Consider the following 72,089-nt stretch of genomic DNA (forward strand, 5'->3'; position numbering starts at 1 on the left):
GACCATGTTTGAACAGGCGGCATATGAAAGTGGCCAACCCTAAATTTGTTCAGGTATGCTGAAAACGAATATCGCAAGTAAAATTAGCACAGACAGACTACCAGTTTTGGAGCTAGTTTTAGTTAATGCGTGTATTTTGAAATGTAAATCACTGGCGACCATGTTTAAACAGGCGGCATATGGAAGGGGCCAACCCTCAGTTTGTTCAGGTATGCTGAAAACGAATATCGAAAAGAAAATTAGCACAGACATACGAATAGTTTTCGAGATAGTAATGCGTGTATTTTGAAATGTAAATCACTGGCGACCATGTTTAAACAGGCGGCATATGAAAGGGGCCAACCCTCAGTTTGTTCAGGTATGCTGAAAACGAATATCGCAAGGAAAGTTAGCACAGACAAATAGTTTTCAAGACAGTTTTATTAATGCGTGCATTTTGAAATGAAAAGGAAAACTAGCACATCAAAGTATTGAAATATTTTTTGTTTTACAAAGGAATCACTACTTATCAAGGCCCAGAGACCACTCGAGGGTTTAAAGAGTGTGCAGTAGTCAATGGGACAATATCATAGTAATCGTTAGAAGTATAAATTTTGTAAATTGGATTACTTAAGAGGAACGGCTTATCAAGAACTTGTTTACATTGGACTTGAAGAGGACGAAATAAAAATATAAAATTTAAAGAACTCGCTAAAAATATTTTAACGATGCCTTTCAACTCGTAAACTGCTTGTTTACATTTGTGTACATTTTTCGAAGATAATAAAAAGTGTAAAAAAAAGTAAACGTTTAGAATCCTAAAAAGATCTCCCGGAAGCATTTTTGCAACATAAAAAATATACAAACCAAAATAAAGAGAGGATGTAAATGTAACCTACTCAAAAATATGGTTTATTACATCGCTTAAAAAAAAGAAGAATCGGGGCCTCCAATAATACGATAATTTGGTGGGGAAGCAAATTGTGTTCTTTTTTCTAACTTGGTTTTAAAAAGTTTTTATTGCTAACATTTATTTTCATAAACTCTAACCACACCTCACAACCCTAATCCGGCCGGTCGGGAAAAAGTTTTTATTTTTTTAAAATTTTGTTGAAACCGACGAAATGAATTTTAATTTAAACTTCGTTTGACGTTGGCACGACGCACGCACACACACACACACGCACGCACGCACGCACGCACACATAAGCATTCGCTTGTCACCAAGCTAAAGAAGAGAGAAAGTGGGGGAAGGAGAGAAAGGGTCGTGTTCTCTGCACTGCACGTGCCGGGGTCAAACGTAAGTTTTAAAAAATGGCTCGACAAAGTTGTGTCTGAACTTTTTATTCTATGAAACTTAAGATTAATAAAACGAAATAATCGTGACCCGTGGAAATTCCACGGCGAATATTTCGCATTCAATAAGAACAAAACGAAAAAGTAGTGAACAAATAAATATATGAGAAAATGTTGTTTTAACTTATTTTAAAACGTTTATTTAACACAAACAAAAGTAGCGCACAGTTTTAAGTTAGAACAATAAAGAAGTGTCTGATATTTTACAGTCATCTTGTGAGACTCGACAATCGCTCCAAACTCGAAAATTAAGCAAAATACTGGTAGCAACACATCCAATAAATGTCAGCAAACGTTCGAACATGTTTTCTTTTTCACATTAGCGAAACTCTTATTAGAGCAAAAGCGAAAATGAGAAGCAAACACAAATGAAGAAGTCGGTTTTTATCGTTGAGCACGAAAACAAAAACAAAAAGAGTATCTAATCTAATAGGCCCCGTGCTATAGGCCAATCTCCAAAGTCTGTCCCATCGCCTCAGTGTTGCATCCCTGTTTACAAGTACTTTAATGAGATGTGCTCTGATGAATCCATAGCACTTATACCAGTGCCCGGAAAACTTGTTCCGGGAAAACTCGTCTCGAAGTCGAGTGTCGGCGTTCTTGTCTCGAATTAAGTTTTTTTTAACACAGTTGAGTTGGAAATGGATTTCTGCACGTGCATCATGGCTGGACGATAAGAATAACAATACAAATAACAATAATTATTATCTTCAAGTCTCTTCTTAAAGGGGCATTCGGCTACGAAGTTACAACTAGCTAATCGACACGCGACACTGTCAATGAGTTATGCGAAACAGACGGACTCTTCCGCTGTATCAAAGTTATTAAGTGTGGTTAGACTGAAACTCATTAAAGCCAGTAATCTAAGTTTCAACTAGCTAATAGACATTCGGCACTTTCAATGAGTTATGCGATCACCGCCACTTGTCCAAAAACGGACTGTTCCGCTGTATCACAGTTATTAAGGGTTGTTAGAGTGTAACTCATCAGAGCCAGTAACCTAACTTACAACTAGCTAGTCAACATTTGACACTGTCATTGAGTTATGCGATACACTGCTAATTGTCCAGAGACGGACTGTTCTACTGTATCACAGTTGTAAAGGATGGTTAGACTAAAACTCATAAGAGCCAGTAATCTAATTTACAACTACCTTATCGACAGTAGACACTTTCACTGAGTTTACGTGTGTGTGTGCGTCTTTTTGTGTGTGTGTGGTTCGTTAACATTCGGACTGTCCATTTTAAAATCGTTCGGGTATGCTGAAAACGACTATCGCAAGGCACAGACAAATAGTTTTCGATATACTAATACGTATATTTCGAGATACTAATGCGTATATTTTGAAATGTAAATCACTGGCGACCATGTTTGAACAGGCGGCATATGAAAGGGGCAAACCCTCAGTTTGTTCAGGTATGCTGAAAACGAATATCGCAAGGAAAATTAGCACACACAGACAGAGTTTATTTTGGGAGCTAGTTTTATTAATGCGTGTATTTTGAAATGCAAATCCTTGGCGACCATGTTTGAACAGGTGATATATGAACGGGGGCAACCATCAGTTTTTCAGGTATGCTGAAAACGAATATCGCAAGGAAAATTAGCACAGACAGACAGACTACTAGTTTTGGAGCTAGTTTTATTAATGCGTGTATTTTTAAATGTAAATCACTGGCGACCATGTTTAAACAGGCGGCATATGAAAGGGGCCAACCCTCAGTGTGTTCAGGTATGCTGAAAACGAATATCGCAAGGAAAATCAGCACAGACTGACTATAGATTCACCATCAAAGTAGTGAAATTTTTTTTTATATAAAGGAATCACTACTTATCAAGTCCCAGAGGCCACTCGAGGATAAGGGTTAAAGTGTGTACAGTAGTCAATGGACAATATCATAGTAATCGTTAGAAGTGTACATTTGGTAAATTGGATTATTTAAGAGGAACGGCTCATCAAGAACTTATTTACATTGGACTTGAAGACGATGAAATAAAAATATAAAGTTGAAAGAACTAGCGAAAAATATCATTTTAACGATGCCTTTCAAATCGTAAACTGCTTGTTTACATTTGTGTACATTTTTCGAAGATAATAAAAAGTGTAAAAAAAGGCAAACCTTTAGAATCCTAAAAAGATCTCCCGGAAGCATTTTTGCTACATGAAAAATATACAAACCAAAGTAAAGACAGGAGGCACCCTACTCTAAAATATGGTTTATTACATCGCCTAAAAAAAAAAAGAAGAATCTTAATTTAGACGCTCCAATAATATGATAATTTGGTGGGGGAAGCAAATTGTGTTCTTTTTTCTAACTTGGTTTTAAAAAGTTTTTATTGCTAACATTTATTTTCATGAACTCTAACCACACCTCACAACCCTAATCCGGTCGGTCGGGGAAAAAAGTTTTTATTTTTTTTAATTTTGGTGAATACGACAACACACATACGCACGCATGTACACACATACACACACACACACACACACACACACGCACGCACACATAAGCATATCGCTTGTCACCAAGCTAAAGAAGAGAGAGAGAGTGGGGGAAGGAGAGAAAGGATCGTACGTGCCGGGGTCAAACAGAAGTTAAATGAAATCGATTATAAATCGCTCGACAAAGTTGTGTCTGAACTTTTTATTCTATGAAACTTAAGATTAATAAAACGAAATAATCGTGACCCGTGGAAATTCCACGGCGAATATTTCGCATTCAAGAGAACAAAACGAAAAAGTAGTGAACAAATAATATTATAAGAAAATGAATGTTACCAAAGGCAAGATAAGTTACTCTTCTACCTACCTAGATCACATTTTTGTTGTTTTAACTTATTTTAAAACGTTTATTTAACACAAACAAAAGTAGCGCACGGTTTTAAGTTAGAACAATAAAGAAGTGTCTGACATTTTACAGACATCTTGTGAGACTCGATAATCGCTCCAAACTCGAAAATTAAGCAAAATACTGGTAGGAACACATCCAATAAATGTCAGCAAACGTTCGAACATGTTTTCTTTTTCACATTAGCGAAACACTTTTCAGAGAAAAAGCGAAAATGAGAAGCAAACACAAATGAAGAAGTCGGTTTTTATCGTCGAGCACAACAACAACAAAAAAAAGAGTATCTAATCTAATAGGCCCCGTGCGTGCTATAGGTCAATCTCCAACGTCTGTCCCATCGCCTTAGTGTTGCATCCCTGTTTACAAGTACTTTAATGGGATGTGCTCTCATGAACCCATAGCACTTATACCAGTGCCCGGAAAACTTGTCCCGGGAAAACTCGTCTCTGGAAAAATCGTACCCGGAAAACTCGAACCGTTCAGTTTGTTCAGGTATGCTGAAAACGAATATCGCAAGGAAAATTAGCACAGACAGACAAATCGTTTTCGAGATATTAATGCGTGTATTTTGAAATGTAAAGTAAAATAGATGGCCCATCAAGCCAGAAATAAATTAATGACAGTTTAAAGGCTTCAAAATCGCTTTCGAATTGACTATGACATGATCGTGATTTTCTCATAAAATTCAACATCAACTGTCGATTTATTCGTCGCATTAACTCGCATCCTAGACTTGATTTAACCCGTGAGTGTCGACTCATAAATCAATCGAAATATATATATAGAAAAAAAAAATTATTAGGATTATTTTTTATTAATAGTAAATTACTGTTTCTTAAATTTCAAATCTATATAAAAACACGAACTTAATTTCAAATCTATATAAAAACACGAACTTAATTTTCCGTTTCAGCGTATATTTTGTAAATTTAAATCCAGCCGAGAATGGTTTATGTAAGATGACTAAACCTCCCCCTCTCTCTCTCTCTCTCTCTCTCTCTCTCTCTCTCTCTCTCTCTCTCTCTCTCTCTCTTTAGCTTCTCCGTGCCCCTGCCACTAAGTATGGAGAGAGAGAGAGAGAGAGAGTGAGAGAGAGAGAGAGAGAGAGAGAGAGAATATGTACTTCCACATCAAAGAGGGGCAGGAGCATAAACAGAGACAGAAGCACACACTCTAACACACTCGCATAAAAACACACATACAGAAAACACACACATACATACGCACTTGGATAAACACACACACACACACACACTCGCATAAACACACACATACACGAACACACACGTACACACAAATACTCAAACACACCAACACCAACACAAATCAACTTTCCGTTAAAAGCTGTCATGAGGTGGCAGGGGTGGGTGTCATAAGTGTCAATCGAATTTGAAAGTTTGTTAACGAAATGGATTTATTTCAACTTCGTTTGACACGTGCCAATTCTCCTGCCCTTCACCCACCCCTCTACCTGCCTCTCTCTTTACTAAGACTTTTCGGGTTGGGGTCTGGGGTAGGTCGTAAAAATAACCGGTTTTTTTTTCGTTATTAAATTGTAATTTTTGAAGAAATCATTACCTTAAAAGTTAAGAAAGCCATTCTTAATGTAGAGAGGGGCATGTTAACTATTCTGTACTTTCAGCCAATAATTTAATAAGCAAAAGATAGGATAAAATTGAATTTAACAAATATCGAAGAAGTTTTCTTTGATATTTTTTATTTTACAAGCTGCCCCAGCGTAGTATTATCTCCAATCTCTCCATGATAAAAACGGCTTTCTGAAAAAAAAAAAAAAACACTCCCAAGAAAGCCGTTCTTAACATGGAGAGATTGGAGGGGGTATTCCGGAAGTCGTTCTTAAAATGGGGAGAGGAGGGCGTTTTGTAACTATTCCGTACTTTAACCTAACAATTTAATAAAAAAAACATCAAATGTTAAATAAAAATAAGATAAATAAAAAATAAATACCTACCTGCCTCTCTCTTTACTAAGACTTTTCGGTTGGGGTGTTTATGCTACGCTGGGGTAGGTCGTAAAAACAAACTTTTTTTTTCGTTATTAAATTGTAATTTTTTAAGAAATCATTACCTTAAAAGTTAAGAAAGCCATTCTTAATGTAGAGAGGGGCATGTTAACTATTCTGTACTTTCAGCATGTTAACTATTCTGTACTTTCAGCCAATAATTTAATAAGATAGGATAAAATTGAATTTAACTTGAATATTTTACCCAAAAATATCGAAGAAGTTTTCTTTGATATTTTTTATTTTACAAGCTGCCCCAGCGTAGTATTATCTCCAATCTCTCCATGATAAAAACGGCTTTCTGAAAAAAAAAAACACTTCCAAGAAAGCCGTTCTTAACATGGAGAGATTGGAGATAATACTACGCTGGGGCAGCTTGTAAAATAAAAAATAAATTTCTGCTTATGATATATATATATATATATATATATATATATATATATATATATATATATATATATATATATAATTATTTTTTAATTTTTTTATAACTTTTCAAAGTTTCGGCTTCTCTCTCTCTCTCTCTCTTTCTCTCTCTCTCTCTCTATATATCTCTCTCTCTCTCTCTCTCGCTCGCTCGCTCTCGCGCACGCGCGCTTCTCCGTGTCCTTTTATATAGACAGACAGAGAGGGAAAAGGGGGGAGAGACCGAAAGAGACAGAGAATGTGTCTACGCTCTCGTCCACCAACGACGCACACACCCACATACACACACACTTGCATTAACACACACATACACAGACGCACACACGTCTACATTCACTCTTCAAACTTGTGGGAACATGCCAACCGGATGCTAACGTCTCCAGCATAGAGACAAAATAAAAAAAATCTTCGTTTGCACATGGCTCCACGCATCGCTTCCGTTTGGAAAAAGAAAAATAAGAAACCATAAAAAGAATTATGAACCAATGGCAGAACTCCCCGCCGAAAATAAAGGCCTAAAATATGACAGCCGCTGGGAGCCGGTTTACGATTATAAAAGGAGGGGACCAGAAAGAAGACGAACAGAAGAAAAGAGATTCGCCCAGCTGTGTCAGTGAACGCACGGACATTCTTCCACCCGACCTACAAAAAAAAAGAAGAAGAAGAAGAAGAACACAGGAGACGAAAACGCCGCGCTGCGAGCTTGATAAATGTAGTCGTCGCTCTCCAGTTAAAAGCCTGATACATATCACCGAAGTAGCACGACTGGCCGCCACTTACCACCCCCGTCGTCTGAAAAGATAACCGCCGCCCTGCCGCTGCTTTATTTTTGCCTATTTCTCTGATGTCAAACAAATTTAAGGTATTTATATTTTCCTCATTTCAAAGTAGACAAGTAGACGACGCATTTATTTAAGGTGTGTAAACTGCACGAGTGTTCAAATGAACGTTGTTACTAAGCGCACAGTTCATAAACTAGTCGAATTTCTTTTCAAATTTCGACACTTGTGTAGTTTACACGATTTTCACGTTTAACGTCTTTTTATATTTAATTTTATATTTTATTATACAAAATACTGTTAGAAACCCAGCCAATAAATATTACCGTGACAATTGTGCAGTTTATAGACCGTGCTGTTCTTGGATAAAATATTTTTAATTTAAATCTAAATTAACGTCTTTTAATTTAATTTGTTAGATGAAAGTATATATATAATATTATTTAAGGCCGGTCGATAAACTTTAGAATTACCGTGACAATTGTGCAGTTTATAAACCGTGATGTTGTTGGATAAAATATTTTTAATATAAATCTAAATTAACGTCTTTTAATTTAATCTGTTAGATGAAAGTATATATATAATATTATTTAAGGCCGGTCGATAAACTTTAGAATTACCGTGACAATTGTGCAGTTTATAAACCGTGCTGTTGTTGGATAAAATATTTTTAATATAAATCTAAATTAACGTCTTTTAATTTAATTTGTTAGATGAAAGTATATATATAATATTATTTAAGGCCGGTCGATAAACTTTATAATTACCGTGAGAATTGTGCAGTTTATAAACCGTGCTGTTGTTGGATAAAATATTTTTAATTTAAATCTAAATTAACGTCTTTTAATTTAATCTGTTAGATGAAAGTATATATATAATATTATTTAAGGCCGGTCGATAAACTTTAGAATTACCGTGAGAATTGTGCAGTTTATAAACCGTGCTGTTGTTGGATAAAATATTTTTAATTTAAATCTAAATTAACGTCTTTTAATTTAATTTGTTAGATGAAAGTATATATATAATATTATTTAAGGCCGGTCGATAAACTTTAGAATTACCGTGACAATTGTGCAGTTTATAAACCGTGCTGTTGTTGGATAAAATATTTTTAATTTAAATCTAAATTAACGTCTTTTAATTTAATTTGTTAGATGAAGGTATATATATAATATTATTTAAGGGCGGTCGATAAACTGTAGAATTACCGTGACAATTGTGCAGTTTATAAACCGTGCTGTTGTTGGATAAAATATTTTTAATTTAAATCTAAATTAACGTCTTTTAATTTAATCTGTTAGATGAAAGTATATATATAATATTATTTAAGGGCGGTCGATAAACTGTATAATTACCGTGACAATTGTGCAGTTTATAAACCGTACTGTTGTTGGATAAAATATTTTTAATTTAAATCTAAATTAACGTCTTTTAATTTAATTTGTTAGATGAAAGTATATATATAATATTATTCAAGGGCGGTCCATAAACTGTAGAATAACCGTGACAATTGTGCAGTTTATAAACCGTTCTTTTTTTGGATAAAATACTGGATGTGTATTTTCCCCCCTAAAGTCCAACCCTATCCTCACCGTGGTAGGGGGGTGTAACGTTGTAGTTTAACAGCTACACGGCTAAATGGGCTCTGGCAAAAAAAAAAAAAATCCAGAAAATGTCGGCATTAGTTTGTTGCGTCCGTCATCTGGTCGTCTTTTTATACGCTTGCATGTGGCGAGCAAAAAGGCGTGAAGGGGGCAGGCTGAAAGGAGAACAATACCCGAAAGATGTAAACCGAACGAAAGAGAAAAATGGGCCTCCCTCCAAGGCCCTGTGTTCTCCCCAGCCTGCTCCCAGTTTCCCCGATTTTGCATGCACCTGGTTTTGAGCTTTTGGAAAGCTCTTTTCTCAGTGTCGGGGTGTTGACTCCACTTCCAAGTTAACAAATAGCTGCAAGTCTGGGTACGGTCCGATTGGTTCCGAAGCTCTTCCGCTGTGAGGTGCGCTTTCGAATCTCCCGAAGGGGGCTACCCTCTAAGCAGGCGACACGTGCTCGTGTTACTATGTAATGCATGCTTGCCTCGACTCGACTAAGGACGACTAGAGTTCGATTAGATTGTGTGCTCACAAGCCGCTTTAAGGCCGCTTTTATTATTCCTACTGTCTAGGAACTCCGAAATGGTATGGTAGTGCAATTATATATGACCGTCCTCCAATACGAAATGGTAGTGCAATTATATATGACGGTCCTCCGATATGATAGTAGGAATGCCAGTTTTGTGAGCGATCATCGCCGTCTTATGAACACAAACTAGTGGTATCTTTACGAATCCTGTTGGGTAGAGAGAACACCTCTGTTTTCTGCTCCGCCTGTTATTCTGAGTAGAAACCGCTTTTTAGGAGATGTTCGCAGCAAAGCTTGTTTTTATATAGTGCCCCTCCTTTCGGGAGTTCATCACCTCGCTGCCCAGACAAGAGCTTTCCCCAGCGGAACCTGTTTTTTTTTTTCGTTTTTTTTTTCTTTTACTTTCCAGTTTAATGGCGAACGAACAGTCACTAGCAAGTAGTCTGCTCCGACAGGAAGATGAGTATAGTATCACCCTTTCTTCTTTCTATTTCGATTTCAGTCTTTGTGATTTGAAAATTTAATTTAACTGTTTCCATTGTTCCAGCTTTCACACAGCAGTAGATTATCAACACTATAAATATCACCTCTTTTTTATAGATTGGAACAAGCAACGAAACCTAGCAGCATCACCGTTCCTGTCTGCCACATGTCTTGTGCAGTTTGAATCAAGTATTTCTTTCTTTGCGTTCAAGCACATCTGGGTACAATCAAACTGTGTATGATGTATGTCTATCTGTTTCTTCCAACATTAGCATCTCGAAGTGTTGGCAGCAATCATTGTCATAGAAGTAGAGTAAGTATTCTTTTTCTTTCCTTCTGTGTGTATATCTTTGTAATTTCAGGTACTCATCTTGATCATGATGGAATTCTACTATCAGCTATTGTGAGAATTATGTGGATTGGAAAAAACAACTGAATCCAGCAGCATCAGCTATCCTAGCTGCCACATGTTTCCTGTAGTTACAGAAGTCCTCAAGTAAGTGTTTCTTTCTTTGTGTACATGCACATCTGGGTACAATCAAATTCTAAACTATTAGCTTCATTTAAATGAATGCAGTTCTGCTTGTATTTCTTCTCATCAGCTAACTTATGCAACTACAAAAAAATAAACAAGTAGTACATGGGTGTTTGATCATAGCCAGAAAGTTAAATATATCATTTTTAAAAAAATCCATTAGTTATGTTGTCTCTCTTTATTATATAAATCAAAAAAAATTTGTTAATAATTGAAAGAAAAAAATCATCACAGTAAAAATTATATATATGTAACAAAGAACACAAACAAACATGAAATTGCCATGAGTTTCAGCAAGAAGCAGAAAAGAGAAAAAGTGGAGATAACACCTGGGAAGTAACAGGTAAGAATTGTCTTTATTTCTTATCTCAACTAGCGCATAGATTTTTTTCAAATATACATTAAAAAAATTACCCAAGTCAAACAATTGATGGAAAAACTAAGCATTAAAGTTCAATTAAGCATAAAAAAAATAAATTCTAATAATTATGTAATCTATATACAAATTGTCTCCCTTGAATATATATATATATATATATATACATATTCGAGGGAGACCATTGGTATATAGATCACATAATAATTAGAAGTTATTTTTTTAATTGAAATATATATATATATTCAAGGGAGACAATTTGTATATATATCATATAATTATTTGAAGTTATTTTTTAATTCAAATATATATATATATATATATATTTATTTATTTATTTCAATTAAAAAAATAACTTCTAATAATTGTTATCTATATTCACATAGTCTTCCTTGAATATATATATATATATATTCAAGGGAGACAATTTGTATAAAGATCACATAATTATTAGAAGTTATTTTTTTTAATTGAAATAAATAAATATATATATATATATTCAAGGGAGACAATTTGTATATAGATCAGATAATTATTAGAATTATTTTTTTAAATTGAAATAAATACATTTATATATATATATATATATATATATATATATATATATATATTATACTAGCATGGGTTACTGGCGTAGCCCCAGTGTTTAGCGGTGTATGCTGCCCCCCTCCCCAACAAAAAAGAAAGCAGAGAAACGGTTAATTTTTTAAAACTTGACCCCTATTATGAACCCTTAAAATTTATTGTTTTGGGCTCCAAATGAGATATTAAGTTAGATCCATGTCCAAGGAAACTATATGTAAAATTTCAAGTGTTTAGACCCATAATTGTCGGAGGAGATTTGTAGGGTTCTCAAAGGCCAAATCATTGAAGTTTGACCCCTCAATCGCCAAATTTCTGTCCAAGTACCAATCACATAGATTTTCCAAAATCTCAGTACCCTTTTTATCAAAATTTGGAATATGTAGACTAAAATTGACAGAAATGTACACACAGACAGACATATTCAATTCTATAGATAGATAGATAGATAAATAATGAGAGACAGAAAGATAAATATATACAATGATTAATGAATTAGTAGAGATAGTTGTTAAATTTTTGGAAATATGTATGGCAATTTGATGGTAAGACTTAGAGCTAACTGTAAATATTTAAAATATATACACAGAAATTCAAATGACAGGACTTATATGTAGAGTGCTCAATACATCAGTAGAGCAAGGTAATAAGTTAAAAAAATGTATACGTCAATTTAGATAACCACAATTTTTTTGGTATTCTTGTGTGAATATGACATAATGTAATATAAATTTTAATAATTTTAGTCTAAATGTTATGATTCTCAATGAAAAATCTAAAATGTCAATATATATATATATATATATATATATATACATATATATATATTTCAATAAAAAGAATAACTTCTAATAATTATGTCATCTATATAACAATTGTCTCCCTTGAACATATATAGATTATATATATATAAAATATATATATATATATATATATATATACATATTTATTTAAAAAAAATAACTTCTAATAATTATGTGATCTATATTAAAATTGTCTCCCTTGAATATATATATATATATATATATATATATATTTCAATAAAAAAAATAAGGTCTAATAAAAATTACAAATTGTCCCCCTGTAATATATATATATATATATATATATATATATATATATATATATATATATATATACATATATTTACTTATTTCAATAAAAAAAATAACTTCTGATAATTATATGATCTATATACAAATTGTCTCCCTTTTTTTAGCACTATTTAAAGTGTAATTATTAAATAAAAATCTAAATAAAATGTCTTTATTGCTCTATGTCTTATTGAGCACTCTTATATAACTCTGGTTAAATCTTAATGTTTACTTATCCTGTAATAAAATAAACGTTTTATAATATCAGCTCTGTCTAGTTTTGAGCACTATTTTAAAGTGTTATTATTAAGTAAAAATCTAAATAACATGACTTTATTGCTCTATGTCTCATTGATTGAATTGAAATAAATATATATATATATATATATATATATATATATATATATATATTTACTTCAATTAATAAAAATAACTTCTAATTATTATATGATCTATATCAAATTGTCTCCCTTGAATATATATATATATGTATGTATGTATATATATATATATATATATATTTATTTATTTCAATAAAAAAAACTTCTAATAATTATGTGATCTATATACAAATTGTCTCCCTTGAATGTATATATATAGATTATATATATATATATGTATTTCAATTAAAAAAATAACTTCTAATAATTATGTGATTTATATATTTACCAATGATTCTTGCATGTGCTCCATAGTTTTATATAGCTGTGTAGTAAATTTAAAAATTGCTTTGTTTAATTATACAAGACGATTTTACTTTAAGAGTGCTCAATGCATTTATAGAGCTTTGGAGTAAGAGTTGGAAACATTTTGGCAATTATTTTAGACAAATCTACTTCCAGAGTGCTCAATATATTAGTAGAGCTAAATAAAACATTTGAGAAACAGATATGGCATTTCAACTGCATAAATTTATTTTGACAGAGTTCAATACATTAGTAGAGCTAAATATAGACTTTCAAAAAACGTATGGCAATTCAGCTACACGAATATACTTAAGAGTGCTCAATACATTAGTAGACGAAAGAATAAAATTCAGAAAACATGAAGAGCTCTGCAGTATGTTTTGAAAACCTAAATGTCAATATGTAAGTATAGATATACTGTAAGTGTTTAATATATATATATACGTATATATATATATATATATATATATATATATATATATATATATATGACAAGTATTTAAAACAAGTTTCTTATTTGAGTGCCTAATATATTTGAGAGCTCTATGGTAACTTTATAAAACATATTTCAAAATTATGTTAGATAAATTGTCTTTGAGAGTGCTCATTTCTAAGTAGAGCTCTGTAGAAAATTTTTGAGACATGTTCAGCAATTTAAGTTCATATGAGTTAATAAATAGAGCTATATAGTGACTTGTGCAAACTTATATGGCACTTATCCTAGACAAGTTAACTCTTGTAGCTGTGCAATACGTAAGTAGAGTTCTGCATTAGTTTTGGGGTATGGTTCTCACTTTATTAGGGCAATAACTTGGACACATTATACTATGGACAAATCCATTGAGGACAACCAAAGGTAACCTGTTTTTTTCCACTCTGCTGAATAAGACTCATCCGTCTTGGTTCACTCTTGGGACATTAAATCACACAAGGTGAAGAATTAAAAAAAGAATGCAAAAATGTAAATGTCTTTGCAACTCATTCATTTTCACTTTCATAACACAAAAACATCTGTAAAAACTTGATAAAAGAATGCACAAACAATAAAATACAACTTTGCTGTCTTGGAATCTGAAATCAGTAGAAACTTCCCCTACTGAAATTCCTGCACACCTCAAAAAAAAAAAAAAGAAAGAAAAAAGAATCCTTCCCAATGCAATACTTTTCAAGCAATTACAGTGTCAGACTTGGTACTGCAATGACTCTGTAAACTGAAAAAAATATACATAATAAAAAATGTTAAGCAAAATTGATTCATGTTAACACCTCTCCCAACACCACAGATTAACTACAAAAATACTTGATAAAGCAAAACACAATTACAAATGTGTATGAAAAAAATAAAAATAAAAAAAATCAACCAAGCAATGGCTCATGATTTCCTGGTGTTTGATGGAATGTGAGTAGGCATACAGCCTGGATAATTTTCCAAGGTAAGTGATGATATTCATCATTATTGTCTTTTTGGATTAGTTCAGATATATATCATAACTATAATTGTTTTATGTATATATTTATATGTCTAGATGTTATGTGTGCTATTTGCATGTTCCCTATAGAAAAAAGCTACATAAAATCTACAAGTGTATTCTGATGTAAAATTAACCAGTAAAAACAATGCTTGTGTTCCTGATATACCAACTATTTCTTATTAGCATATAAGTTGAATCATGAAATGTATCTCCCTTGCCTGTCTCTCTTTATACCTCTGTATTTATCTAGATCTGTCTATATCCCTTTTCTTATTCTTTATCCCTATTCCCCGTCTTGCTATCCCAGGTAACAGTAGGCGTCGATGAGGCACATCCAGACGCCAACCTACACGGTGCAGAGAAAGGACAGAAAAAAAACTAAGTCCCGATGTGCCTAGCAGATTAGAAGGCCTTTTGCTACGCCTACATGCACCCAACATGGCAGTAGGCGTCGATCGGGCACTTCCAGACACTAACTTACACTGTTTTGAACTTAGAAATTTCAATTGAATACTCGTGGACAGGTGTTGGTCTAGTAGCTCCTCTTCTACCTATACAAACGTCCCCCCTGTCTGGACTTAGAAATTTTCAATTGAATACAGGCTGGGATGCCTTGGTTTATAGGATTCTCATCTACCTATACCTACGTCCCCTCTTGTTTGGACTTAGAAATTTTCAATTGAACACACGTTGAGATGACTTGGTCTATAGGATTCTCATCTACCTATACCAACGTCCCCTCTTGTTTGGACTTAGAAATTTTCAATTGAATACACGTTGAGATGACTTGGTCTATAGGATTCTTATCTACCTATACCAACGTCCCCTCTTGTTTGGACTTAGAAATTTTCAATTGAATACACGTTGAGATGACTTGGTCTATAGGATTCTTATCTACCTATACCTTCGTCCCCTCTTGCTTGGACTTAGAAATTTTCAATTGAATACACGTTGAGATGACTTGGTCTATAGGATTCTAATCTACCTATACCTTCGTCCCCTCTTGTTTGGACTTAGAAATTTTCAATTGAATACACGTTGAGATGACTTGCTCCATAGGGTTCTTATCTACCTATACCAACGTCCCCTCTTGTTTGGACTTAGAAATTTTCAATTGAATACACGTTGATATGACTTGGTCTATAGGATTCTTCCCTACCTATACCAACGTCCCCTCTTGTTTGGACTTAGAAATTTTCAATTGAATACACGTTGATATGACTTGGTCTATAGGATTCTTATCTACCTATACCAACGTCCCCTCTTGTTTGGACTTGGAAATTTTCAATTGAATACACGTTGATATGACTTGGTCTATAGGATTCTTATCTACCTATACCAACGTCCCCTCTTGTTTGGACTTAGAAATTTTCAATTGAATACACGTTCAGATGACTTGGTCTACAGGATTCTTATCTACCTATACCAACGTCCCCTCTTGTTTGGACTTAGAAATTTTCAATTGAATACACGTTGAGATGACTTGGTCTACAGGATTCTTATCTACCTATACCAACGTCCCCTCTTGTTTGGACTTAGAAATTTTCAATTGAATACACGTTGACTTGCCTTGGTCTATAGGATTCTCATCTACCTATATCTACATCCCCTCTTGTTTGGACTTAGAAATTTTCAATTGAATACACGTTGATATGACTTGGTCTATAGGATTCTTCCCTACCTATACCAACGTCCCCTCTTGTTTGGACTTGGAAATTTTCAATTGAATACACGTTGAGATGACTTGGTCTATAGGATTCTTATCTACCTATACCAACGTCCCCTCTTGTTTGGACTTAGAAATTTTCAATTGAATACACGTTGAGATGACTTGGTCTATAGGATTCTAATCTACCTATACCAACGTCCCCTCTTGTTTGGACTTAGAAATTTTCAATTGAATACACGTTCAGATGACTTGGTCTACAGGATTCTTATCTACCTATACCAACGTCCCCTCTTGTTTGGACTTAGAAATTTTCAATTGAATACACGTTGAGATGACTTGGTCTACAGGATTCTTATCTACCTATACCAACGTCCCCTCTTGTTTGGACTTAGAAATTTTCAATTGAATACACGTTGACTTGCCTTGGTCTATAGGATTCTCATCTACCTATATCTACATCCCCTCTTGTTTGGACTTAGAAATTTTCAATTGAATACACGTTGATATGACTTGGTCTATAGGATTCTTCCCTACCTATACCAACGTCCCCTCTTGTTTGGACTTAGAAATTTTCAATTGAATACACGTTGAGATGACTTGGTCTATAGGATTCTAAGATACCTATACCAACGTCCCCTCTTGTTTGGACTTAGAAATTTTCAATTGAATACACGTTGAGATGACTTGGTCTATAGGATTCTTCCCTACCTATACCAACGTCCCCTCTTGTTTGGACTTAAAAATTTTCAATTGAATACACGTTGAGATGACTTGGTCTATAGGATTCTTCCCTACCTATACCAACGTCCCCTCTTGTTTGGACTTAGAAATTTTCAATTGAATACACGTTGAGATGACTTGGTCTATAGGATTCTTCCCTACCTATACCAACGTCCCCTCTTGTTTGGACTTAAAAATTTTCAATTGAATACACGTTGAGATGACTTGGTCTATAGGATTCTAATCTACCTATACCAACGTCCCCTCTTGTTTGGACTTAGAAATTTTCAATTGAATACACGTTGAGATGACTTGGTATATAGGATTCTAATCTACCTATACCAACGTCCCCTCTTGTTTGGACTTAGAAATTTTCAATTGAATACACGTTCAGATGACTTGGTCTACAGGATTCTTATCTACCTATACCAACGTCCCCTCTTGTTTGGACTTAGAAATTTTCAATTGAATACACGTTGAGATGAGTTGGTCTACAGGATTCTTATCTACCTATACCAACGTCCCCTCTTGTTTGGACTTAGAAATTTTCAATTGAATACACGTTGACTTGCCTTGGTCTATAGGATTCTCATCTACCTATATCTACATCCCCTCTTGTTTGGACTTAGAAATTTTCAATTGAATACACGTTGATATGACTTGGTCTATAGGATTCTTCCCTACCTATACCAACGTCCCCTCTTGTTTGGACTTAGAAATTTTCAATTGAATACACGTTGAGATGACTTGGTCTATAGGATTCTAAGATACCTATACCAACGTCCCCTCTTGTTTGGACTTAGAAATTTTCAATTGAATACACGTTGAGATGACTTGGTCTATAGGATTCTTCCCTACCTATACCAACGTCCCCTCTTGTTTGGACTTAAAAATTTTCAATTGAATACACGTTGAGATGACTTGGTCTATAGGATTCTTCCCTACCTATACCAACGTCCCCTCTTGTTTGGACTTAGAAATTTTCAATTGAATACACGTTGAGATGACTTGGTCTATAGGATTCTTCCCTACCTATACCAACGTCCCCTCTTGTTTGGACTTAAAAATTTTCAATTGAATACACGTTGAGATGACTTGGTCTATAGGATTCTAATCTACCTATACCAACGTCCCCTCTTGTTTGGACTTAGAAATTTTCAATTGAATACACGTTGAGATGAGTTGGTCTATAGGATTCTCATTTACCTATACCAACGTCCCCTCTTGTTTGGACTTAGAAATTTTCAATTGAATACACGTTGAGATGAGTTGGTCTATAGGATTCTCATTTACCTATACCAACGTCCCCTCTTGTTTGGACTTAGAAATTTTCAATTGAATACACGTTGAGATGACTTGGTCTATAGGATTCTTATCTACCTATACCAACGTCCCCTCTTGTTTGGACTTAGAAATTTTCAATTGAATACACGTTGAGATGACTTGGTCTATAGGATTCTTATCTACCTATACCAACGTCCCCTCTTGTTTGGACTTAGAAATTTTCAATTGAATACACGTTGAGATGACTTGGTCTATAGGATTCTTATCTACCTATACCTACGTCCCCTCTTGTTTGGACTTAGAAATATTTAATTGAATACACGTTCAGATGAGTTGGTCTATAGGATTCTCATTTACCTATACCAACGTCCCCTCTTGTTTGGACTTAGAAATTTTCAATTGAATACACGTTGAGATGAGTTGGTCTATAGGATTCTCATTTACCTATACCAACGTCCCCTCTTGTTTGGACTTAGAAATTTTCAATTGAATACACGTTGAGATGACTTGGTCTACAGGATTCTTATCTACCTATACCAACGTCCCCTCTTGTTTGGACTTAGAAATTTTCAATTGAATACACGTTGAGATGACTTGGTCTATAGGATTCTCATCTACCTATACCTACGTCCCCTCTTGTTTGGACTTAGAAATTTTCAATTGAATACACGTTCAGATGACTTGGTCTATAGGATTCTTATCTACCTATACCAACGTCCCCTCTTGTTTGGACTTAGACATTTTCAATTGAATACACGTTGAGATGACTTGGTCTACAGGATTCTCATCTACCTATACCTACGTCCCCTCTTGTTTGGACTTAGAAATTTTCAATTGAATACACGTTGAGATGACTTGGTCTATAGGATTCTTATCTACCTATACCAACGTCCCCTCTTGTTTGGACTTAGAAATTTTCAATTGAATACACGTTGAGATGACTTGGTCTATAGGATTCTCATCTACCTATACCTACGTCCCCTCTTGTTTGGACTTAGAAATTTTCAATTGAATACACGTTGAGATGACTTGGTCTACAGGATTCTTATCTACCTATACCAACGTCCCCTCTTGTTTGGACTTAGAAATTTTCAATTGAATACACGTTGAGATGACTTGGTCTATAGGATTCTTATCTACGTATACCAACGTCCCCTCTTGTTTGGACTTAGAAATTTTCAATTGAATACACGTTGAGATGACTTGGTCTACAGGATTCTTATCTACCTATACCAACGTCCCCTCTTGTTTGGACTTAGAAATTTTCAATTGAATACACGTTGACATGACTTGGTCTGTAGGATACTTATCTACCTATACCAACGTCCCCTCTTGTTTGGACTTAGAAATTTTCAATTGAATACACGTTGAGATGACTTGGTCTATAGGATTCTTATCTACATATACCAACGTCCCCTCTTGTTTGGACTTAGAAATTTTCAATTGAATACACGTTGAGATGACTTGGTCTACAGGATTCTTATCTACCTATACCAACGTCCCCTCTTGTTTGGACTTAGAAATTTTCAATTGAATACACGTTGAGATGACTTGGTCTATAGGATTCTTATTTACCTATACCAACGTCCCCTCTTGTTTGGACTTAGAAAGTTTCAATTGAATACACGTTGAGATGACTTGGTCTACAGGATTCTTATCTACGTATACCAACGTCCCCTCTTGTTTGGACTTAGAAATTTTCAATTGAATACATGCTGAGGTGCCTTGGTCTATAGGATTCTCATCTACCTATATCCACATCCCCTCTTGTTTGGACTTAGAAATTTTCAATTGAATACACGCTGAGATGACTTGGTCTATAGGATTCTTATCTACGTATACCAACGTCCCCTCTTGTTTGGACTTAGAAATTTTCAATTGAATACAATCTGAGATGCCTTGGTCTATAGGATTCTCATCTACCTATATCTACGTCCCTTCTTGTTTGGGCTTAGTGTGTATGAATTTTCATCGCATCTGTCGAAAGTGTTTAGCAGACATCCAAACATACACACATTTTCATTTTTATATATATAGATTTATTTAGTTTCTTGTTAGTTATTATATATTGTTAGTATATTTGTCCCTGTGTTAAATGTGATCCAGTTAAAAGGGGCTGTAACGTTTGATAAATATGGCTTCTAGCAATTTTAGTTGTTACGTGCAATTGTTAAAGTATCGAATTTTATTTCTGTTAAGATATTTCTTGAGTTACTCTACATTACTGGGCAACACCAGGATAGGGGTCAGCTAGTTTAATAATAATCCTTTAATGTTATGACAAATTGTGCAAGGTTAGGCATAGAATTTCTTGAGTTAATCTACATTCCTTGGCAACGCCAGGATACGAGTCAGCTAGTTTAATAATAATCCTCATACGTCATGAAACCGTGTCTTTTATGCTGATGGGTGAGACCATAAGATTTGTCTCTTTGTAAGGGACCTGAAACGGATAATATCGGTTGACGATATGTCGACGTCATATAATTTGATCGAGAATAAAAACTCGGAGGTTGATCATGCACACGATAGTTCGCCCTGTGTCGCATCAGTTCTGTCATGGATTTACCAGCTGTTTGGAAGTTTTTATTCCCAGGCCAGTCCTTGCCAGCCCTTGTCCACACTGGTACAGCTGAAGTCCCGGGCTGGAACTGCCAACGGAACCAGCCGACTTGATGAGAATCAGCCGGCTTTGGGAGCTTGTCTCTTTGAGGTACGCCATGACCAACGTCGTAAAGTTTGTTAACCCAGTTCTGAAACAGAAAATGAAAATGAAGGAAGCTTTAATGAGTGACTAGCTGGCAGCCCGGCATTGCCCGGTCATGTAATATGATATTTTAATTTATGCGGATGTATTATTATAGAATTAATCATCTATTGATTATTATAGACTAGCCTAGGTGCAATAATGAATTCATGAATGCCTCAAGGAAGAGAGGATAGATGGCAGAAACACTAGAGGAAGACTTTCAATCTGTGGTGGAATCGGGACAAAAATGGATGCTCACATTCAATGCTGCCAAGACTAAACTTGTTTCCTTCAATAACTACAAGAACCCTTCTCTACCACACATAGCAATGGCCAAAGACTCTTTATCTGTAAGTACATCTTTTAAACTACAAGCCCTTGCACCTCTTTGACGTAAATACCCCTGACAAATCTGACAGCTCGCTACATAATATCCCTGCAACTTATGTCCCCAATAGTAGGACCCTACATCAAAGTGGCACTGTTCCTTGTTTGGGGTAAAATAAAAAAAATAAATAAATCACCGAATAAATGCCGTAGTATCTTGTTTCCTTCAATAATTACAAGAAACGTTTTCTACCACCAATAGCAATGGCCAATGATTCTTTATCTGAAAGTACATCTTTTAAACTCCTCGGCCTAACGTTTACAGGAAATATGAGTTGGAAAAATTACATTGAGAGCATTGGCAGGACTGCTGCGAAGAAGGTAGGTTCTCTCTACCCTGCTAGAAAGCTACCAACGCCCAAAAGTATCCTGTACGTCTATAAGGCCACCATTCGCCCATGTATGGAGTATTGTTGTCATATTTGGGCTGGTGCATCTGCTACTAGTCTCTCGCTCCTAGACAAGGTTCAAAAGAGTCGCCAATCTGATAGGTCCTGAACTGTCATCTAAGCTTCAGCCTCTGTCCCATCGACGAAATGTTGCATCCCTCTGCCTGTTCTACAAGAATTTTAATGGTGAATGCTGTGACGAACTGCAAGCACTGGTACCCCCTCTACGTAAATACCCCCGACAAACAGCTAAATCCCACCCCTTCACAGTAGAGATCCCTAGATGTAAAAGAGCCTTCTACTCCAGTAGTTTCTTCCCCAGAACCGCTAGACTTTGGAATCCCCTTCCGGGTTCCTGCTTCCCTAACTGTACTGACATGCAGAAGTTCAAGTGTAACATGTTGCTGCCCAACTCCCTACATAGTACTCCTGTAGCTTATGTCTCTGATAGTAGCCCCCTACATCAAAGTGGCAACGTGCCTTGTTTGGGGTGAAAGTGTAATAAAAAAAACAAAAAAAAACAATTATGTTTTCTTTTAAGTACGTGGAATGCAAGATGGGGAAAAAGCAAATTCACACAATTTACTTATTTCAATGCAAGGCAGGCCAAAAAGCTGCTGAAACAGCTCACAATATTAAGGAAGTGTTTGACTGAGGAACCACTATTGAACACACAGCACAATGGTGGTTTAAGAAATGTCATTACAGTGACGGGAGTCTTAAAGATGATGAGTGTAGTGGTCGGCCATCGGATGCTGACAACGATCAATTAAAAGCCTTAGTCAAAGCCAATCCACACACAACTGTTCGAGAAATTGCTTCTGAATTAGACGTAACGCATACAACGATTTCCAAGCACTTGAGACAGATTGGAAAAACACAAAAACTTGATAAATGGGTACCTCACAGCCAAAAGAGACGCAGTTAGGAAGTGTCAGCTTCTCTGCTTTTACACAACAAGAACAACTCGTTTCTCGACGGGGTTGTGACTTGTGATGAAAAGTGACTTCTTTATGACATCCGGAGCTGCTCACCTCAGTGGTTAGATGCCAATGAAGCTCCACGACACTTCTTGAAGCCAGAGTTGCACCAAAAGAAGATCTTGCTGACTGTTTGGTGGTCTGCCACGACCGGTCTCATCCATTACAGTTCTTTGAATGCAGGTGAAATCATTATGGCGGTGAAGTACTCTCAACAAATGGATGAAATGCATCAGAAACTTCAACAACAACACCCAGCATTAGTCAACTGAAAAGGCCCAATTCTCCTCCATGACAATGCCCGAGCACACGTTGCTAAACTGACCCTGCAGAAGTTTAATGAATTCAACTGCAAAACTCTACCTCATCCACCATACTCTCTAGATCTCTCCCCTACCGACTACCACTTTTTCAAGCATCTCGACAACTTTCTGCATGAGAAATGCTTCAAAAACCTAAGCGATATCAAAAACGCCTTCAGCGACTTCATCGCCACCAGAACGCAAGATTTTTACGTTACTGGCATAAATACACTTGTTTTGCGTTGGCAAAAGTCTGTTCATTCTGATCGTGCTTATTTCGATCAATAAAATTTTATATTTGAACCGATATGTTCATCTGCATTTAAAAGTTAAAAACTGCAGGAACTTTCTTGTCAACCTGATAAAACTCCAAGGATCGACCCCTGAGGCACACCCGCATTAATACCATGTTGTTTAGATGTACGGCCATCGAAGACAACTGACTTTTTTCTCTTGATCTGATTATGTCGAGTCCAGAAGCCCTATAGGATTTAATTATCATGAAAATTTTCTGCTGGCCTGTTTCCTGATTGAATAAAACATGGTGGCCTTCAAGTCCAATGTAAACAAATTCTTGTTGAGCCGTCCCCATAAATAATCAACTTCTACCCAATTTACTCCATTAACCATTACTAAACTACCACCTTACATTCATTAACTCTTATCCTCGAGTGGCCTTCGGGGCTTGATATGTGATGACTCTCAAAAAAAAAAAAAGAAAAAAAAAATACTAATAACAATATTGTCACTGGTAAAGGTAATGTCGATTACGGCTTATTTCATGCAAAACAGTAAATCATCTCACCTGATGGGAATTTTTCCTGGGCCGAACTGTAAACCTTCCGATCGGGTGGGTCCTAAAAATAAGATGCAACACGATAAAGCAGTCTATATATATATTTTATTATTTTTCAAAAAGTTGATTTCACAAGCGAGAAAACTATTTGATATTGTTGTACCGATTCTAAATACAAGGGTCATTCTTAAAGTAAAGCCTCCTATTTTTTTATTGAAGTTAAAGAACTACCAAGACGGGAGGAGTATCATCATAATAAGCAACGTTTTCGTATTATTTGGATTCATCTTATCTACTGTTCTCATCTTGAATGTGATTTTCACAACGTTTCGGTTGATGTAACCTTCGACCTTCTTAAATAAAAACACATGGGAGGCTTTACTTTTGGAATTACCCTAGTATGACAAAGCACGCTCCAGACACTCATGCACAGCCATCGTTCATGCTGACGAAAACGCATTGAGAATGGTGTTGACTATGTAGAAAAATTAATTTTGGAACCGAAAAAGTTTGCTTTGACGTTTCTGAATTTTTGAGATGAGGATTGGTTATATGTATTATTTGGATTCATCGGATCCACTGTTCTCATCTTGAGTGTGACTTTCACAACATTTCGGTCGATATAACCTTTGGCCTTCTTCAGATGTATCTTTTTGAACTCAGGAATGCTTCTGTTTCGGGAATTTGGACGGAATTTCGAGCGGAACCCTTTATTTACTTTATGCATGGACCCGTGGCATAGTGATTAGAGTACTTGGGAAAAATCAATTGTAAAAGTGACCTTCTCCGGAAGGTTGAAGGTTCAATCCTCGGTGTGGGTGACCGAAAAATACAATTGCGAATTACTTAGGACCTCTATCCAGTCATGGCTGACGGAACAAGAACACGCTACCCCCGTGAAGTAAATAAAGGGTTTTGTTTGAAATTCCGTCCAACTTTCCGAGTTTGACAGAAACATTCCCAAGTTTGACAAGATACACCTGAAGAAGGTCGAAGGTTACATCGACCGAAACGTTGTGAAAATGACACTCAAGATGAGAACAGTAGTCCGATGAATCCAAATAATATGAATAACCAATCCTCATCTAAAAAAATTCAGAAACGTCAAAGCAAACTTTTGTGTTCCGAAATTAATTTTTCTACATGATCAACACCATTCTCAATGCACTTTTGCCAGCAATGAACGATGGCTCTGCATGAGTGTCTGGAGTATGATTTGTCATATGAGGGTTATTAAAAGAGTAAAGCCTCCTATTATCTTTAACACAAAAAGTTGACACACATCCATGACAGAAGTTGCTTTCTTAGAGTCTCACACTGTCAATATCTGCAACAGAGAAGTGAAACTTTCAGGTCATAAATGCATAAGTTCAGTCATCATAACAATGCAATTTTTAAAACCGCTTCTGATCTATTAGAGTGGAATAAAAATAGGAGGCATGTTATGTGAACAAATATCTTGCCACCCAACTCCCCATTAAGGGTGCCCCTTCTACGTGACTTTGCCAGTGTAGTCAATTCTTCGTCCTTAGGATAATCTTTGTTCGTTTAATTTCTATTATTCAGCAATTTTTACTTTTCCATTAAAAAAATAATAACTGCATTATTTACCTTAGCATATCTTCCATGTTTGGATAATGAGGTACCCTGGGTGGCATATTTATCCAGTACGGGTAACGGCTCTGTGAACTCAAATGGAACAGGGTATCAGACATGTTTTCTCAAATAGAGTTGCTTTTCTGCAAATAAAAAATAAAAACACATCTGTAATATCAAATGAAAGTGCTCACACACACACACACACACACACACACACACACACACACACACACACATATATATATATATATATATATATATATATATATAAAATAAAATGACAATTAAATTACATGTAACATGTTTATTCAGCTCGAAAACCATACAGTGTTAACCGATGTATTGGAACATTCAAGATGGCGTCTGATTCTCTCTTTAACACGGTAAGTTTGGGGAAAAGTGTTATAAATAAAAAACCAGATAAAATACTGTTAAAAACTCGCTCAATATATGTTACCGTGACATAGGTTGACATATATTCGGTGGGTTTTTAATAGTATTTTGTATAGCTTTTTATTTATAACACCTTTTCCCAAACTTACGGTGTTAAAGAGGGTGTGAGACGCCATCTTGAATTTTCCAATACATCGGTAAACACTGTATGTTTTTCGAGCTGAATAAATGTTACATTGAATAAAAACACGAAAAATACATCCAGTTTTCTAGAAAAGTAACTTATCTTGCTTTTGATAACATTTATTTGTTATATATTTGTTTTTTGACAACTTTTTCGAATCTATGTGTACAGTAATACAAACCCAACAATTAATATTTATAAAGTAATCTCAACCAGATGTAAAAGCTCGATAAAACCAAATAGGAGATAGAGCTTATAAAAAGACCAAGTAATTATTAAGTTATTGATTTTGCACTACGAAACATACTGTCAAGAATTGTATAAGTCAACTGATTTAAAGGAATAAATTATAAGATGGTCAACATCATGAATTTTGGAATATAAGTTTTTGTCATTTATTCTATATATTGCTCTGTAATCACATTGAGCTTCGTATATAAGGATTGATATATAATAAGAAATATATTTCTACAGAAATATGTATAAAATCTTCGGAATGTGAGAGATTATATAATTATTTCCACAGAGAGACAATGTCGCAGCTCACAAGAACCAAGAAAGCCAACAAACCGGAAGTGCAAGACTCGTGTTTCGCCCTCATTTGGGCTAATCAGTTAGATACAGACGACCTCGGGATTTGAAACCTGTGCCTTTTGCATGCTAGGCGAATACCCTTACAATTGAGCAAACACCAAAAAAAAAAAACGGTCGTGCGCAAAAAAAACTACTTGATAAAATTAAGGGAATTTTTTTTTTACTTCGGAGATCTTCAGTCCAAAACGGATACGTACAATATAACGTTTTATTTTCGATATTTTCATTTTTTAATGTCTTGATTAAACTGTACAAGTACAATATTTTGTTTTGTTGAAAATACATCTAGCTCATTTATTTTTCGTAATTTTTCGAATTTATACTAATTTCGACTGGGCATGTAAATATGTAAGAATGGTTTCACCTGAAATGCGTTGGTTTAAAACGTCACTAATCTATATACAAGTACCGATAAAAAAAAGAGAGAAAAGGGTGTTCTTACCTACGTTTTATGAAATAAATATTTTATAACGAAAATTCTTTTTTGTTTTGTTTTTTTCTTGACACGCACAAAAAAAAAAAAATCCAGAAAAGAGAAATCGTTGAAAGAAAGCGAAAAGTCACGTGATGTTTACGCGGTTGTCAAGGTAACAGTGACGTCACAAACAAATCGTTTTTTTTTTTTTTGGTTGTTGTTTGTTTGTTTGTTTGTTTTTTATATACTTTTAAAGATTTGCTGGGTTTTTTTTTTGTAATCATTATTTATTTTAATTCCCACGCCGGTAACCTTTTCATTCACCTTGATAAAATAATTATAAATAAATAACATTAATATTAATAAGAATAAAACGTTTTTAAAAAAGACGAAACGAGGTAACACCGACAAAAACAAACTTGTTTTCTGAAAAGGTAAGTTATATATATATATATATATATATATATTAAAGTTTGTTTTTGAAATATGGTTACTTTCAATGTATACCGTTTTCGTTTAACGGGTCTAGATTGTTATTTTAAAACCAGTCCCCGTTAATTTTGAGTTAAGCTTAATGTATCTATTTAATAGGTGCAAAATTTTGGTAAAAATTCAAAGACTCACGTTTCCTTTTTTATAACCTTTGTTTATTTCAACAAAATTTTACACTAATATATATATATATTTAATTTCGATATATAATACACACTCACATAATTTCAGAATAGCACAAGATGTGTTAAAATTAAAATATTGAAAAAAGTATTTGTTTGGGTTTTTTTTCTACAAAGGCGTCACCACTTATCACGGCCTACAGGCCACTCAGGGATAAATGTTAATGGGTATACGTTAGTCAATGTGATTATAGCGTAGTAAACATAAGTAATGGAAATTTTGTAAATTGGATTACTTAGGGGGGGGCGGTTAATCAAGAACTTGTTTACATTGGACTTGACCGAAAACAATCAGATTATAATCAGCTGGAAAGAGAGTTCCACAGGCGTGCACTTCCAAGAAAGAAACTTTTTTCATAGAATCTACGTCCAGGTTTAGGCGCAGATAAATGTGGGGAATTATTGATAGTGGTTTTGGCTAGACGAGTGTTTTTCGTGAAAGTTTGAGGATGGGGGACCATAGATTGAAGCTCAGACGAGTACTTGCCATAAAAATAACGATAAAGCAGAGACAGGCTCGCAACGTCTCTTCTGTGGGAAAGAGGTTGCAAGGAAGAGAAAACAGCATGCCTCACCAAGCTACGAAGTCTATTTTGAACTCTGTCAAGGCAGGATAAGCTGCTTCTAGCAACTCCTTCCCAATTGTGGCAACGGTGCTCCATCATTGGCTATACCTGGCTTTTATATAGGTAGAGAATTGCATCAGGAGTGAGATATCTACTGGAGCGGTAGAAGGATCCAACCATTTTTCCAGCAGCTTTCGCAATGGATTTGATGCATAAGTTCCATTTCAGATCAAGAGTAAAGGTCAAGCCCAGAAGCTTGTCAAAACATGGAGCCTCTCCAAATTCATTTCAATTGATGCCAGATGAGGTTCACAGCGGTGATGATGTAAAGATAGGAGCTTGGTTTTAGATGCACTTATTATAAGAAAATATATTTCTACAGATGTGTGTGTGAGTACTTCATTCAATCACATAAATTAATATACGAAAGTATAATATCTCATTTTTTGGCCACTTTTTCGTACCTCTGTGGATTGTAATATAAGTCCAGCTTTTAGTTTTGGAATTTGATTATAATATTTCAAGTTTATTTTGCTTGTGCCATGAATTTTATAATTTACACGAAAGCTCTGTTTTACATAATCTTTCACGAAAAGCACCCGTCTAGCTGAAACCACTGTCATTAATTTTCCCCACTCTTTATCTGTGCCTAAATCAAAACGTACATTCCATGAACAAAGCTTCTTTCTTAGAAGTGCACGCCTGTGGAACTCTGTTCCGGTTGCGTGTTTCCCACCTGACTACAACTTGGATGTCTTCAAGTCCAACATAAACAAATTCCTGATGAACCGCCTTCTCAAGTCAGGCACTTTATCAAATCTCCATTACTAACGATTACTATTATAATATCCCATTGATTACTGTATACGCAATAACCCTTATCCCCGAGTGGCTTCTAGGCCTTGATAAGTGGTGACCTCCATGTAAAAAAACAAAAAAACACATTGAAAATCATTGATTTTATTTCATCGATAGTATTTACATATATATCCTGGGAGTTTAATAAAAACTAATACATTAAAAATGAAACTTTGTACTAATTGACATCCTGAGGATATTTTGAAATAGGTTATCCTTCTTTAACTTGAAGCTTTTTTCCCTAGTTGTGAAAACAGCGCAGTTTTTGGCTTGAGAACTTTGGAAAACATCGTTATGTCTACAAGAAAAGATTTCGCTATACCAGCACGGATGCCAACAGAATGGTAAGTTTAAATTCATGGTACTTATGCACTTTTGGGTAATCGTGTAGCTTGGCCTTCCTTTGTTTACGAAGCCATTTGACGGAAGTGACGTCACACATTTTTATCTACATATATTAAACTTGGATTTAATCTGAAAAACAAAAAACATTTTCAAAAATTAGCGCGGTGACAAAAGTGCATAAGCTCCAAATTTATTTTTTTTAATCGTTGTTTCTAAAATCGTTTTATTTGTTTATTTTTTTTATTTATTTATTTATTTTTTTGTTTGGTTGTTTGTCACTATCCAGCTCCCCTACTCCCCGGGGAGTTGGTCCCCATTTCCCCTTCACTCTTCACATTAAAAATCGGCCTTGTGTCTAATTTGCTCGGTGGGGGAGCAAATAAATACGTTTACCTACATCAACCTAGCCCGGAAGTCTACCGCCTTGAGACAATGATCAACTAACCCACAAATCCTGCGTCGTTCCACTCGAGTCATAACCCCCCCCTAATCGATTAGACCTGTAAAGACACTAATTCATTTGTTTAGTAATTTTAATGACATCGCATTACATCTTGTTTCTTTTCGATGTTGCGGTGATTGTGGTAAAATAATAATGACTTGAGAGTAGTCTGCCCTTTTCTAGAAAATTGTCTCCCTTTGTTTGATATATCGAGTCGCCATCTTGATTATGTACCGTGTGTTCTTCTAGTCGAATAAAGCCTAAATCTCCTAATGGTATTCTCTATTCTTGTCATTCGCTACACGATGATAATCTGATTAAAATATTGGTAAATTTTTAGATTACTATTACTATTTGTCACTATTTGTGGTCATACGTTTTCTTTTTATATTATTGATATAATGGATTATTTTTTTACAACAGGCAACCAAATCTCAATAACTGGAATCCAGATTTTTGCAGCTATCCTGATGTCGGCAATGTAAATAACCGTTTTTATTCATATTTACTTACTAACCATATTAGTCTTCCATCTCCTTTCTCAAGCATAAAATCTGTTCTTGACACTCAGTCTAACAGCAATTTAGACATTGTTAGAATAAAGGTTAACCCAACAGAAATGAAGTCATTGTTTAGGTAAGTGTTAACCTAATAGAGATTAAGCTATTGTTAAGGTAAGGGTCAATCAACAGAGATTAAGCTTTTGTTAGGGTTAAGGTTAACTCAATAGAGATTAAACCCTTGTTTAGGTTTAGAGTGTCGGAAATTTATCTTGTTTCCAGATAAATTTGGCGCGAAAGTAACTAGCCTGAAAAAAAAAAAAGAGCATGAAATAAAAGGGGGGGGTAAAGAATAAAATATAAAGGTCTTGTTTGAAAACGAAGAAGAGATTTTATTTACAAAAATAAGTTGCAAATTTTTCCCTTTGCAGGCATTAAATTCAAAGAACGCCAAAGTAACATATAATGAAAAAAAATAACACTGGTTCGTGTGTGTGTGTGTGTGTGTGTGTGTGTGGTCACCAATAGGCTCCTATATGGTTGACTATTTAAAAAAAAACTGATTGCATATAATGATAGACGATGTATCGAGACACAGAAATGGGTATGTTTGATCTGGCAGAACGGTGGTTCATTAAAATTGTGGGGTCTGCATTCGCGCCTGGTCCACAAAGTATGGAAATAAAAAAATTTTAAAAAACCGTTTACAAGTGTTTTTGATATAGATGTATATAAGAATACTTTGATCAGTATGCTTCAACTTAAATAGGGATGATATAATAAAATTGTGGGGTATGCGTTTGCGCCTGTACTCCATAGAAATATGGCACAAACTTTAACAAAGACTTTTCATATCTATCTGCGTAAGTATACTTTGATAATTATGTTTCAGTTTAAAGAAATATGGTATAATAAAATCATGGGGTGTTCGTTCGCGCCTGATCCCCATAGAGTGTAAATATATCACAAAGTTTAACAAGGTTTTTTTAAAAGGGGTGAGGGTCCACAATAACACCTTAACTTTAATCTTAATTCATGTGAGCTTTTATTTATTTTTTTGAGTTGAATCATATTGTGTCGAATAAATTCACCTCATAAATTCACGTTCTTATAAATGAAAGCAAAAAAAAAAAAAATGGAAGTCCATAACAATTAAACGACAGTCACTCAGATGTAAGCGTGACACAGAAAACAAATAACAAAAACGCTATTCTATTAATATATAGATAATTATATCGATTTTGGAGAAGATTATTTGAATAATAAACAATTTTAATAAATGTTTCAGCATGGTTGGAGGAAATGGTCAGCAGTTCAGCCGGATTGGCTAGCTAAAGACAGTTCGTCTTGTCACCCAGATTGGTATAATCGTCACCTCAACTACATACGTAGGGGTCAGTATAATTGTTTTTATTTCTAGAAACCTTTTTAGTTTTTTGCTGAGGTTGTAAGGGAGATAACCCATATCGATTTTATGCTTGTATGTTGTAATAATTAATGGCCAACTTTTTTTCATTTGTTTTTTTTTTATTGTGAAAAGAAATTTTTACAACAGTTTGGCGAGTTTTTTTTTGTCTGTTTTATTGTTTGTTTATTTATTATTTATTTATTTATTTATTGTTTATTTATTCATTTTTTATTTATGTTCTACACAAGTCTTGGAGGTGACTGGTTCTCAGTAGACAGAACAGTTTCCGATGGTTAGTTGTTCTACACAAGTCTTGGAGGTGACTGGTTCTCAGTAGATAGAACAGTTTCCGATGGTTAGTTGTTCTACACAAGTCTTGGAGGTGACTGGTTCTCAGTAGACAGAACAGTTTCTGATGGTTAGTTGTTCTACACAAGTCTTGGAGGTGACTGGTTCTCAGTACATAGAACAGTTTCCGATTGTTAGTTGTTCTACACAAGTCTTGGAGGTGACTGGTTCTCAGTACATAGAACAGTTTCCGATGGTTAGTTGTTCTACGCAAGTCTTGGAGGTGACTGGTTCTCAGTAGATAGAACAGTTTCCGATGGTTAGTTGTTCTACACAAGTCTTGGAGGTGACTGGGTCTCAGTACATAGAACAGTTTCCGATGGTTAGTTGTTCTACACAAGTCTTGGAGGTGACTGGTTCTCAGTAGATAGAACAGTTTCCGATGGTTAGTTGTTCTACACAAGTCTTGCAGGTGACTGGTTCTCAGTAGATAGAACAGTTTTCGATGGTTAGTTGTTCTACACAAATCTTGGAGGTGACTGGTTCTCAGTAGATAGAACAGTTTTCGATAGTTAGTTGTTCTACACAAGTCTTGGAGGTGACTGGTTCTCAGTACATAGAACAGTTTCCGATGGTTAGTTGTTCTACACAAGTCTTGGAGGTGACTGGTTCTTAGTAGATAGAACAGTTTTCGATGGTTAGTTGTTCTACACAAGTCTTGGAGGTGACTGGTTCTTAGTAGACAGTTCTTGAGTTGGAATCCACAAAGCAAAAAGATTCTTCCCGTGTTGACACGAAGAAAACATATGCGAAGTTGCTACAGAAAAGGTTTAATTTTATGGAGCAATTCTGGTTGGTTGATAGTACCTATTTACAATGCCTCTCCATGGGACAGAGTTAGCCATCAGGGTCGTTTTTTAATGTGGAGAAAAGGTACAAAAATTAAAAATTGTCTCAGTCGTAAAGGACTGCTTCTCCACCGAAAGGCATCTGAACAGATACTACACTTTGATAGAACGTGAATTAATTTTATTTGTCAGTTCCTAGCAACATCGGTTATAAACAGAATCTCCCGATTGTCAATGTCAGGGACCATACCCCATTAATAGCTCAAAAATATTATAATTATTTATTTATTCATTTTTTGTTTGTTTATTTTTTATTTATTTATTTATCTATTTATTTAATTTTTATTTATTTATTTTTTATTTATTTTCATTTATTTACTTTTTTTATTTATTTTTATTTTTTATTTATTTTTATTTTTTTGCATTTATTTATTAATTATTTATTTATTCATCTATCTATTTTTTATTTATTTATTTTTATGTAATCATTTCTGGAAGTCAGACTGGCTGTCAAATCAATTGACAGGATACAAGTTTTGATGGCTATTAAGTATAGTTAAGAATTATTGTAGCTTTTTTTTTTAATATATATAATGACTAGCCTGGTGGCCCGGCTTTGCCCAGGTGTGTGGAGGTGTGTGTAAGGGGGTTGATTGAGCAAAAAAAAAAAAATTGCAGCAAGTACCCGCTTAAAAGCGTAAAAAAAAAAAAATTAGGAGCAGTAGGCAGGCTTGACCCCATAACGCACGAATAAAAGGAGGTAAAAAAAAGCAAACGGTTTTATCGATACGCCCACTGCGACTGTGATGTCACCGGCGTTCAAAAATTACATCTTTTATGCAATGTCGTTCATATGAGATTTGAACGTGCAAGTGTTAACAAAAAAAGTGACCCCTCCTTGTATTAAAAACGGCCCACTTGATGGTGAAGAATGAATGTTTTTGGCCAATTTTTTCGATATTTGTTGTCCGTGACATAGATCATTGAAACGATACCAATTTTGTCATGTTCAAATATATCTCTCGGAAGTTTTTGGAAGACATACAAACACACACACACACACGGCCTTTTATATATTAGACTAGTGGGGGTAAAATAAAGAATAAACAAATTTAATAACCCTGTTCAAATATTTTTAAAAATTATAGCAAAATTGAGTCAGTTTTTTTTTATATTTAAACTATTTCAAGAAAGAACCTTTTTTTGCGCATGCGTGTTTGGCTAAATTATCATGGAGGAACGATTTTTTGCTACCCCTCCCTGGAGAGGCCCAGTTTAGGGTGAAAGAATTAATGTTGTTAGCCGATTTTTCAATATTTGTTGTCCGAAGGGTCGAGCTTGAAAATGATACCAATCTGGTGAAAATTCGTCGCCTCTGTTGAAAGTTTTTTTGCAAGACATACAAACACACACACACATTTTGCCTTTTATATAGATGGAGTAGCAGGGGTGCCCAGCGTTGCCCGAGTGTTTGTCAGTATAAAAGAAAAAAGTTTTGGTAGGGAGGTAGGCTCGAATGGTTTTAAAACATTTTTTTAGGGCCTCCGTTGATCAATACTCTTCATACGAATAAAAAATAAGTTTTTATATTCAAACTATTTCAAGAAAGAACCTTTTTTGCGCATGCGTGTTTGGCTAAATTATTTATTAGGGGTCAGTATAATTGTTTTATCTCTAGATGCTTTTTTTAGTTTTTGCTGATGGAGATAATCCATATCGATTTCATGCTTGTATGTTGTAATGATTGATGGCAAACTTTTTTCCATGTAAATTTTTTTGAATTGTGAAAAGAGTTGTGTTTGAAAGATCACTCTACATAAAGTGTGCTACGTCTATTCAACGCCAGGTATCCCTGCTGGTAACAAACCAGACATAATCACAAAAGATAAAAATACCCTCTACCCCCTAACATTTACATTCGTTCCGTGACGAGTACGTACATCATAACTATTTTTTTGTATCCTTTTTATTTTAATTCAGTCAAAATAAAAAAACAAATCGTCAGGAACGAGTAAAAATAGTTGCTGACAAAATGACATGATTCTAATAAAACTGTTTGCAACCTTTGTTTCTTCAGCTGACTATGAAGCCGTCCGCTATGAAAGAACCCGTAAACCAAGCAACTATAAACACGACCATTTTGTGGCGACCAGTAGAGAAGCAAGACTGCCGAAGGAAGCTGCCGAATCTGTACCGCCAAACGGATCATTCTATGGTAAAGCCATCTCGAGGTTCCGCAACAATGACATCCAGGCACCAAAGTGGGGACAATTCCATCCTGACCACTATGAAAATCCATACAGGTTTCAGACGTTACCCCCAATACAACCGGGTGAAACCCTTCACGATGCTTTTCCGATTTTGAAATGGGAGTAGGCATCAAGATTTATTTTTTTTGTGTGTTTTTTTTTAATTTTTTGCCCAAATGCATTTTAACTAACTGGAGGGTTTTATTTTTTTGCAAAAATGCATATTAGTTTATCGGAAGATTGGGGGGGGGGCACAAATACATTTGAGCTAATTGGAAGGGTTTTTTTTTTGTTTTTGTTTTATTTTTTTGCCATAAATGCACTTTAACTAACCGGACGTTTTTTGGTTTTGCATTTTCGGAAGAGTTATACTAGGAAAAAAACATGAGAGAATCTAAAATTCAATAATTTTTAGACTTAAAACTTGATTTTATTTTTATTGAAGTAAATTAGTTAAAAAAAAAAATACATAATTTAACTTTTTCAAATAAAGTTATTGAAAAAACAAAGTTGGATACATTTTTAGTGTTTTTATTTACTGTAACATGTTTATTCAGCTCGAAAAACATACAGTGTTTACCGATGTATTGGAAAATTCAAAATGGCGCCCGACTCTCTGTTGAACACGGTAAGTTTGGGAAAATGAGTTAAAAATTTAAAAAATTTTCAAATAAAGTTATTGAAGAAACAAAGTTTTACTTTTGTATTGTTATATTTCTCTCTGATGGACGAGTCATCAAATGTGTTCTAAGTCTTTATTGAAGTTTTAAAAACCCAATTTGTCATTTCTTGACTTTTACACTCGTTGGCGATATTAAAAACACGCACGCAGAAAAATAATTAGTAAAATTCACTTTTCGTCTTCCTTTGTTTACAAGGCCATTTGGCGGAAGTGACGTCTGACATTTTAAGCTAGGGATGACCAAAACTGTATAGAATGAACCTTTTTTCTTCTTTTTTTTTTTTAGAAGTTTTATTCAGTCTTTATTTGAACTTAATGGACTTTTTTTTTTTTTTTTAATATTTATGAACTGTTTTTTCCCCATTAATATGTTTATGAACGTTTACCTAACTTTTATTATAAAAGTTAGGTAAACGTCGATATCGAAATGTTGAAATTAACAAGTTTGCCAGGCTTAACTGGAAGACTGCCATCAATTTCGAAAACTTAAGACACGTTAGAAAAAATCTTGTCGCAAAAATCTCATTTCGAAAAATAAATTTTGTATTTTTTTTATTGCAAATTGCTTTATCATTTTATTGTTGAATAAAATTTCAAAGTGATGAATGGAAAAAAAAATATCTCGAAACGAAAAACTTTTTTTTTTTAAATAAGACTAACTTTGATTTTAAAATTTCGATGTTTGGAAAATAATCCATAAAATATATTTCATTATAAAAGTTCTATTTTCGTTTGATAAAAAGAATAAAACAGTTCATTCATAAAAAAAAGTCCATTAAGTTCAAATAAAGATTTTTTAAAAAAATAGAAAAAAAAGGTTAATTCTATACAGTTTTGGTCATCCGTAGCTAAAAATTTTGCCAAATAATTTGTTTGTTTTTGTAAATATAAGCTTTCTGTTTTCAATGACAGATTGACAAGTCTAATGCCGTGTGTGACAGGGTTGGAGAAGAATGTGTTGCTAGCACCCTCTCGTGTCACTGTCTCGACTCTGTATCTCATCTGCTTTCATATCTCTTTTTATTTGGCCCAGATATAAATATTCCACCCGTATTGTCGGTCAAATTCGCTGATCAGAAATTTTGCGGCCTAGAATTTTACTTGACTTTGATGTCATCTCCCGGGCCTCGCATCCAAGCTTGTGACCGACTTTTGTTTGTCGTCACGCTCCTGGCCTTTGTTTGTTCTCCCTGGATCGCCACCTTGTCGTGGTGGAGAACCTTGTGTGTTCCGATGAACCTGAGAGCGATGCCGTCCGGAGCCTAGGCTCCTGGTAGGGTCACCCATGGCGGTAAGGTTGAAGTGATCCAAAAGACCTCAACGGCTGATGTGGCGGATGATGACAATAATGACACAACGGCACTGAAGGCGGAAGAAGGCTGCAACAGAAGAGTCTCCAGTCGTCGTGGTTCTCCATGTCATTGGAATCAGACACGTTAGAAAAAATCTTGTTACAAAAGTCTCATTTCGACAAATAAATTTTGTATTTTTTTTAATTGTGTGTGTGTGTGTGTGTGTGTGTGTTTCGCTCCCCAGCTTTCTATATCATCTCCGTTTGACAAAGTTTTAATATTCAATACATTAAATCAACAGCTATAATTTATATGAATTGTCCTTGTATTTAGCTTGACTTTCTCAATTCAAATTGAGATTCGCCATTTTGATCCCAGGCAAAGAACAATTTTATTAGCGTAATGGTGCGAAGATCGGGGTGGCGACAATAAGTCGAGTGTCGGCATTCTTGTCACTTTGAAGACGAACTAAGTTTTGGAAAAAGTTCAGTCTGAAATGGATTTCTGTTTACAACGCACGGCCCAGGTTGGCCGATAAGTCTTCAAGTCTCTTCTTAAAGGGGCTTCTCCTTTAAGAATTTACAACTAGGTAATCTACAGTCGACACTTTCACTGAGTTATGCAAAACAGACGGACTGTTCCGCTGTATCACAGTGTGGCTAGACTAAAACTCATCAGAGAGTAATCTAATTTACAACTAGCTTATCGACAGTAGACACTTTCACTGGGTTTACGTGTGTGTGTGTGTGTGTGTGTGTTTGTTTGTTTCTTTGTGTGTGTGTGTGTGTGTGTGTGTGTGTGTGTGTGTGTGTGTGTTACGTTAACATTCGAAATGTTGATTCTAAAACCGTTCAGGTATGCTGAAAACGAATATCGCAAGGAAAATGAGCAGAGACAAATAGTTTTGGAGCTAGTTTTGTTAATGCATATATTTTGAAATGTAAATCACTGGCGACCATGTTTTAACAGGCGGCATATGAAAGGGGAAAACCGTCAGTTTGTTTAGGTATGCTGAAAACGAATATCGCAAGGAAAATTAGCAGAGACAAATAGTTTGGGAGCTAGTTTTATTAATGCGTGTATTTTGAAATGTAAATAACTGGCGACCATGTTTGAGCAGGCGGCATATGAAAGGGGCAAATCCTCAGTTTGTTCAGGTATGCTGAAAACGAATATCGCAAGGAAAATTAGCAGAGACAAATAGTTTTGGAGCTAGTTTTATTAATGCGTGTATTGTGAAATGTAAATCACTGGCGACCATGTTTGAACAGGCGGCATATGAAAGGGGCAAAACCTCAGTTTGTTCAGGTATGCTGAAAACGAATATCGCAAGGAAAATTAGCAGAGACAAATAGTTTTGGAGCTAGTTTTATTAATGCGTGTATTGTGAAATGTAAATCACTGGCGACCATGTTGAACAGGCGACATATCAAAGGGGCGAACCCTCAGTTTGTTCAGGTATGCTGAAAACGAATATCACAAGGAAAATTAGCACAGACAGACTACGAGTTTTGGAACTAGTTTTATTAATGCGTGTATTTTGAAATGTAAATCCCTGGCGACCATGTTTGAACAGGCGGCATATGAAATAGGCCAACCCCCAGTTTGTTCAGGTATGCCGAAAACGAATATCGCAAGGAAAACTGGCAGAGACAGACAGACAGACTACTACTTTTGGAGCTAGTTTTATTAATGCGTGTATTTTGAAATGTAAATCACTGGCGACCATGTTTAAACAGGCGGCATATGGAAAGGGCCAACCCTCAGTTTGTTCAGGTATGCTGAAAACGAATATCGCAAGGAAAATTAGCACAGACTGACTATAGATTCACCATCATAGTATTGAAATATTTTTTTATTTTATAAAGGAATCACTACTTATCAAGCCCCAGAGGCCACTCGAGGATAAGGGTTAAAGTGTGTACAGTAAATTGGACAATATCATAGTAATCGTTAGAAGTGTCAATTTGGTAAATTGGATTACTTAAGAGGAACGGCTCATCAAGAACTTATTTACATTGGACTTGAAGACGACGAAATAAACATATAAAGTTGAAAGAACTAGCGAAAAATACCATTTTAACGATGCCTTTCAAATCGTAAACTGATTGTTTACATTTTTTTACATTTTTCGAAGACAATAAAAAGTGTAAAAAAAAAAGCAAACCTTTAGAATCCTAAAAAGATCTCCCGGGAGCATTTTTGCAACATGAAAAATATACAAACCAAAATAAAGAGAGGAGGCCACCCTACTCAAAAATATGGTTTATTACATCGCCTAAAAAAAAAAAAGAAGGATCGGGGGCTCCAATAATACGATAATTTGGTGGGGAAGTAAATTGTTTTCTTTTTTCTAACTTGGTTTTAAAAAGTTTTTATTGCTAACATTTATTTTCATAAACTCTAACCACACCTCACAACCCTAATCCGGCCGGTCGGGAAAGAAGTTTTTATTTTTTAAAATTTTGTTGAAACCGACAACACACATACGCACGCATGTACACACATACACACACGCACGCACGCACGCACGCACACATACTCATCGCTTGTCACCAAGCTAAAGAAGAGAGAAGGTGGGCGAAGGAGAGGAAGGGTCGTGTTCTCTGCACTGCACGTGCCGGGGTCAAACGGAAGTTAAATGAAATCGATTAGAAATGGCTCGACAAAGTTGTGTCTGAACTTTTTATTCTATGAAACTTAAGATTAATAAAACGAAATAATCGTGACCCGTGGAAATTCCACGGCGAATATTTCGCATTCAATAGAACAAAACGAAAAAGTAGTGAACAAATAAATATATAAGAAAATGAATGTTACCAAAGGCAAGATAAGTTACTCTTCTACGTACCTAGATCACATTTTTGTTGTTTTAACTTATTTTAAAACGTTCATTTAACACAAACAAAAGTAGCGCACAGTTTTAAGTTAGAACAATAAAGAAAGTGTCTGACATTTTACAGTCATCTTGTGAGACTCGATAATCGCTCCAAACTCGAAAATTAAGCAAAATACTGGTAGCAACACATCCAATAAATGTCAGCAAACGTTCGAACATGTTTTCTTTTTCACATTAGCGAAACTCTTATCAGAGCAAAAGCGAAAATGAGAAGCAAACACAAATGAAGAAGTCAGTTTTTATCGTTGAGCACAACAACAACAAAAAAAAGAGTATCTAATCTAATAGGCCCCGTGCTATCGGTCAATCTCCAAAGTCTGTCCCATCGCCTCAGTGTTGTATCCCTGTTTACAAGTACTTTAATGAGATGTGCTCTGATGAACCTATAGCATTTATACCAGTGCCTGGAAAACTTGTCCCGGGAAAACTCGTCTCCGGAATAACCGTACCCGGAAAACTCGTACTGTTCAGTTTGTTCAGGTATGCTGAAAACGAATATCGCAAGGAAAATTAGCAGAGACAAATAGTTTCGGAGCTAGTTTTATTAATGCGTGTATTTTGAAATGTAAATCACTGGCGACCATGTTTGAACAGGCGGCATATGAAAGTGGCCAACCCTAAATTTGTTCAGGTATGCTGAAAACGAATATCGCAAGTAAAATTAGCACAGACAGACTACCAGTTTTGGAGCTAGTTTTAGTTAATGCGTGTATTTTGAAATGTAAATCACTGGCGACCATGTTTAAACAGGCGGCATATGGAAGGGGCCAACCCTCAGTTTGTTCAGGTATGCTGAAAACGAATATCGAAAAGAAAATTAGCACAGACATACGAATAGTTTTCGAGATAGTAATGCGTGTATTTTGAAATGTAAATCACTGGCGACCATGTTTAAACAGGCGGCATATGAAAGGGGCCAACCCTCAGTTTGTTCAGGTATGCTGAAAACGAATATCGCAAGGAAAGTTAGCACAGACAAATAGTTTTCAAGACAGTTTTATTAATGCGTGCATTTTGAAATGAAAAGGAAAACTAGCACATCAAAGTATTGAAATATTTTTTGTTTTACAAAGGAATCACTACTTATCAAGGCCCAGAGACCACTCGAGGGTTTAAAGAGTGTGCAGTAGTCAATGGGACAATATCATAGTAATCGTTAGAAGTATAAATTTTGTAAATTGGATTACTTAAGAGGAACGGCTTATCAAGAACTTGTTTACATTGGACTTGAAGAGGACGAAATAAAAATATAAAATTTAAAGAACTCGCTAAAAATATTTTAACGATGCCTTTCAACTCGTAAACTGCTTGTTTACATTTGTGTACATTTTTCGAAGATAATAAAAAGTGTAAAAAAAAGTAAACGTTTAGAATCCTAAAAAGATCTCCCGGAAGCATTTTTGCAACATAAAAAATATACAAACCAAAATAAAGAGAGGATGTAAATGTAACCTACTCAAAAATATGGTTTATTACATCGCTTAAAAAAAAGAAGAATCGGGGCCTCCAATAATACGATAATTTGGTGGGGAAGCAAATTGTGTTCTTTTTTCTAACTTGGTTTTAAAAAGTTTTTATTGCTAACATTTATTTTCATAAACTCTAACCACACCTCACAACCCTAATCCGGCCGGTCGGGAAAAAGTTTTTATTTTTTTAAAATTTTGTTGAAACCGACGAAATGAATTTTAATTTAAACTTCGTTTGACGTTGGCACGACGCACGCACACACACACACACGCACGCACGCACGCACGCACACATAAGCATTCGCTTGTCACCAAGCTAAAGAAGAGAGAAAGTGGGGGAAGGAGAGAAAGGGTCGTGTTCTCTGCACTGCACGTGCCGGGGTCAAACGTAAGTTTTAAAAAATGGCTCGACAAAGTTGTGTCTGAACTTTTTATTCTATGAAACTTAAGATTAATAAAACGAAATAATCGTGACCCGTGGAAATTCCACGGCGAATATTTCGCATTCAATAAGAACAAAACGAAAAAGTAGTGAACAAATAAATATATGAGAAAATGTTGTTTTAACTTATTTTAAAACGTTTATTTAACACAAACAAAAGTAGCGCACAGTTTTAAGTTAGAACAATAAAGAAGTGTCTGATATTTTACAGTCATCTTGTGAGACTCGACAATCGCTCCAAACTCGAAAATTAAGCAAAATACTGGTAGCAACACATCCAATAAATGTCAGCAAACGTTCGAACATGTTTTCTTTTTCACATTAGCGAAACTCTTATTAGAGCAAAAGCGAAAATGAGAAGCAAACACAAATGAAGAAGTCGGTTTTTATCGTTGAGCACGAAAACAAAAACAAAAAGAGTATCTAATCTAATAGGCCCCGTGCTATAGGCCAATCTCCAAAGTCTGTCCCATCGCCTCAGTGTTGCATCCCTGTTTACAAGTACTTTAATGAGATGTGCTCTGATGAATCCATAGCACTTATACCAGTGCCCGGAAAACTTGTTCCGGGAAAACTCGTCTCGAAGTCGAGTGTCGGCGTTCTTGTCTCGAATTAAGTTTTTTTTAACACAGTTGAGTTGGAAATGGATTTCTGCACGTGCATCATGGCTGGACGATAAGAATAACAATACAAATAACAATAATTATTATCTTCAAGTCTCTTCTTAAAGGGGCATTCGGCTACGAAGTTACAACTAGCTAATCGACACGCGACACTGTCAATGAGTTATGCGAAACAGACGGACTCTTCCGCTGTATCAAAGTTATTAAGTGTGGTTAGACTGAAACTCATTAAAGCCAGTAATCTAAGTTTCAACTAGCTAATAGACATTCGGCACTTTCAATGAGTTATGCGATCACCGCCACTTGTCCAAAAACGGACTGTTCCGCTGTATCACAGTTATTAAGGGTTGTTAGAGTGTAACTCATCAGAGCCAGTAACCTAACTTACAACTAGCTAGTCAACATTTGACACTGTCATTGAGTTATGCGATACACTGCTAATTGTCCAGAGACGGACTGTTCTACTGTATCACAGTTGTAAAGGATGGTTAGACTAAAACTCATAAGAGCCAGTAATCTAATTTACAACTACCTTATCGACAGTAGACACTTTCACTGAGTTTACGTGTGTGTGTGCGTCTTTTTGTGTGTGTGTGGTTCGTTAACATTCGGACTGTCCATTTTAAAATCGTTCGGGTATGCTGAAAACGACTATCGCAAGGCACAGACAAATAGTTTTCGATATACTAATACGTATATTTCGAGATACTAATGCGTATATTTTGAAATGTAAATCACTGGCGACCATGTTTGAACAGGCGGCATATGAAAGGGGCAAACCCTCAGTTTGTTCAGGTATGCTGAAAACGAATATCGCAAGGAAAATTAGCACACACAGACAGAGTTTATTTTGGGAGCTAGTTTTATTAATGCGTGTATTTTGAAATGCAAATCCTTGGCGACCATGTTTGAACAGGTGATATATGAACGGGGGCAACCATCAGTTTTTCAGGTATGCTGAAAACGAATATCGCAAGGAAAATTAGCACAGACAGACAGACTACTAGTTTTGGAGCTAGTTTTATTAATGCGTGTATTTTTAAATGTAAATCACTGGCGACCATGTTTAAACAGGCGGCATATGAAAGGGGCCAACCCTCAGTGTGTTCAGGTATGCTGAAAACGAATATCGCAAGGAAAATCAGCACAGACTGACTATAGATTCACCATCAAAGTAGTGAAATTTTTTTTTATATAAAGGAATCACTACTTATCAAGTCCCAGAGGCCACTCGAGGATAAGGGTTAAAGTGTGTACAGTAGTCAATGGACAATATCATAGTAATCGTTAGAAGTGTACATTTGGTAAATTGGATTATTTAAGAGGAACGGCTCATCAAGAACTTATTTACATTGGACTTGAAGACGATGAAATAAAAATATAAAGTTGAAAGAACTAGCGAAAAATATCATTTTAACGATGCCTTTCAAATCGTAAACTGCTTGTTTACATTTGTGTACATTTTTCGAAGATAATAAAAAGTGTAAAAAAAGGCAAACCTTTAGAATCCTAAAAAGATCTCCCGGAAGCATTTTTGCTACATGAAAAATATACAAACCAAAGTAAAGACAGGAGGCACCCTACTCTAAAATATGGTTTATTACATCGCCTAAAAAAAAAAAGAAGAATCTTAATTTAGACGCTCCAATAATATGATAATTTGGTGGGGGAAGCAAATTGTGTTCTTTTTTCTAACTTGGTTTTAAAAAGTTTTTATTGCTAACATTTATTTTCATGAACTCTAACCACACCTCACAACCCTAATCCGGTCGGTCGGGGAAAAAAGTTTTTATTTTTTTTAATTTTGGTGAATACGACAACACACATACGCACGCATGTACACACATACACACACACACACACACACACACACGCACGCACACATAAGCATATCGCTTGTCACCAAGCTAAAGAAGAGAGAGAGAGTGGGGGAAGGAGAGAAAGGATCGTACGTGCCGGGGTCAAACAGAAGTTAAATGAAATCGATTATAAATCGCTCGACAAAGTTGTGTCTGAACTTTTTATTCTATGAAACTTAAGATTAATAAAACGAAATAATCGTGACCCGTGGAAATTCCACGGCGAATATTTCGCATTCAAGAGAACAAAACGAAAAAGTAGTGAACAAATAATATTATAAGAAAATGAATGTTACCAAAGGCAAGATAAGTTACTCTTCTACCTACCTAGATCACATTTTTGTTGTTTTAACTTATTTTAAAACGTTTATTTAACACAAACAAAAGTAGCGCACGGTTTTAAGTTAGAACAATAAAGAAGTGTCTGACATTTTACAGACATCTTGTGAGACTCGATAATCGCTCCAAACTCGAAAATTAAGCAAAATACTGGTAGGAACACATCCAATAAATGTCAGCAAACGTTCGAACATGTTTTCTTTTTCACATTAGCGAAACACTTTTCAGAGAAAAAGCGAAAATGAGAAGCAAACACAAATGAAGAAGTCGGTTTTTATCGTCGAGCACAACAACAACAAAAAAAAGAGTATCTAATCTAATAGGCCCCGTGCGTGCTATAGGTCAATCTCCAACGTCTGTCCCATCGCCTTAGTGTTGCATCCCTGTTTACAAGTACTTTAATGGGATGTGCTCTCATGAACCCATAGCACTTATACCAGTGCCCGGAAAACTTGTCCCGGGAAAACTCGTCTCTGGAAAAATCGTACCCGGAAAACTCGAACCGTTCAGTTTGTTCAGGTATGCTGAAAACGAATATCGCAAGGAAAATTAGCACAGACAGACAAATCGTTTTCGAGATATTAATGCGTGTATTTTGAAATGTAAAGTAAAATAGATGGCCCATCAAGCCAGAAATAAATTAATGACAGTTTAAAGGCTTCAAAATCGCTTTCGAATTGACTATGACATGATCGTGATTTTCTCATAAAATTCAACATCAACTGTCGATTTATTCGTCGCATTAACTCGCATCCTAGACTTGATTTAACCCGTGAGTGTCGACTCATAAATCAATCGAAATATATATATAGAAAAAAAAAATTATTAGGATTATTTTTTATTAATAGTAAATTACTGTTTCTTAAATTTCAAATCTATATAAAAACACGAACTTAATTTCAAATCTATATAAAAACACGAACTTAATTTTCCGTTTCAGCGTATATTTTGTAAATTTAAATCCAGCCGAGAATGGTTTATGTAAGATGACTAAACCTCCCCCTCTCTCTCTCTCTCTCTCTCTCTCTCTCTCTCTCTCTCTCTCTCTCTCTCTCTCTTTAGCTTCTCCGTGCCCCTGCCACTAAGTATGGAGAGAGAGAGAGAGAGAGAGAGTGAGAGAGAGAGAGAGAGAGAGAGAATATGTACTTCCACATCAAAGAGGGGCAGGAGCATAAACAGAGACAGAAGCACACACTCTAACACACTCGCATAAAAACACACATACAGAAAACACACACATACATACGCACTTGGATAAACACACACACACACACACACTCGCATAAACACACACATACACGAACACACACGTACACACAAATACTCAAACACACCAACACCAACACAAATCAACTTTCCGTTAAAAGCTGTCATGAGGTGGCAGGGGTGGGTGTCATAAGTGTCAATCGAATTTGAAAGTTTGTTAACGAAATGGATTTATTTCAACTTCGTTTGACACGTGCCAATTCTCCTGCCCTTCACCCACCCCTCTACCTGCCTCTCTCTTTACTAAGACTTTTCGGGTTGGGGTCTGGGGTAGGTCGTAAAAATAACCGGTTTTTTTTTCGTTATTAAATTGTAATTTTTGAAGAAATCATTACCTTAAAAGTTAAGAAAGCCATTCTTAATGTAGAGAGGGGCATGTTAACTATTCTGTACTTTCAGCCAATAATTTAATAAGCAAAAGATAGGATAAAATTGAATTTAACAAATATCGAAGAAGTTTTCTTTGATATTTTTTATTTTACAAGCTGCCCCAGCGTAGTATTATCTCCAATCTCTCCATGATAAAAACGGCTTTCTGAAAAAAAAAAAAAAACACTCCCAAGAAAGCCGTTCTTAACATGGAGAGATTGGAGGGGGTATTCCGGAAGTCGTTCTTAAAATGGGGAGAGGAGGGCGTTTTGTAACTATTCCGTACTTTAACCTAACAATTTAATAAAAAAAACATCAAATGTTAAATAAAAATAAGATAAATAAAAAATAAATACCTACCTGCCTCTCTCTTTACTAAGACTTTTCGGTTGGGGTGTTTATGCTACGCTGGGGTAGGTCGTAAAAACAAACTTTTTTTTTCGTTATTAAATTGTAATTTTTTAAGAAATCATTACCTTAAAAGTTAAGAAAGCCATTCTTAATGTAGAGAGGGGCATGTTAACTATTCTGTACTTTCAGCATGTTAACTATTCTGTACTTTCAGCCAATAATTTAATAAGATAGGATAAAATTGAATTTAACTTGAATATTTTACCCAAAAATATCGAAGAAGTTTTCTTTGATATTTTTTATTTTACAAGCTGCCCCAGCGTAGTATTATCTCCAATCTCTCCATGATAAAAACGGCTTTCTGAAAAAAAAAAAACACTTCCAAGAAAGCCGTTCTTAACATGGAGAGATTGGAGATAATACTACGCTGGGGCAGCTTGTAAAATAAAAAATAAATTTCTGCTTATGATATATATATATATATATATATATATATATATATATATATATATATATATATATATATATATATATAATTATTTTTTAATTTTTTTATAACTTTTCAAAGTTTCGGCTTCTCTCTCTCTCTCTCTCTTTCTCTCTCTCTCTCTCTATATCTCTCTCTCTCTCTCTCTCTCGCTCGCTCGCTCTCGCGCACGCGCGCTTCTCCGTGTCCTTTTATATAGACAGACAGAGAGGGAAAAGGGGGGAGAGACCGAAAGAGACAGAGAATGTGTCTACGCTCTCGTCCACCAACGACGCACACACCCACATACACACACACTTGCATTAACACACACATACACAGACGCACACACGTCTACATTCACTCTTCAAACTTGTGGGAACATGCCAACCGGATGCTAACGTCTCCAGCATAGAGACAAAATAAAAAAAATCTTCGTTTGCACATGGCTCCACGCATCGCTTCCGTTTGGAAAAAGAAAAATAAGAAACCATAAAAAGAATTATGAACCAATGGCAGAACTCCCCGCCGAAAATAAAGGCCTAAAATATGACAGCCGCTGGGAGCCGGTTTACGATTATAAAAGGAGGGGACCAGAAAGAAGACGAACAGAAGAAAAGAGATTCGCCCAGCTGTGTCAGTGAACGCACGGACATTCTTCCACCCGACCTACAAAAAAAAAGAAGAAGAAGAAGAAGAACACAGGAGACGAAAACGCCGCGCTGCGAGCTTGATAAATGTAGTCGTCGCTCTCCAGTTAAAAGCCTGATACATATCACCGAAGTAGCACGACTGGCCGCCACTTACCACCCCCGTCGTCTGAAAAGATAACCGCCGCCCTGCCGCTGCTTTATTTTTGCCTATTTCTCTGATGTCAAACAAATTTAAGGTATTTATATTTTCCTCATTTCAAAGTAGACAAGTAGACGACGCATTTATTTAAGGTGTGTAAACTGCACGAGTGTTCAAATGAACGTTGTTACTAAGCGCACAGTTCATAAACTAGTCGAATTTCTTTTCAAATTTCGACACTTGTGTAGTTTACACGATTTTCACGTTTAACGTCTTTTTATATTTAATTTTATATTTTATTATACAAAATACTGTTAGAAACCCAGCCAATAAATATTACCGTGACAATTGTGCAGTTTATAGACCGTGCTGTTCTTGGATAAAATATTTTTAATTTAAATCTAAATTAACGTCTTTTAATTTAATTTGTTAGATGAAAGTATATATATAATATTATTTAAGGCCGGTCGATAAACTTTAGAATTACCGTGACAATTGTGCAGTTTATAAACCGTGATGTTGTTGGATAAAATATTTTTAATATAAATCTAAATTAACGTCTTTTAATTTAATCTGTTAGATGAAAGTATATATATAATATTATTTAAGGCCGGTCGATAAACTTTAGAATTACCGTGACAATTGTGCAGTTTATAAACCGTGCTGTTGTTGGATAAAATATTTTTAATATAAATCTAAATTAACGTCTTTTAATTTAATTTGTTAGATGAAAGTATATATATAATATTATTTAAGGCCGGTCGATAAACTTTATAATTACCGTGAGAATTGTGCAGTTTATAAACCGTGCTGTTGTTGGATAAAATATTTTTAATTTAAATCTAAATTAACGTCTTTTAATTTAATCTGTTAGATGAAAGTATATATATAATATTATTTAAGGCCGGTCGATAAACTTTAGAATTACCGTGAGAATTGTGCAGTTTATAAACCGTGCTGTTGTTGGATAAAATATTTTTAATTTAAATCTAAATTAACGTCTTTTAATTTAATTTGTTAGATGAAAGTATATATATAATATTATTTAAGGCCGGTCGATAAACTTTAGAATTACCGTGACAATTGTGCAGTTTATAAACCGTGCTGTTGTTGGATAAAATATTTTTAATTTAAATCTAAATTAACGTCTTTTAATTTAATTTGTTAGATGAAGGTATATATATAATATTATTTAAGGGCGGTCGATAAACTGTAGAATTACCGTGACAATTGTGCAGTTTATAAACCGTGCTGTTGTTGGATAAAATATTTTTAATTTAAATCTAAATTAACGTCTTTTAATTTAATCTGTTAGATGAAAGTATATATATAATATTATTTAAGGGCGGTCGATAAACTGTATAATTACCGTGACAATTGTGCAGTTTATAAACCGTACTGTTGTTGGATAAAATATTTTTAATTTAAATCTAAATTAACGTCTTTTAATTTAATTTGTTAGATGAAAGTATATATATAATATTATTCAAGGGCGGTCCATAAACTGTAGAATAACCGTGACAATTGTGCAGTTTATAAACCGTTCTTTTTTTGGATAAAATACTGGATGTGTATTTTCCCCCCTAAAGTCCAACCCTATCCTCACCGTGGTAGGGGGGTGTAACGTTGTAGTTTAACAGCTACACGGCTAAATGGGCTCTGGCAAAAAAAAAAAAAATCCAGAAAATGTCGGCATTAGTTTGTTGCGTCCGTCATCTGGTCGTCTTTTTATACGCTTGCATGTGGCGAGCAAAAAGGCGTGAAGGGGGCAGGCTGAAAGGAGAACAATACCCGAAAGATGTAAACCGAACGAAAGAGAAAAATGGGCCTCCCTCCAAGGCCCTGTGTTCTCCCCAGCCTGCTCCCAGTTTCCCCGATTTTGCATGCACCTGGTTTTGAGCTTTTGGAAAGCTCTTTTCTCAGTGTCGGGGTGTTGACTCCACTTCCAAGTTAACAAATAGCTGCAAGTCTGGGTACGGTCCGATTGGTTCCGAAGCTCTTCCGCTGTGAGGTGCGCTTTCGAATCTCCCGAAGGGGGCTACCCTCTAAGCAGGCGACACGTGCTCGTGTTACTATGTAATGCATGCTTGCCTCGACTCGACTAAGGACGACTAGAGTTCGATTAGATTGTGTGCTCACAAGCCGCTTTAAGGCCGCTTTTATTATTCCTACTGTCTAGGAACTCCGAAATGGTATGGTAGTGCAATTATATATGACCGTCCTCCAATACGAAATGGTAGTGCAATTATATATGACGGTCCTCCGATATGATAGTAGGAATGCCAGTTTTGTGAGCGATCATCGCCGTCTTATGAACACAAACTAGTGGTATCTTTACGAATCCTGTTGGGTAGAGAGAACACCTCTGTTTTCTGCTCCGCCTGTTATTCTGAGTAGAAACCGCTTTTTAGGAGATGTTCGCAGCAAAGCTTGTTTTTATATAGTGCCCCTCCTTTCGGGAGTTCATCACCTCGCTGCCCAGACAAGAGCTTTCCCCAGCGGAACCTGTTTTTTTTTTTCGTTTTTTTTTTCTTTTACTTTCCAGTTTAATGGCGAACGAACAGTCACTAGCAAGTAGTCTGCTCCGACAGGAAGATGAGTATAGTATCACCCTTTCTTCTTTCTATTTCGATTTCAGTCTTTGTGATTTGAAAATTTAATTTAACTGTTTCCATTGTTCCAGCTTTCACACAGCAGTAGATTATCAACACTATAAATATCACCTCTTTTTTATAGATTGGAACAAGCAACGAAACCTAGCAGCATCACCGTTCCTGTCTGCCACATGTCTTGTGCAGTTTGAATCAAGTATTTCTTTCTTTGCGTTCAAGCACATCTGGGTACAATCAAACTGTGTATGATGTATGTCTATCTGTTTCTTCCAACATTAGCATCTCGAAGTGTTGGCAGCAATCATTGTCATAGAAGTAGAGTAAGTATTCTTTTTCTTTCCTTCTGTGTGTATATCTTTGTAATTTCAGGTACTCATCTTGATCATGATGGAATTCTACTATCAGCTATTGTGAGAATTATGTGGATTGGAAAAAACAACTGAATCCAGCAGCATCAGCTATCCTAGCTGCCACATGTTTCCTGTAGTTACAGAAGTCCTCAAGTAAGTGTTTCTTTCTTTGTGTACATGCACATCTGGGTACAATCAAATTCTAAACTATTAGCTTCATTTAAATGAATGCAGTTCTGCTTGTATTTCTTCTCATCAGCTAACTTATGCAACTACAAAAAAATAAACAAGTAGTACATGGGTGTTTGATCATAGCCAGAAAGTTAAATATATCATTTTTAAAAAAATCCATTAGTTATGTTGTCTCTCTTTATTATATAAATCAAAAAAAATTTGTTAATAATTGAAAGAAAAAAATCATCACAGTAAAAATTATATATATGTAACAAAGAACACAAACAAACATGAAATTGCCATGAGTTTCAGCAAGAAGCAGAAAAGAGAAAAAGTGGAGATAACACCTGGGAAGTAACAGGTAAGAATTGTCTTTATTTCTTATCTCAACTAGCGCATAGATTTTTTTCAAATATACATTAAAAAAATTACCCAAGTCAAACAATTGATGGAAAAACTAAGCATTAAAGTTCAATTAAGCATAAAAAAAATAAATTCTAATAATTATGTAATCTATATACAAATTGTCTCCCTTGAATATATATATATATATATATATACATATTCGAGGGAGACCATTGGTATATAGATCACATAATAATTAGAAGTTATTTTTTTAATTGAAATATATATATATATTCAAGGGAGACAATTTGTATATATATCATATAATTATTTGAAGTTATTTTTTAATTCAAATATATATATATATATATATATTTATTTATTTATTTCAATTAAAAAAATAACTTCTAATAATTGTTATCTATATTCACATAGTCTTCCTTGAATATATATATATATATATTCAAGGGAGACAATTTGTATAAAGATCACATAATTATTAGAAGTTATTTTTTTTAATTGAAATAAATAAATATATATATATATATTCAAGGGAGACAATTTGTATATAGATCAGATAATTATTAGAATTATTTTTTTAAATTGAAATAAATACATTTATATATATATATATATATATATATATATATATATATATATATATTATACTAGCATGGGTTACTGGCGTAGCCCCAGTGTTTAGCGGTGTATGCTGCCCCCCTCCCCAACAAAAAAGAAAGCAGAGAAACGGTTAATTTTTTAAAACTTGACCCCTATTATGAACCCTTAAAATTTATTGTTTTGGGCTCCAAATGAGATATTAAGTTAGATCCATGTCCAAGGAAACTATATGTAAAATTTCAAGTGTTTAGACCCATAATTGTCGGAGGAGATTTGTAGGGTTCTCAAAGGCCAAATCATTGAAGTTTGACCCCTCAATCGCCAAATTTCTGTCCAAGTACCAATCACATAGATTTTCCAAAATCTCAGTACCCTTTTTATCAAAATTTGGAATATGTAGACTAAAATTGACAGAAATGTACACACAGACAGACATATTCAATTCTATAGATAGATAGATAGATAAATAATGAGAGACAGAAAGATAAATATATACAATGATTAATGAATTAGTAGAGATAGTTGTTAAATTTTTGGAAATATGTATGGCAATTTGATGGTAAGACTTAGAGCTAACTGTAAATATTTAAAATATATACACAGAAATTCAAATGACAGGACTTATATGTAGAGTGCTCAATACATCAGTAGAGCAAGGTAATAAGTTAAAAAAATGTATACGTCAATTTAGATAACCACAATTTTTTTGGTATTCTTGTGTGAATATGACATAATGTAATATAAATTTTAATAATTTTAGTCTAAATGTTATGATTCTCAATGAAAAATCTAAAATGTCAATATATATATATATATATATATATATACATATATATATATTTCAATAAAAAGAATAACTTCTAATAATTATGTCATCTATATAACAATTGTCTCCCTTGAACATATATAGATTATATATATATAAAATATATATATATATATATATATATATACATATTTATTTAAAAAAAATAACTTCTAATAATTATGTGATCTATATTAAAATTGTCTCCCTTGAATATATATATATATATATATATATATATATTTCAATAAAAAAAATAAGGTCTAATAAAAATTACAAATTGTCCCCCTGTAATATATATATATATATATATATATATATATATATATATATATATATATATATATATATATATATACATATATTTACTTATTTCAATAAAAAAAATAACTTCTGATAATTATATGATCTATATACAAATTGTCTCCCTTTTTTTAGCACTATTTAAAGTGTAATTATTAAATAAAAATCTAAATAAAATGTCTTTATTGCTCTATGTCTTATTGAGCACTCTTATATAACTCTGGTTAAATCTTAATGTTTACTTATCCTGTAATAAAATAAACGTTTTATAATATCAGCTCTGTCTAGTTTTGAGCACTATTTTAAAGTGTTATTATTAAGAAAAAATCTAAATAACATGACTTTATTGCTCTATGTCTCATTGATTGAATTGAAATAAATATATATATATATATATATATATATATATATATATTTACTTCAATTAATAAAAATAACTTCTAATTATTATATGATCTATATCAAATTGTCTCCCTTGAATATATATATATATGTATGTATGTATATATATATATATATTTATTTATTTCAATAAAAAAAACTTCTAATAATTATGTGATCTATATACAAATTGTCTCCCTTGAATGTATATATATAGATTATATATATATATATGTATTTCAATTAAAAAAATAACTTCTAATAATTATGTGATTTATATATTTACCAATGATTCTTGCATGTGCTCCATAGTTTTATATAGCTGTGTAGTAAATTTAAAAATTGCTTTGTTTAATTATACAAGACGATTTTACTTTAAGAGTGCTCAATGCATTTATAGAGCTTTGGAGTAAGAGTTGGAAACATTTTGGCAATTATTTTAGACAAATCTACTTCCAGAGTGCTCAATATATTAGTAGAGCTAAATAAAACATTTGAGAAACAGATATGGCATTTCAACTGCATAAATTTATTTTGACAGAGTTCAATACATTAGTAGAGCTAAATATAGACTTTCAAAAAACGTATGGCAATTCAGCTACACGAATATACTTAAGAGTGCTCAATACATTAGTAGACGAAAGAATAAAATTCAGAAAACATGAAGAGCTCTGCAGTATGTTTTGAAAACCTAAATGTCAATATGTAAGTATAGATATACTGTAAGTGTTTAATATATATATATACGTATATATATATATGTATATATATATATATATATATATATATATATATATATGACAAGTATTTAAAACAAGTTTCTTATTTGAGTGCCTAATATATTTGAGAGCTCTATGGTAACTTTATAAAACATATTTCAAAATTATGTTAGATAAATTGTCTTTGAGAGTGCTCATTTCTAAGTAGAGCTCTGTAGAAAATTTTTGAGACATGTTCAGCAATTTAAGTTCATATGAGTTAATAAATAGAGCTATATAGTGACTTGTGCAAACTTATATGGCACTTATCCTAGACAAGTTAACTCTTGTAGCTGTGCAATACGTAAGTAGAGTTCTGCATTAGTTTTGGGGTATGGTTCTCACTTTATTAGGGCAATAACTTGGACACATTATACTATGGACAAATCCATTGAGGACAACCAAAGGTAACCTGTTTTTTTCCACTCTGCTGAATAAGACTCATCCGTCTTGGTTCACTCTTGGGACATTAAATCACACAAGGTGAAGAATTAAAAAAAGAATGCAAAAATGTAAATGTCTTTGCAACTCATTCATTTTCACTTTCATAACACAAAAACATCTGTAAAAACTTGATAAAAGAATGCACAAACAATAAAATACAACTTTGCTGTCTTGGAATCTGAAATCAGTAGAAACTTCCCCTACTGAAATTCCTGCACACCTCAAAAAAAAAAAAAAGAAAGAAAAAAGAATCCTTCCCAATGCAATACTTTTCAAGCAATTACAGTGTCAGACTTGGTACTGCAATGACTCTGTAAACTGAAAAAAATATACATAATAAAAAATGTTAAGCAAAATTGATTCATGTTAACACCTCTCCCAACACCACAGATTAACTACAAAAATACTTGATAAAGCAAAACACAATTACAAATGTGTATGAAAAAAATAAAAATAAAAAAAATCAACCAAGCAATGGCTCATGATTTCCTGGTGTTTGATGGAATGTGAGTAGGCATACAGCCTGGATAATTTTCCAAGGTAAGTGATGATATTCATCATTATTGTCTTTTTGGATTAGTTCAGATATATATCATAACTATAATTGTTTTATGTATATATTTATATGTCTAGATGTTATGTGTGCTATTTGCATGTTCCCTATAGAAAAAAGCTACATAAAATCTACAAGTGTATTCTGATGTAAAATTAACCAGTAAAAACAATGCTTGTGTTCCTGATATACCAACTATTTCTTATTAGCATATAAGTTGAATCATGAAATGTATCTCCCTTGCCTGTCTCTCTTTATACCTCTGTATTTATCTAGATCTGTCTATATCCCTTTTCTTATTCTTTATCCCTATTCCCCGTCTTGCTATCCCAGGTAACAGTAGGCGTCGATGAGGCACATCCAGACGCCAACCTACACGGTGCAGAGAAAGGACAGAAAAAAAACTAAGTCCCGATGTGCCTAGCAGATTAGAAGGCCTTTTGCTACGCCTACATGCACCCAACATGGCAGTAGGCGTCGATCGGGCACTTCCAGACACTAACTTACACTGTTTTGAACTTAGAAATTTCAATTGAATACTCGTGGACAGGTGTTGGTCTAGTAGCTCCTCTTCTACCTATACAAACGTCCCCCCTGTCTGGACTTAGAAATTTTCAATTGAATACAGGCTGGGATGCCTTGGTTTATAGGATTCTCATCTACCTATACCTACGTCCCCTCTTGTTTGGACTTAGAAATTTTCAATTGAACACACGTTGAGATGACTTGGTCTATAGGATTCTCATCTACCTATACCAACGTCCCCTCTTGTTTGGACTTAGAAATTTTCAATTGAATACACGTTGAGATGACTTGGTCTATAGGATTCTTATCTACCTATACCAACGTCCCCTCTTGTTTGGACTTAGAAATTTTCAATTGAATACACGTTGATATGACTTGGTCTATAGGATTCTTATCTACCTATACCTTCGTCCCCTCTTGCTTGGACTTAGAAATTTTCAATTGAATACACGTTGAGATGACTTGGTCTATAGGATTCTAATCTACCTATACCTTCGTCCCCTCTTGTTTGGACTTAGAAATTTTCAATTGAATACACGTTGAGATGACTTGCTCCATAGGGTTCTTATCTACCTATACCAACGTCCCCTCTTGTTTGGACTTAGAAATTTTCAATTGAATACACGTTGATATGACTTGGTCTATAGGATTCTTCCCTACCTATACCAACGTCCCCTCTTGTTTGGACTTAGAAATTTTCAATTGAATACACGTTGATATGACTTGGTCTATAGGATTCTTATCTACCTATACCAACGTCCCCTCTTGTTTGGACTTGGAAATTTTCAATTGAATACACGTTGATATGACTTGGTCTATAGGATTCTTATCTACCTATACCAACGTCCCCTCTTGTTTGGACTTAGAAATTTTCAATTGAATACACGTTCAGATGACTTGGTCTACAGGATTCTTATCTACCTATACCAACGTCCCCTCTTGTTTGGACTTAGAAATTTTCAATTGAATACACGTTGAGATGACTTGGTCTACAGGATTCTTATCTACCTATACCAACGTCCCCTCTTGTTTGGACTTAGAAATTTTCAATTGAATACACGTTGACTTGCCTTGGTCTATAGGATTCTCATCTACCTATATCTACATCCCCTCTTGTTTGGACTTAGAAATTTTCAATTGAATACACGTTGATATGACTTGGTCTATAGGATTCTTCCCTACCTATACCAACGTCCCCTCTTGTTTGGACTTGGAAATTTTCAATTGAATACACGTTGAGATGACTTGGTCTATAGGATTCTTATCTACCTATACCAACGTCCCCTCTTGTTTGGACTTAGAAATTTTCAATTGAATACACGTTGAGATGACTTGGTCTATAGGATTCTAATCTACCTATACCAACGTCCCCTCTTGTTTGGACTTAGAAATTTTCAATTGAATACACGTTCAGATGACTTGGTCTACAGGATTCTTATCTACCTATACCAACGTCCCCTCTTGTTTGGACTTAGAAATTTTCAATTGAATACACGTTGAGATGACTTGGTCTACAGGATTCTTATCTACCTATACCAACGTCCCCTCTTGTTTGGACTTAGAAATTTTCAATTGAATACACGTTGACTTGCCTTGGTCTATAGGATTCTCATCTACCTATATCTACATCCCCTCTTGTTTGGACTTAGAAATTTTCAATTGAATACACGTTGATATGACTTGGTCTATAGGATTCTTCCCTACCTATACCAACGTCCCCTCTTGTTTGGACTTAGAAATTTTCAATTGAATACACGTTGAGATGACTTGGTCTATAGGATTCTAAGATACCTATACCAACGTCCCCTCTTGTTTGGACTTAGAAATTTTCAATTGAATACACGTTGAGATGACTTGGTCTATAGGATTCTTCCCTACCTATACCAACGTCCCCTCTTGTTTGGACTTAAAAATTTTCAATTGAATACACGTTGAGATGACTTGGTCTATAGGATTCTTCCCTACCTATACCAACGTCCCCTCTTGTTTGGACTTAGAAATTTTCAATTGAATACACGTTGAGATGACTTGGTCTATAGGATTCTTCCCTACCTATACCAACGTCCCCTCTTGTTTGGACTTAAAAATTTTCAATTGAATACACGTTGAGATGACTTGGTCTATAGGATTCTAATCTACCTATACCAACGTCCCCTCTTGTTTGGACTTAGAAATTTTCAATTGAATACACGTTGAGATGACTTGGTATATAGGATTCTAATCTACCTATACCAACGTCCCCTCTTGTTTGGACTTAGAAATTTTCAATTGAATACACGTTCAGATGACTTGGTCTACAGGATTCTTATCTACCTATACCAACGTCCCCTCTTGTTTGGACTTAGAAATTTTCAATTGAATACACGTTGAGATGAGTTGGTCTACAGGATTCTTATCTACCTATACCAACGTCCCCTCTTGTTTGGACTTAGAAATTTTCAATTGAATACACGTTGACTTGCCTTGGTCTATAGGATTCTCATCTACCTATATCTACATCCCCTCTTGTTTGGACTTAGAAATTTTCAATTGAATACACGTTGATATGACTTGGTCTATAGGATTCTTCCCTACCTATACCAACGTCCCCTCTTGTTTGGACTTAGAAATTTTCAATTGAATACACGTTGAGATGACTTGGTCTATAGGATTCTAAGATACCTATACCAACGTCCCCTCTTGTTTGGACTTAGAAATTTTCAATTGAATACACGTTGAGATGACTTGGTCTATAGGATTCTTCCCTACCTATACCAACGTCCCCTCTTGTTTGGACTTAAAAATTTTCAATTGAATACACGTTGAGATGACTTGGTCTATAGGATTCTTCCCTACCTATACCAACGTCCCCTCTTGTTTGGACTTAGAAATTTTCAATTGAATACACGTTGAGATGACTTGGTCTATAGGATTCTTCCCTACCTATACCAACGTCCCCTCTTGTTTGGACTTAAAAATTTTCAATTGAATACACGTTGAGATGACTTGGTCTATAGGATTCTAATCTACCTATACCAACGTCCCCTCTTGTTTGGACTTAGAAATTTTCAATTGAATACACGTTGAGATGAGTTGGTCTATAGGATTCTCATTTACCTATACCAACGTCCCCTCTTGTTTGGACTTAGAAATTTTCAATTGAATACACGTTGAGATGAGTTGGTCTATAGGATTCTCATTTACCTATACCAACGTCCCCTCTTGTTTGGACTTAGAAATTTTCAATTGAATACACGTTGAGATGACTTGGTCTATAGGATTCTTATCTACCTATACCAACGTCCCCTCTTGTTTGGACTTAGAAATTTTCAATTGAATACACGTTGAGATGACTTGGTCTATAGGATTCTTATCTACCTATACCAACGTCCCCTCTTGTTTGGACTTAGAAATTTTCAATTGAATACACGTTGAGATGACTTGGTCTATAGGATTCTTATCTACCTATACCTACGTCCCCTCTTGTTTGGACTTAGAAATTTTCAATTGAATACACGTTCAGATGAGTTGGTCTATAGGATTCTCATTTACCTATACCAACGTCCCCTCTTGTTTGGACTTAGAAATTTTCAATTGAATACACGTTGAGATGAGTTGGTCTATAGGATTCTCATTTACCTATACCAACGTCCCCTCTTGTTTGGACTTAGAAATTTTCAATTGAATACACGTTGAGATGACTTGGTCTACAGGATTCTTATCTACCTATACCAACGTCCCCTCTTGTTTGGACTTAGAAATTTTCAATTGAATACACGTTGAGATGACTTGGTCTATAGGATTCTCATCTACCTATACCTACGTCCCCTCTTGTTTGGACTTAGAAATTTTCAATTGAATACACGTTGAGATGACTTGGTCTATAGGATTCTTATCTACCTATACCAACGTCCCCTCTTGTTTGGACTTAGACATTTTCAATTGAATACACGTTGAGATGACTTGGTCTACAGGATTCTCATCTACCTATACCTACGTCCCCTCTTGTTTGGACTTAGAAATTTTCAATTGAATACACGTTGAGATGACTTGGTCTATAGGATTCTTATCTACCTATACCAACGTCCCCTCTTGTTTGGACTTAGAAATTTTCAATTGAATACACGTTGAGATGACTTGGTCTATAGGATTCTCATCTACCTATACCTACGTCCCCTCTTGTTTGGACTTAGAAATTTTCAATTGAATACACGTTGAGATGACTTGGTCTACAGGATTCTTATCTACCTATACCAACGTCCCCTCTTGTTTGGACTTAGAAATTTTCAATTGAATACACGTTGAGATGACTTGGTCTATAGGATTCTTATCTACGTATACCAACGTCCCCTCTTGTTTGGACTTAGAAATTTTCAATTGAATACACGTTGAGATGACTTGGTCTACAGGATTCTTATCTACCTATACCAACGTCCCCTCTTGTTTGGACTTAGAAATTTTCAATTGAATACACGTTGACATGACTTGGTCTGTAGGATACTTATCTACCTATACCAACGTCCCCTCTTGTTTGGACTTAGAAATTTTCAATTGAATACACGTTGAGATGACTTGGTCTATAGGATTCTTATCTACATATACCAACGTCCCCTCTTGTTTGGACTTAGAAATTTTCAATTGAATACACGTTGAGATGACTTGGTCTACAGGATTCTTATCTACCTATACCAACGTCCCCTCTTGTTTGGACTTAGAAATTTTCAATTGAATACACGTTGAGATGACTTGGTCTATAGGATTCTTATCTACCTATACCAACGTCCCCTCTTGTTTGGACTTAGAAAGTTTCAATTGAATACACGTTGAGATGACTTGGTCTACAGGATTCTTATCTACGTATACCAACGTCCCCTCTTGTTTGGACTTAGAAATTTTCAATTGAATACATGCTGAGGTGCCTTGGTCTATAGGATTCTCATCTACCTATATCCACATCCCCTCTTGTTTGGACTTAGAAATTTTCAATTGAATACACGCTGAGATGACTTGGTCTATAGGATTCTTATCTACGTATACCAACGTCCCCTCTTGTTTGGACTTAGAAATTTTCAATTGAATACAATCTGAGATGCCTTGGTCTATAGGATTCTCATCTACCTATATCTACGTCCCTTCTTGTTTGGGCTTAGTGTGTATGAATTTTCATCGCATCTGTCGAAAGTGTTTAGCAGACATCCAAACATACACACATTTTCATTTTTATATATATAGATTTATTTAGTTTCTTGTTAGTTATTATATATTGTTAGTATATTTGTCCCTGTGTTAAATGTGATCCAGTTAAAAGGGGCTGTAACGTTTGATAAATATGGCTTCTAGCAATTTTAGTTGTTACGTGCAATTGTTAAAGTATCGAATTTTATTTCTGTTAAGATATTTCTTGAGTTACTCTACATTACTGGGCAACACCAGGATAGGGGTCAGCTAGTTTAATAATAATCCTTTAATGTTATGACAAATTGTGCAAGGTTAGGCATAGAATTTCTTGAGTTAATCTACATTCCTTGGCAACGCCAGGATACGAGTCAGCTAGTTTAATAATAATCCTCATACGTCATGAAACCGTGTCTTTTATGCTGATGGGTGAGACCATAAGATTTGTCTCTTTGTAAGGGACCTGAAACGGATAATATCGGTTGACGATATGTCGACGTCATATAATTTGATCGAGAATAAAAACTCGGAGGTTGATCATGCACACGATAGTTCGCCCTGTGTCGCATCAGTTCTGTCATGGATTTACCAGCTGTTTGGAAGTTTTTATTCCCAGGCCAGTCCTTGCCAGCCCTTGTCCACACTGGTACAGCTGAAGTCCCGGGCTGGAACTGCCAACGGAACCAGCCGACTTGATGAGAATCAGCCGGCTTTGGGAGCTTGTCTCTTTGAGGTACGCCATGACCAACGTCGTAAAGTTTGTTAACCCAGTTCTGAAACAGAAAATGAAAATGAAGGAAGCTTTAATGAGTGACTAGCTGGCAGCCCGGCATTGCCCGGTCATGTAATATGATATTTTAATTTATGCGGATGTATTATTATAGAATTAATCATCTATTGATTATTATAGACTAGCCTAGGTGCAATAATGAATTCATGAATGCCTCAAGGAAGAGAGGATAGATGGCAGAAACACTAGAGGAAGACTTTCAATCTGTGGTGGAATCGGGACAAAAATGGATGCTCACATTCAATGCTGCCAAGACTAAACTTGTTTCCTTCAATAACTACAAGAACCCTTCTCTACCACACATAGCAATGGCCAAAGACTCTTTATCTGTAAGTACATCTTTTAAACTACAAGCCCTTGCACCTCTTTGACGTAAATACCCCTGACAAATCTGACAGCTCGCTACATAATATCCCTGCAACTTATGTCCCCAATAGTAGGACCCTACATCAAAGTGGCACTGTTCCTTGTTTGGGGTAAAATAAAAAAAATAAATAAATCACCGAATAAATGCCGTAGTATCTTGTTTCCTTCAATAATTACAAGAAACGTTTTCTACCACCAATAGCAATGGCCAATGATTCTTTATCTGAAAGTACATCTTTTAAACTCCTCGGCCTAACGTTTACAGGAAATATGAGTTGGAAAAATTACATTGAGAGCATTGGCAGGACTGCTGCGAAGAAGGTAGGTTCTCTCTACCCTGCTAGAAAGCTACCAACGCCCAAAAGTATCCTGTACGTCTATAAGGCCACCATTCGCCCATGTATGGAGTATTGTTGTCATATTTGGGCTGGTGCATCTGCTACTAGTCTCTCGCTCCTAGACAAGGTTCAAAAGAGTCGCCAATCTGATAGGTCCTGAACTGTCATCTAAGCTTCAGCCTCTGTCCCATCGACGAAATGTTGCATCCCTCTGCCTGTTCTACAAGAATTTTAATGGTGAATGCTGTGACGAACTGCAAGCACTGGTACCCCCTCTACGTAAATACCCCCGACAAACAGCTAAATCCCACCCCTTCACAGTAGAGATCCCTAGATGTAAAAGAGCCTTCTACTCCAGTAGTTTCTTCCCCAGAACCGCTAGACTTTGGAATCCCCTTCCGGGTTCCTGCTTCCCTAACTGTACTGACATGCAGAAGTTCAAGTGTAACATGTTGCTGCCCAACTCCCTACATAGTACTCCTGTAGCTTATGTCTCTGATAGTAGCCCCCTACATCAAAGTGGCAACGTGCCTTGTTTGGGGTGAAAGTGTAATAAAAAAAACAAAAAAAAACAATTATGTTTTCTTTTAAGTACGTGGAATGCAAGATGGGGAAAAAGCAAATTCACACAATTTACTTATTTCAATGCAAGGCAGGCCAAAAAGCTGCTGAAACAGCTCACAATATTAAGGAAGTGTTTGACTGAGGAACCACTATTGAACACACAGCACAATGGTGGTTTAAGAAATGTCATTACAGTGACGGGAGTCTTAAAGATGATGAGTGTAGTGGTCGGCCATCGGATGCTGACAACGATCAATTAAAAGCCTTAGTCAAAGCCAATCCACACACAACTGTTCGAGAAATTGCTTCTGAATTAGACGTAACGCATACAACGATTTCCAAGCACTTGAGACAGATTGGAAAAACACAAAAACTTGATAAATGGGTACCTCACAGCCAAAAGAGACGCAGTTAGGAAGTGTCAGCTTCTCTGCTTTTACACAACAAGAACAACTCGTTTCTCGACGGGGTTGTGACTTGTGATGAAAAGTGACTTCTTTATGACATCCGGAGCTGCTCACCTCAGTGGTTAGATGCCAATGAAGCTCCACGACACTTCTTGAAGCCAGAGTTGCACCAAAAGAAGATCTTGCTGACTGTTTGGTGGTCTGCCACGACCGGTCTCATCCATTACAGTTCTTTGAATGCAGGTGAAATCATTATGGCGGTGAAGTACTCTCAACAAATGGATGAAATGCATCAGAAACTTCAACAACAACACCCAGCATTAGTCAACTGAAAAGGCCCAATTCTCCTCCATGACAATGCCCGAGCACACGTTGCTAAACTGACCCTGCAGAAGTTTAATGAATTCAACTGCAAAACTCTACCTCATCCACCATACTCTCTAGATCTCTCCCCTACCGACTACCACTTTTTCAAGCATCTCGACAACTTTCTGCATGAGAAATGCTTCAAAAACCTAAGCGATATCAAAAACGCCTTCAGCGACTTCATCGCCACCAGAACGCAAGATTTTTACGTTACTGGCATAAATACACTTGTTTTGCGTTGGCAAAAGTCTGTTCATTCTGATCGTGCTTATTTCGATCAATAAAATTTTATATTTGAACCGATATGTTCATCTGCATTTAAAAGTTAAAAACTGCAGGAACTTTCTTGTCAACCTGATAAAACTCCAAGGATCGACCCCTGAGGCACACCCGCATTAATACCATGTTGTTTAGATGTACGGCCATCGAAGACAACTGACTTTTTTCTCTTGATCTGATTATGTCGAGTCCAGAAGCCCTATAGGATTTAATTATCATGAAAATTTTCTGCTGGCCTGTTTCCTGATTGAATAAAACATGGTGGCCTTCAAGTCCAATGTAAACAAATTCTTGTTGAGCCGTCCCCATAAATAATCAACTTCTACCCAATTTACTCCATTAACCATTACTAAACTACCACCTTACATTCATTAACTCTTATCCTCGAGTGGCCTTCGGGGCTTGATATGTGATGACTCTCAAAAAAAAAAAAAGAAAAAAAAAATACTAATAACAATATTGTCACTGGTAAAGGTAATGTCGATTACGGCTTATTTCATGCAAAACAGTAAATCATCTCACCTGATGGGAATTTTTCCTGGGCCGAACTGTAAACCTTCCGATCGGGTGGGTCCTAAAAATAAGATGCAACACGATAAAGCAGTCTATATATATATTTTATTATTTTTCAAAAAGTTGATTTCACAAGCGAGAAAACTATTTGATATTGTTGTACCGATTCTAAATACAAGGGTCATTCTTAAAGTAAAGCCTCCTATTTTTTTATTGAAGTTAAAGAACTACCAAGACGGGAGGAGTATCATCATAATAAGCAACGTTTTCGTATTATTTGGATTCATCTTATCTACTGTTCTCATCTTGAATGTGATTTTCACAACGTTTCGGTTGATGTAACCTTCGACCTTCTTAAATAAAAACACATGGGAGGCTTTACTTTTGGAATTACCCTAGTATGACAAAGCACGCTCCAGACACTCATGCACAGCCATCGTTCATGCTGACGAAAACGCATTGAGAATGGTGTTGACTATGTAGAAAAATTAATTTTGGAACCGAAAAAGTTTGCTTTGACGTTTCTGAATTTTTGAGATGAGGATTGGTTATATGTATTATTTGGATTCATCGGATCCACTGTTCTCATCTTGAGTGTGACTTTCACAACATTTCGGTCGATATAACCTTTGGCCTTCTTCAGATGTATCTTTTTGAACTCAGGAATGCTTCTGTTTCGGGAATTTGGACGGAATTTCGAGCGGAACCCTTTATTTACTTTATGCATGGACCCGTGGCATAGTGATTAGAGTACTTGGGAAAAATCAATTGTAAAAGTGACCTTCTCCGGAAGGTTGAAGGTTCAATCCTCGGTGTGGGTGACCGAAAAATACAATTGCGAATTACTTAGGACCTCTATCCAGTCATGGCTGACGGAACAAGAACACGCTACCCCCGTGAAGTAAATAAAGGGTTTTGTTTGAAATTCCGTCCAACTTTCCGAGTTTGACAGAAACATTCCCAAGTTTGACAAGATACACCTGAAGAAGGTCGAAGGTTACATCGACCGAAACGTTGTGAAAATGACACTCAAGATGAGAACAGTAGTCCGATGAATCCAAATAATATGAATAACCAATCCTCATCTAAAAAAATTCAGAAACGTCAAAGCAAACTTTTGTGTTCCGAAATTAATTTTTCTACATGATCAACACCATTCTCAATGCACTTTTGCCAGCAATGAACGATGGCTCTGCATGAGTGTCTGGAGTATGATTTGTCATATGAGGGTTATTAAAAGAGTAAAGCCTCCTATTATCTTTAACACAAAAAGTTGACACACATCCATGACAGAAGTTGCTTTCTTAGAGTCTCACACTGTCAATATCTGCAACAGAGAAGTGAAACTTTCAGGTCATAAATGCATAAGTTCAGTCATCATAACAATGCAATTTTTAAAACCGCTTCTGATCTATTAGAGTGGAATAAAAATAGGAGGCATGTTATGTGAACAAATATCTTGCCACCCAACTCCCCATTAAGGGTGCCCCTTCTACGTGACTTTGCCAGTGTAGTCAATTCTTCGTCCTTAGGATAATCTTTGTTCGTTTAATTTCTATTATTCAGCAATTTTTACTTTTCCATTAAAAAAATAATAACTGCATTATTTACCTTAGCATATCTTCCATGTTTGGATAATGAGGTACCCTGGGTGGCATATTTATCCAGTACGGGTAACGGCTCTGTGAACTCAAATGGAACAGGGTATCAGACATGTTTTCTCAAATAGAGTTGCTTTTCTGCAAATAAAAAATAAAAACACATCTGTAATATCAAATGAAAGTGCTCACACACACACACACACACACACACACACACACACACACACACACACATATATATATATATATATATATATATATATATATAAAATAAAATGACAATTAAATTACATGTAACATGTTTATTCAGCTCGAAAACCATACAGTGTTAACCGATGTATTGGAACATTCAAGATGGCGTCTGATTCTCTCTTTAACACGGTAAGTTTGGGGAAAAGTGTTATAAATAAAAAACCAGATAAAATACTGTTAAAAACTCGCTCAATATATGTTACCGTGACATAGGTTGACATATATTCGGTGGGTTTTTAATAGTATTTTGTATAGCTTTTTATTTATAACACCTTTTCCCAAACTTACGGTGTTAAAGAGGGTGTGAGACGCCATCTTGAATTTTCCAATACATCGGTAAACACTGTATGTTTTTCGAGCTGAATAAATGTTACATTGAATAAAAACACGAAAAATACATCCAGTTTTCTAGAAAAGTAACTTATCTTGCTTTTGATAACATTTATTTGTTATATATTTGTTTTTTGACAACTTTTTCGAATCTATGTGTACAGTAATACAAACCCAACAATTAATATTTATAAAGTAATCTCAACCAGATGTAAAAGCTCGATAAAACCAAATAGGAGATAGAGCTTATAAAAAGACCAAGTAATTATTAAGTTATTGATTTTGCACTACGAAACATACTGTCAAGAATTGTATAAGTCAACTGATTTAAAGGAATAAATTATAAGATGGTCAACATCATGAATTTTGGAATATAAGTTTTTGTCATTTATTCTATATATTGCTCTGTAATCACATTGAGCTTCGTATATAAGGATTGATATATAATAAGAAATATATTTCTACAGAAATATGTATAAAATCTTCGGAATGTGAGAGATTATATAATTATTTCCACAGAGAGACAATGTCGCAGCTCACAAGAACCAAGAAAGCCAACAAACCGGAAGTGCAAGACTCGTGTTTCGCCCTCATTTGGGCTAATCAGTTAGATACAGACGACCTCGGGATTTGAAACCTGTGCCTTTTGCATGCTAGGCGAATACCCTTACAATTGAGCAAACACCAAAAAAAAAAAACGGTCGTGCGCAAAAAAAACTACTTGATAAAATTAAGGGAATTTTTTTTTTACTTCGGAGATCTTCAGTCCAAAACGGATACGTACAATATAACGTTTTATTTTCGATATTTTCATTTTTTAATGTCTTGATTAAACTGTACAAGTACAATATTTTGTTTTGTTGAAAATACATCTAGCTCATTTATTTTTCGTAATTTTTCGAATTTATACTAATTTCGACTGGGCATGTAAATATGTAAGAATGGTTTCACCTGAAATGCGTTGGTTTAAAACGTCACTAATCTATATACAAGTACCGATAAAAAAAAGAGAGAAAAGGGTGTTCTTACCTACGTTTTATGAAATAAATATTTTATAACGAAAATTCTTTTTTGTTTTGTTTTTTTCTTGACACGCACAAAAAAAAAAAAATCCAGAAAAGAGAAATCGTTGAAAGAAAGCGAAAAGTCACGTGATGTTTACGCGGTTGTCAAGGTAACAGTGACGTCACAAACAAATCGTTTTTTTTTTTTTTGGTTGTTGTTTGTTTGTTTGTTTGTTTTTTATATACTTTTAAAGATTTGCTGGGTTTTTTTTTTGTAATCATTATTTATTTTAATTCCCACGCCGGTAACCTTTTCATTCACCTTGATAAAATAATTATAAATAAATAACATTAATATTAATAAGAATAAAACGTTTTTAAAAAAGACGAAACGAGGTAACACCGACAAAAACAAACTTGTTTTCTGAAAAGGTAAGTTATATATATATATATATATATATATATTAAAGTTTGTTTTTGAAATATGGTTACTTTCAATGTATACCGTTTTCGTTTAACGGGTCTAGATTGTTATTTTAAAACCAGTCCCCGTTAATTTTGAGTTAAGCTTAATGTATCTATTTAATAGGTGCAAAATTTTGGTAAAAATTCAAAGACTCACGTTTCCTTTTTTATAACCTTTGTTTATTTCAACAAAATTTTACACTAATATATATATATATTTAATTTCGATATATAATACACACTCACATAATTTCAGAATAGCACAAGATGTGTTAAAATTAAAATATTGAAAAAAGTATTTGTTTGGGTTTTTTTTCTACAAAGGCGTCACCACTTATCACGGCCTACAGGCCACTCAGGGATAAATGTTAATGGGTATACGTTAGTCAATGTGATTATAGCGTAGTAAACATAAGTAATGGAAATTTTGTAAATTGGATTACTTAGGGGGGGGCGGTTAATCAAGAACTTGTTTACATTGGACTTGACCGAAAACAATCAGATTATAATCAGCTGGAAAGAGAGTTCCACAGGCGTGCACTTCCAAGAAAGAAACTTTTTTCATAGAATCTACGTCCAGGTTTAGGCGCAGATAAATGTGGGGAATTATTGATAGTGGTTTTGGCTAGACGAGTGTTTTTCGTGAAAGTTTGAGGATGGGGGACCATAGATTGAAGCTCAGACGAGTACTTGCCATAAAAATAACGATAAAGCAGAGACAGGCTCGCAACGTCTCTTCTGTGGGAAAGAGGTTGCAAGGAAGAGAAAACAGCATGCCTCACCAAGCTACGAAGTCTATTTTGAACTCTGTCAAGGCAGGATAAGCTGCTTCTAGCAACTCCTTCCCAATTGTGGCAACGGTGCTCCATCATTGGCTATACCTGGCTTTTATATAGGTAGAGAATTGCATCAGGAGTGAGATATCTACTGGAGCGGTAGAAGGATCCAACCATTTTTCCAGCAGCTTTCGCAATGGATTTGATGCATAAGTTCCATTTCAGATCAAGAGTAAAGGTCAAGCCCAGAAGCTTGTCAAAACATGGAGCCTCTCCAAATTCATTTCAATTGATGCCAGATGAGGTTCACAGCGGTGATGATGTAAAGATAGGAGCTTGGTTTTAGATGCACTTATTATAAGAAAATATATTTCTACAGATGTGTGTGTGAGTACTTCATTCAATCACATAAATTAATATACGAAAGTATAATATCTCATTTTTTGGCCACTTTTTCGTACCTCTGTGGATTGTAATATAAGTCCAGCTTTTAGTTTTGGAATTTGATTATAATATTTCAAGTTTATTTTGCTTGTGCCATGAATTTTATAATTTACACGAAAGCTCTGTTTTACATAATCTTTCACGAAAAGCACCCGTCTAGCTGAAACCACTGTCATTAATTTTCCCCACTCTTTATCTGTGCCTAAATCAAAACGTACATTCCATGAACAAAGCTTCTTTCTTAGAAGTGCACGCCTGTGGAACTCTGTTCCGGTTGCGTGTTTCCCACCTGACTACAACTTGGATGTCTTCAAGTCCAACATAAACAAATTCCTGATGAACCGCCTTCTCAAGTCAGGCACTTTATCAAATCTCCATTACTAACGATTACTATTATAATATCCCATTGATTACTGTATACGCAATAACCCTTATCCCCGAGTGGCTTCTAGGCCTTGATAAGTGGTGACCTCCATGTAAAAAAACAAAAAAACACATTGAAAATCATTGATTTTATTTCATCGATAGTATTTACATATATATCCTGGGAGTTTAATAAAAACTAATACATTAAAAATGAAACTTTGTACTAATTGACATCCTGAGGATATTTTGAAATAGGTTATCCTTCTTTAACTTGAAGCTTTTTTCCCTAGTTGTGAAAACAGCGCAGTTTTTGGCTTGAGAACTTTGGAAAACATCGTTATGTCTACAAGAAAAGATTTCGCTATACCAGCACGGATGCCAACAGAATGGTAAGTTTAAATTCATGGTACTTATGCACTTTTGGGTAATCGTGTAGCTTGGCCTTCCTTTGTTTACGAAGCCATTTGACGGAAGTGACGTCACACATTTTTATCTACATATATTAAACTTGGATTTAATCTGAAAAACAAAAAACATTTTCAAAAATTAGCGCGGTGACAAAAGTGCATAAGCTCCAAATTTATTTTTTTTAATCGTTGTTTCTAAAATCGTTTTATTTGTTTATTTTTTTTATTTATTTATTTATTTTTTTGTTTGGTTGTTTGTCACTATCCAGCTCCCCTACTCCCCGGGGAGTTGGTCCCCATTTCCCCTTCACTCTTCACATTAAAAATCGGCCTTGTGTCTAATTTGCTCGGTGGGGGAGCAAATAAATACGTTTACCTACATCAACCTAGCCCGGAAGTCTACCGCCTTGAGACAATGATCAACTAACCCACAAATCCTGCGTCGTTCCACTCGAGTCATAACCCCCCCCTAATCGATTAGACCTGTAAAGACACTAATTCATTTGTTTAGTAATTTTAATGACATCGCATTACATCTTGTTTCTTTTCGATGTTGCGGTGATTGTGGTAAAATAATAATGACTTGAGAGTAGTCTGCCCTTTTCTAGAAAATTGTCTCCCTTTGTTTGATATATCGAGTCGCCATCTTGATTATGTACCGTGTGTTCTTCTAGTCGAATAAAGCCTAAATCTCCTAATGGTATTCTCTATTCTTGTCATTCGCTACACGATGATAATCTGATTAAAATATTGGTAAATTTTTAGATTACTATTACTATTTGTCACTATTTGTGGTCATACGTTTTCTTTTTATATTATTGATATAATGGATTATTTTTTTACAACAGGCAACCAAATCTCAATAACTGGAATCCAGATTTTTGCAGCTATCCTGATGTCGGCAATGTAAATAACCGTTTTTATTCATATTTACTTACTAACCATATTAGTCTTCCATCTCCTTTCTCAAGCATAAAATCTGTTCTTGACACTCAGTCTAACAGCAATTTAGACATTGTTAGAATAAAGGTTAACCCAACAGAAATGAAGTCATTGTTTAGGTAAGTGTTAACCTAATAGAGATTAAGCTATTGTTAAGGTAAGGGTCAATCAACAGAGATTAAGCTTTTGTTAGGGTTAAGGTTAACTCAATAGAGATTAAACCCTTGTTTAGGTTTAGAGTGTCGGAAATTTATCTTGTTTCCAGATAAATTTGGCGCGAAAGTAACTAGCCTGAAAAAAAAAAAAGAGCATGAAATAAAAGGGGGGGGTAAAGAATAAAATATAAAGGTCTTGTTTGAAAACGAAGAAGAGATTTTATTTACAAAAATAAGTTGCAAATTTTTCCCTTTGCAGGCATTAAATTCAAAGAACGCCAAAGTAACATATAATGAAAAAAAATAACACTGGTTCGTGTGTGTGTGTGTGTGTGTGTGTGTGTGGTCACCAATAGGCTCCTATATGGTTGACTATTTAAAAAAAAACTGATTGCATATAATGATAGACGATGTATCGAGACACAGAAATGGGTATGTTTGATCTGGCAGAA

The 72,089-nt window shown here is 35.0% G+C and overlaps 3 protein-coding genes across 5 annotated transcripts; 1 reads left to right on the forward strand and 2 right to left on the reverse strand.

The window, feature by feature from the left end:
- Nucleotides 1–20,464: 20,464 nt before the first annotated feature.
- LOC145271321 (uncharacterized) lies at nucleotides 20,465–27,406 on the reverse strand. 2 transcript variants are annotated; one of them, XM_080126866.1, is made up of 4 exons: nucleotides 27,252–27,399; nucleotides 25,647–25,774; nucleotides 24,045–24,096; nucleotides 20,465–21,185 (listed from the first exon to the last, which is right to left on the reverse strand). In XM_080126866.1, exons 2-4 carry the CDS (start codon nucleotides 25,748–25,750, stop codon nucleotides 20,793–20,795), a joined length of 549 nt encoding a protein of 182 aa, XP_079982992.1. In that variant the 5' UTR covers nucleotides 25,751–25,774; nucleotides 27,252–27,399; the 3' UTR covers nucleotides 20,465–20,792. The 2 variants fall into 2 exon arrangements, with proteins under 2 accessions (XP_079982992.1, XP_079982991.1); XM_080126865.1 differs by having other exon boundaries at nucleotides 20,466–21,185; nucleotides 27,248–27,406.
- Nucleotides 27,407–27,453: 47 nt separating this feature from the next.
- Nucleotides 27,454–35,913, forward strand: LOC145271322 (uncharacterized). The gene is made up of 5 exons (XM_080126867.1): nucleotides 27,454–27,654; nucleotides 29,564–29,662; nucleotides 30,529–30,586; nucleotides 31,894–31,999; nucleotides 35,227–35,913. The coding sequence occupies exons 2-5, from the start codon at nucleotides 29,613–29,615 to the stop codon at nucleotides 35,523–35,525; spliced, it is 513 nt and encodes a 170-aa protein (XP_079982993.1). The 5' UTR covers nucleotides 27,454–27,654; nucleotides 29,564–29,612; the 3' UTR covers nucleotides 35,526–35,913.
- A 25,410-nt stretch (nucleotides 35,914–61,323) lies between these two features.
- Nucleotides 61,324–68,266, reverse strand: LOC145270378 (uncharacterized). 2 transcript variants are annotated; one of them, XM_080126027.1, is made up of 4 exons: nucleotides 68,112–68,259; nucleotides 66,507–66,634; nucleotides 64,905–64,956; nucleotides 61,324–62,045 (listed from the first exon to the last, which is right to left on the reverse strand). In XM_080126027.1, exons 2-4 carry the CDS (start codon nucleotides 66,608–66,610, stop codon nucleotides 61,653–61,655), a joined length of 549 nt encoding a protein of 182 aa, XP_079982153.1. In that variant the 5' UTR covers nucleotides 66,611–66,634; nucleotides 68,112–68,259; the 3' UTR covers nucleotides 61,324–61,652. The 2 variants fall into 2 exon arrangements, with proteins under 2 accessions (XP_079982153.1, XP_079982152.1); XM_080126026.1 differs by having other exon boundaries at nucleotides 61,326–62,045; nucleotides 68,108–68,266.
- Nucleotides 68,267–72,089: the final 3,823 nt, after the last annotated feature.

This window comes from Euprymna scolopes, chromosome 46, assembly GCF_053919585.1.
Source record: "Euprymna scolopes isolate OS-2025 chromosome 46, ASM5391958v1, whole genome shotgun sequence".
Taxonomy (NCBI): Eukaryota; Metazoa; Mollusca; class Cephalopoda; order Sepiida; family Sepiolidae; genus Euprymna; species Euprymna scolopes.

Coding starts and splice junctions, on each gene's coding strand:
- LOC145270378 (XM_080126027.1), bottom strand. CDS start 66,610: ATGTCTGATACCCTGTTCCATTTGAGTTCACAGAGCCGTTACCCGTAC. Junction 64,957..66,506: donor AACATGGAAGATATGCTAAG/GTAAATAATGCA, acceptor TCTTATTTTTAG/GACCCACCCGATCGGAAGGT. Junction 62,046..64,904: donor CCAGGAAAAATTCCCATCAG/GTGAGATGATTT, acceptor TTTCTGTTTCAG/AACTGGGTTAACAAACTTTA.
- LOC145271321 (XM_080126866.1), bottom strand. CDS start 25,750: ATGTCTGATACCCTGTTCCATTTGAGTTCACAGAGCCGTTACCCGTAC. Junction 24,097..25,646: donor AACATGGAAGATATGCTAAG/GTAAATAATGCA, acceptor TCTTATTTTTAG/GACCCACCCGATCGGAAGGT. Junction 21,186..24,044: donor CCAGGAAAAATTCCCATCAG/GTGAGATGATTT, acceptor TTTCTGTTTCAG/AACTGGGTTAACAAACTTTA.
- LOC145271322 (XM_080126867.1), top strand. CDS start 29,613: ATGTCTACAAGAAAAGATTTCGCTATACCAGCACGGATGCCAACAGAA. Junction 29,663..30,528: donor GCACGGATGCCAACAGAATG/GTAAGTTTAAAT, acceptor TTTTTACAACAG/GCAACCAAATCTCAATAACT. Junction 30,587..31,893: donor GCTATCCTGATGTCGGCAAT/GTAAATAACCGT, acceptor TAAATGTTTCAG/CATGGTTGGAGGAAATGGTC.